The following is a 72,089-nucleotide window of genomic DNA, read 5'->3' as shown; positions in this document are numbered from 1 at the left end:
CCATAAGAGACGATGGACTCTGAGAAACAAACTGAGGGTTCTAGAGGGGAGGGGGGGTGGGGGATGGGTTAGCCTGGTGATGGGTATTAAAGAGGGCATGTTCTGCATGGAGCACTGGGTGTTATGCACAAACAATGAATCATGGAACACTACATCAAAATCTAATGAGGTAATATATGGTGATTAACATAACAATAAAAATTTTTAAAAAATAAAATTAAATTAAAAAAAAAGAATTTGGACTTTGGGGAGCCTGGGTGGCTCAGTCAGTTAAGCATCCAACTCTTGGTTTCAGTTCAGGTCATGACCTAAGGGTCATGAGATCAAGCCCCGGGTCAGGCTCTGCGTTCAGCGGGGAGTCTGCTTGAGATTCCCCCTCTCCCTCCCCCTCTGCCCCTCCTGCTTGTGCTCTCTCTCACTCTCTCTCCGAAATAAATAAATCTTTCCAAAAGAAAGGAATGTGGACTTGGAAGTCAGGCAGATCCTAACATTCTTGCTTCTTCACTTTCTGCCTGTGTTAACTTTAAGCAGCTACTTAATATATCTAAGCCATAGTTTTGAAGATTAAAAAATATGCTAAGTTGGTTTATACAAGTAATTACACATAGACAATTTGAATAAATGTTAAATATTATTATCTTATTAACTATTCTTCTGTGAGTATATGGGCATATTACTAAGAATCCTTTAAAGTATCATTTTTATTGACCTATAATATTCTAATCTGAGGATGTATCTGGCCCATGGCATACCACAAATAATTATAGAATAAGTGAATGTGCAATAATTTACTTAAAAAACAATATTTAAAAAGTTTTGCTAGTTTTGTAGCTGAAAATATGTCATTGTTTTAAATTCTACTCTGGAATTATTTTTATTTTTTTCTCTTTTTTTAGTTGTCTTTGTCTTTTGCTCATTTTTATTGTAATGTTAATATTCTATCATTAGGTATATACATTTTATATATTAATTTTTTAAATTTCTTGCAAATATTTACCTTATTATTATTAATAAAATTATTATTAGTTTACACTCTTTCTTGTTAGTGACAAATCTATAGGACACAGGACAGAAAAAGCCTACAATAAAGGTATTTAACCATGTTACCTAAATGTAACTTGGTTAAGGCTCATATATCTGGGATCTCTCTTCTCTTAAGATGATGTTCTTCCTCTAAATCTCAGTTGTTTGTCATAAAAAAGGCACTGGGTGGGAATTCCCAGATGTGTCTCTATACGGCAGTTACTTTCCCTTCCTTATAGAAAACAATATATATTGTATGTTGCTTGGAAGGAGGTTGGTAAAAGCATGTCTGTACTAGAAATAGCATCCTGAATGACAATCACTCTATTATTAATGAATTTCCTATTAATTATATTTGTGTCACAAATATTCATATTTAGGTCCAGTGTCATCATATCTATAGAACTACACAGTATTATCATCTCTTAAAACAAACAAAATATATGATTTCCATGAGGGACACTGTATTTATGTTTTTAGATCATTTGTAAGAGTAGCATCCTGCCAAACCAACTCTTAAGTCAATCATTTTGATACAAACCAATGCCTTGGTTGGTTTTCAACACAGCAAAAGCAAAATCTACAGCTGTGGTTGGTGGCCGATTCCTTTCTCATTTAAGAATCACATGTTTTGGGTGCCTGGGTGGCTCAGATGGTTAAGTGTCTGCCTTTGGCTCAGGTCATGATCCCGGGGTCCTGGGATCGAGCCCCACATCAGGCTCCTGGCTTAGCGGGGAGTCTGCTTCTCCCTCTCCCTCTGCCTCTCTCCCTGCTCATGCTTTCTCTCTCTCTCTCTCTCTCTGTATCTCTGTGTCTCAAATGAATAAATAAAATCTTTAAAAAAAAAAAGAATCACATGTTTTTTTCTCTCCAATCTTTTGGATTGATGAAAATACATCAAGAAGTTTTTAAGAAGAGAAAAAAGGAGAGTGAAGAAAAGAGAGACTTGCAAACAAAGAGCAGGAAATTGTTATGATGATAAAGGAAACAAATGAGATAAATTTGGCCATATCGGAAAGTCCATAATAAATACAGAAGAAGAATTACATGTCATGTGGCAGTAAAACAAAGTAAGAACTCAAAAGAAATAAATGCCTCAGTGAACTTCTATTTTTCCCTTTCTGTTTCCTGCTTTGTGAATCATTCCCACTGAACATGTGTGCCCAAGTAGTGGCCATATATAAAAGCTGGCATTCACACTTCTTCACCTTTCCAAGTGAGTCAGCTCTGGAAGCTTTGTTAACTCCTTCAGGCCATCAAAGAGGTTCAACCTCAGGAATGTTCAGCACAGTTCTCAGAAGCTTATATTCACAGTTCTCAGAAGCTTATATTCCATGTTGTGGACACCCATGGAGTCTGTGCACACTGATTTTGTGGTCTTAATCAGAAATGTAGCACAGACAAAACTCTGCCTTTGGAACGTGGGGATCTGGAATTTGGAATTTAGATCCATTGCACGATTTACTAATTGTGTGACCCTTGAGATATCTCTTCAATTGTTTGATTAGTTTCCTGAGTTTTATAAGAGAGGAGGAACACTTAACTCTTCTGGAGGACTAAAAGGATTAAATGAAATAACGTATGTTAGCATCTGATTTCTTAAATATAAATTCTTTTATGTGTTTTATGATTAACATATTAAAATTATATATGTATAATATATGAATAAATTATAAACAATACATATAAGTTATACATCCATATCTATCTATCTATATATATATATATCTGAAACTTGCTGGATTCCACTGAATTTAATCTACTTTTAACTATTGATTTCCTGCAAGCCATCAAACAAACCATGCATATAGGCAGAGATACAGTTTAGATTACAACCTGCATGCCATACATCTTTGAATCCCATACCATCTATCAGAGCATTTACCTTCTGCGTATATTCACATAGTTTGCTGAAAGAATAGTCAGTCTATGACTGAATGTAATAGTTTGCAGGGTCTGAGAGAGAAAGGTGCCTGCTTGCAAATTAATATAAATATTCAACTAGTCTACAAGCTATTTTTTCCCTAGATCTAGAGAGCTTATTCCTCTCACCACATACAACTAAAATGCTATCTGACTGTAATTAACAATTTCAAATCTGAATTCTAATTGACCCTTTGTGTAGTTGAAATAACATGCTTGTGATGGAAAAAAAAATAGCCAAGAAAGAACAAAAAGTACTGTTTTAATGTTCAAACAAAATTCTCAATGATGATACCAAATTAGTAAAAAGGCTTAAATTTATCCAGGAATCTTGATCTTAAGGAGGAAAAAAATCTTGTTTATTTAGGAATATTAGAGAATAAATAGAAATTGATAAAAATTCTTATTTGGTTTAGGGTTAGTCTCAAATAGCTCTCAGGTTGAGAAAAATAGGACATGTTTCTGTTTCTTTAAATATTCTAGAAAATCCTGAACAAAAGGCCAGGTTGTTTTGTTTCAGAAATGAAATAAATGTGAGTATGAGAGAAAAAAGAAACATTTGGAGTCTGCATATAAAAAATAAAAATTCCCCTAAGGAAAATTTAATTAAGCTACACAGAGTGAGATAAAAAGGAAGAAAAACAGAGAACAACATAAAGCATTACCTCTATGCCATCAACAATAACACAAAAACATCTCCTCAAATCCATATCTTAGAAAGCTAGTCAGATGAGGACTATCAAAAAATGGATGGGAAGAAGGTAATATTAGTATTTATGAGATTTTTCATACTCAACTCATAATACATTAATGTGTACTTACATTTCCAAAAGAAGAAAGTAGAAAATAAAAGCTTACATGTGTCTTTTTAGAAAATTCAGTTTTAGTTACCATATGACAAAAGCTATTTAACCATGAAATGCATTACAAAGAGGTTTGGAAAGTTAAAAATTCCTAGACCATTGCAAATATTTATCCTTTATTGTACTTGAGAAAGGACTCTGAAGAAATTAATAGAAAAATAAACTGATAAAACTCTCCTATACCCAAATCAGAATTTCTATTCCTATTGACAAAAATCTCCTTCTGAACCTGACTAAAAGTTTCAAAACTACCTTTCTTATGCTGAATACTAAATTCATCATTATACTTTTCAACAGACAGTGCCTTGTTTTGTTTTGTTTTCTTAAGAGGTGCAGATCTTTGTACTTTTCCTTAAACAGGAAATCATTCAACCAACATTTCCCTCTAATTACATGTTTTGGGGTCCCTAGAGACAGATAGCCCAGTAGGCAGAATAAAATATGGATAAAAAGAGCTTATTGTTCCTTTTTCTGTACTCAGATAGAGCATTGGGTGTTCATCCATTGAAAATTTTTATATTAAAATGCATCATTTTCTTATACCAATTGTTGACTCACAAAAATGCTCATCAGATGATTTTTGTGTAAGTGGTTCAAATAAAAAAATAGATTGAAACATAGTACTGGGGAGATATATCTCACTCTCTTTAAGTACATTTATGTTTTGATGCCCAGATGTTGCATCATAGTGGGATAGAAATTTTCATTGTCTTAGGTATTATCTATTTTTATCAAAAAATGTGTATTAGCCAAGTATAAGTTTCAATATTAATGTGTTTTGATTTGTCAGATTCTGTAGGCCTATGGCGTTTTGTAGAAATCATGTTTGTCTAACTCTGCCTCTTTGTGTCAGCGCTAGGTTTTGGTAGGGCTTTCCTCAGAGGTTACAGCATTTCACTTATGAATCTCCAGTCATGAGAAAAAGTGTTTTACGCAAGGTATATATTCAATAAAATGTCTTAAACTGAATTAAGATCGTATTTATGGTCATCTTTCAGAGCCTTTTTATTTTAAGAGGAAATGTTATAATCAGAAGGGAATTTCTCTAGATCACCCTCGAAGTTGTTTTAAACACAAATATTTTATGAATACCACTATGGCTTCTTCATTAACAACATGTGTGATTTGCATAGTTCAGAAAATAGGTCTTGATCTCAGTTTCTCCATCAGTAAATTAGAGAATTAGAGGTGCTGAATGGAAAGTGCCCTCTTGCTTTAAACTTCGATGGTCTTTAGGACAATGGGGAAACATTTAGGATGTGGATATATTGCTAGGTTTTGACAGCACCTAGACTGACAAAAAAGAAAGTAATAGGTTTCTGCAAAATTGCCTTCCCAACAAGGCAAGCTATGGAGCAGACAGGTGTGACATACAGGAGGTCTTTTCAAAAGAGATTCTACACAGCCCTCAGTGCTGCTCTGAGCTAAGTTATGCCTTTATTAAGCATGCAGCCTCAATTACAACAGCTTTCTCCTTGCAAGTACAGCGCAACTACAGAGAGGCTCAAGAGCTGGAGCGGCTGCAGTCATCTGGCAGGCGGTTCTCATCCGCGAACTCCCTGCATTCACCAGATGTCTTTTCTGTGACACTCTTCCCTGTTAATTATTAGAAAACAGTCATGCAAAGAGGCTTGGAGCAGGTTACTTGTAGGGAGATGCTTCAGAGCCAGTGTGCTGGTGACTAAACCCTTGTGGAAGAAAACACTCTTTGGAGGGCTGGATTAGAGTCTCAGTATCTAGAATTTATATCCTGCGTCATAAATGTATTAGATGTGTGATTTTGGACAAGTGATTTCCTCTCTGGACATCACTGCATTTGTCCCTCAAATGAGGACCAAAAGACTTCCGATGTACAGATCAAAAATTATAGTGGATGCAAAAGCCCTTTGTATAATCCAGTTTGACATCATACTATCTCACATAAACACACATGCACATGCACACAATTAGTCCTAGGAGACTGTCAAGTATTTTTCCATCTTTCCCTCCTGATGCTCTGGTACATACAGACTATGCCTTATAGTAGAATCCTCAATAGCACAGGCTTTCTTTTCTACTCGCACTTGTTTCCTTGTTCTTAGATATGCAACTTCCCAGGGGCGGTGCCATGACTTAGTGGCCCTCTACTCCCCTCAGTACCCCTGTACTCACACCGTCTCAGGGGCCAGTCCCCAAAATGCCCTCCATTCTGCCCTGCTTGTGGAAATCTACTCACAGCTTTGAGATCCCTGTCCCAGCGATACTCTTCTTTGTTCTTTTTTTTTTGGAGGGTGTTCGTTGTTTTCCAGCTTTACATATACATATATATACATATACATATGTAAAATAGTAAGATATTTAAGATGTATATGATGACTTGATACACCTGCTCACTGTGAAAGGATTTTCCCCATGAGTCAATTGAATTAACATATCCATCACCTAACATACTTATGGTTTGTCTTGTTTTATTTTGGTGAGAACACCTAAATTCTACTCTCTTAACAGATTTCGGTGCTACAATATTGCCTCATCCACTACAGCATTAATCTTAAAATTCATTTGCCATCTCCATGTTCCACTTTGCCCATCTTCTGCTTTTTGGGGATTTATTTCCTTTTGTGTCATATGCTAATAATCTGCTTAATTGTGACTTTGCAATATATTCAGTGAACAGTGACAATTGTTAGAAAAAAATGTGTGAAACACTGAAAAAACAGAAGGGAAAATAGTCATGGGTCTTGTCCTCATCATCCCTGCCTTGTGCATTACAAACTGATAAAGTTGATAAGACATGCAATAAGCAACTGTAATTCAAGGTTAAAATTTAAAATAGTGTCAGTTTTATTGGCATGTAATTATTGTTAGATGCCAAAGAGAGAGACTGCTTCTCATAGAAAAGATCTGGGAGGCAGTACAGGGGTTCTAATTCTTCTCCTATATTTCCCACTGTGGCTACTTTCACTATTCTCACTACATCCTCTACTTTCACCTACCTTTCCTGGCTTCCCAGGAAGTACCCTCCTTCCACAGAGAGCTCATCATGCCCACCTCTTCCATTGCCCATATGAGGGGATGCCTCACCAGGGCGTGCCGCATTGCTAGAACTGCATCCTAAACTGTTCTTAGATATTTCTATACCGTTTCCTAGACTTCTGCCCAACCAGGTTGGTTGCCGCACAGACTCTTCTGTTTAAGCATGTTCCAAACCCAAATCATTTTACAGTCCCCCAACTTATGCTACTTCCTTATTTATTTTGATTAACTCTACCAGAAATAGGGATGTTGCATTACACTTCTCCTATTTAACCCCAATTATAACAAGTCAGTAGGTCCTATTAACTCTTTTCTATTTAATATGATTCCTCCCTGTCTCGTATCCACCCCGGTTACAATGGTTCTATCTCAGAATGCTCATTGTTTCTCTGGATCTTTGGGATACCCCATAGCTCTCCTCCTTGCCTCAGTTTTCACCGTTCTGAAGTCCATGTCCCATACTGATGGGAGACCACTATTGCCAAACCGCAAATCTAATCATATAATTCCAATGTTTAATATTTTCAGTGGCTCCCATTGCATTCAGAATCGAGCTCATCAGCAAAGCACATAGTTTCCACTGTTTCAGCTACTGTTGGTTCCAGGAAAGCATATGGAAATTTCTAAAACTCCAGTGTCTTCAAATGATGGGAGTATTTAAGTTCTCAGTGGGTTTACGTGATTCCTTTTGTCTGAGCTCTCGTAACTCTTCCATTCACATAATGAATTCAAGGATTTTCTCCAATATGCAACACCAAAGTTCTCGTGAAAGCTTCACCCTGTCTCCAAGCAATGTTTTGTCACTCTAAATTCTCATTTACATATGTATGTTTGAAGTGAAGACATTAATACAAAATTCTTTAATATATATTTGTTTCATCAATGAGGCTATTCTATGACAAGAAAACCTTATTCACTTTTGATTTTCTAGCACTGAGCCTGATGCCTAGAACTTGGTGGGGGCTAAAAGATTTGCTGGCTGTTACTGTGCAATGATGAAATGAATACCAGAGATGGGAACTCCAGACCAAAAAAAGCATGACTGAAGACACAAATAGATTGTTTCAGGTAGGAGGAGGGAAAATGTCTGCTCGGATCTTTGAGAGACAGCAATCATATCATGTTTATTTTGATCATCGAAGGCATATTCACAGATTTAAAAGCAGTAAATGTTATTTTATTTTCTTATATTTAAAAATGCCAACATATTATTCTACTAAATGAGTGAAGTTGAAATTTGGAACAATTCCCAAGAAGATGTTATTCATTGCCTTTTATCATCAACTAAACAATTAAGTAACTCAACATTGTGTTAATTTTAGAGCCTGGTAATGTAGCACCTTATACTTATTTTGAACCAAATTAAATTAGTCCATGAATATATTTATTAGAAGTGCCCCCATGTTTAAAGGGAGTTGCATAAAAAACAAACAAACAAAAACTTAAAGTAGGTGGGATTTCATGAAAGCCTAGCTAGTGTCTCTCAATTTATAGCTCTGTATGTAAAGAGGACTCTAACTAATTTTGAAGCTAACAAAATGCTCCAGGCCAACAGGTTAAGGTTCTGCAGTTAATTTACTCTGCTAATTAAGCTTATTCTTCTAAACTGATAGCAATTTAATAAGACTGCAAGCACTACTGAATTATCTGCCCTTGCTACTGCAACATCTCACCAACAACCCCTGATTCCAAACCCTAAGGTGAAATATTACCTTCCTGAACCTCTTGGATATGGCCATAACTCAAAGGCAGAAAATGGACAATGCAGAGCTTCTCAGTTCATCTCTCCTGATGTACTTGTGGTAGCTGATGCAAATTTACAAAATATGAAAATTTTTATCATGATTTTGCACTTATACGAACACTCCCTCCTAAGACAGCATTGTAAGCAGTATTTCGCCTCAGAACTAGGGACTAGAGAGGTGTGACATGCAGAGGACAGAAGGAAGCTTAACTGTGATCACTTGTCTAAATTCATGATGAATACATATTCACATGATGGGCCTCAATAAAGGTTTATGAAATAACTAAATAAAATTGGTGGGCAAATTCATCAATCATGGGATACTGATTTGAAATTATATGAATAATAATAACTACCATTACTGTACAAAGAGCTGTGCCAGGGAATTTATGTAAGTTATTGAATCCACGCTATGAAATGAGGTTTAGGAAATATTACTTTAATTTTATATTATTTTAATATTTGTATTTTCCACATAGATTTACCTTATATTAGGATCTGAACTCAGGACTGAAAGGTATCTTGCCATTTTAGCCTCTATCTAGACCCATGGAATTATTAAAGTAATGCCGCTGATTTATTTCTACCTTTATGTTAAGTGAATGACTTTAAGGCTTATTATTTTGTCTAATGTTCAACAAAACTAAAAAAAAGTTATTGTTGGAGTATGATGTAAAAGAGTAAATTGAGCCTCAGAGACATTCAATGTCTTAGACTCCCAAAAAGACAGGGATCATTGGGACTTGGCTTCAGGTCTCCTACGTCCATGTTTGCTGCTGATTGCACAGCCCAAAAGGTTGAAGCTCAGGGAACTCAGCTGCAGGTGATAGGGGGATATGTAAAATGTAAAGACAACAATGCTAAGCAAGAAGACATAAATGTAGGGCCAGATATTGCACACAGGAATGCTGTTGGTTGTCTTTTTTTCTTTTTGTCATAATTACTTCGTTAAAAGGGGAGATAATCAAAGACCCACCTGTAAATAAACTTGAATTTCTACCTCAAATTAGAGCAATTTAAAAATGATATCAGAAAAGAACTTTACAGATCTGAAATATCTGCCTCCTTTCTCCCGGGGCAACCATCAGCTTCAGCTGCACAACCCCTGCCCACTTCAGAATGACATGTGACCTTCAGTGTTTTAGAATCTCCACCTAGACATAACAACTATTTGTTATTAGCGACCTGGCCCTTATACAAATTCAATTTGGTGACACCAACCTAAATTCTGCTGAGCCATATCTTGTGAACAATGCCTTCTGGGATAATGAAAAACTGATCTAATGCACGCATTGAAAATCAACTCTAGTGATTCACCTTTAAACATATGTGAGGACTTGGCTCTGCACAGTGTGTGATTTGAATTTCTCCATTATTGATGACTTAATTTGTTTGAACAGTGAATAGATAAGCTCCTTTATTCTTATGTCTGCTTATAATGTCCCAACTGCCTTGTCCAACCCTCATTTTGCTCAAGAACTTGGACATTCTTTTCTCCATTTCCCAGGACTGATTATCACTATTTTGTGACACTTTTGATCTTCGTGTCCCATGAGGCAGAGCCTATGACAAAGACTTTTGGGCAGGTAGTTTATTTGGGAAGTATTCCCAGAGAGCAGTAGTCCACTGACTAATGTAAAAAAAAAAAACAACAACAATTTAAGAATGTGTTAATGAGATGGTTACTGCTATTATCTGAGAAACTTGGTTTGAGCAACAACTTCCGAATAACATATGGAATTTTTCCCCAAATGGTCTGTCCAGGAAATGACAGGGAGAGGCATTTATTGTCTCCTGAGACCAACTACAAGGATTGCTTCTGGAGCCGTTCACTTCTCCATATGTTTTGGCTACAGGTGCTCAAATGCCGAGCCTATGGCACTGATGTCCAATGCTGTGATGGCAGAGGAGACCCAGGAACTGAGCAAGAGATTTGAAGCATGGGCCGGAAGCTGAACAGGGCCCATGCAGTGTGGTTCAAAGTCTGTACAGAACCATTTGTTGTGGCCCCAGATGGGGCCGTGAGGCTGTGGGGTGATGCACAGGAGGTATCTCATAGAGTCCACCCTTGCTCTGCTCATGTGTGCCCTACTTTTAGTTTACTATTTCACTGAGTCGTCCAGGTGGTGACAGCAGCAAATCTGTAAAAATGACTTAATACAGGCAGGTTAATGAAACAAGCTACCATTTCCACTGATGAAGGCTATAATTAAAATTCATTATCTTGCTGCTATAACCCACTTTATATTTCCTTCACCTTTCAGCTTCTCTAGGTTATGTGCCTGATGGCTGAGCCATTCCTGATGGATCTAACATCTTGGTTGCCTTGCTCTTGCTGGTCATAATTGCAGCAATTGCTCATTCACCATTTGTCAACAAAGAACCCCTCTTGACTGCAGACAGATCCATCTGAGGCATCACGGTGTAGCTCACTCCTGCAATTGTTTTCAATTACCCACCTCAGTGTAATCTTTATCAGTTGTTTCACAGGCCCAAGGAACCCCAAATGACCTGATATTTGTGTGTAGCCCCAAATGTAGTGGAACCCTTGTGTCCTGTCATGGAAATTCACCCACCAGAACAAAGATTTCTAAACCAACAGAGCCTAAGGTTATGGCAAAGAATAGTAGACTTCAACTGGTCACTGAAAAGTGCAGAGGGGGCAGACTCATGCTATTCTGGCCCTTTGGGACCCCATCCATCCATTCCACCTGTGAGGGAAATAGTGCTCTATGCCAGCAATTGGCTTGCTGTATGTACTCCATCTTGCAGGACAGATCCCACTTCTGCAAGAGGTAATTCCTAGGCTGATGTTTAGGTAAGGTTTTCAAAATTCATTCCACCATTATTAATTGGAAGTTAGGTTTTATTTTAACCACATTTTTTCCTGTGACTGCAGGAGATAAGAATCTCTTTATACAAAAATGATCTTTAAGTGGTACTTAATACCACTTGGTTTTACAGAGTGTACAAAGATGACACTTGTTTGACTTCAACCTGTCATTTCCTCTTTGCAAGGCTTCCAAAACAGCACACCCAAGCTGGACAATCTCAAAACCTAATGGTTATCATTGACGTATATAGTTCAAATGATGGAGCTACCACATAACCAATTCTTCTCCCTTCCACCTGGAGCCCATCCTAGTTCTGCCACAAATGAGAGTCTTTGTAATTGTGATGCGAAAATGTGCAAGTGAGGTTATCACTACTCCACTTAGTTAAACAATACAATCTTGATTGTCATCTCACTGGTGATTGACCTAGTTGCAGGATCTCCCTTGGAGATAGGCTTTCTGAGTTGACTACTAGGATGGATTGCAGTAACTCTGATTCTTCCTGTAAGCAGAGCCTGAGTAAATATATCTATAGGCATAGTTTACATCTGAGAGTAGATCTCAGAGAACAGGAAGGAGTTGCTTTGTCCAACAATTTATCTATCTGGTCCTGACTCCTTTTGTTTGGGGGTTTCCCAGGGTATGTCAACTCCCCTGAACTCTGGCTGTGTGTGCACCTATTTCCGAGCAGGATTCACCCTACTTCCCAAGCTATGGTATCAGAGACACTCCACGGCAGAAAGTTGGACACGTAGTAGGCTTGGAAAGGGAAGCTCTTTGTGAGAAATGAGCTAACCCAGCGTGGAGATGTGTGCCACAGCCACCACCCCACTAGAACCAGAGCTGAGACCAAGACAACATGAGCAGATTCAAAAGAGGAAACAAATAACTTCTTTAGCAGAGGGTGAGACACTCTTCTCTGTGAATGGCCAGAGTACTCTGTACATACTTTGATAAATGGACTAACTTTTTTTTAAAGCTGGACCCTGAGCTCTTGAGAACAAACACTGAATCTTAATTATTTTTGTATTCCAGTGTAGCCTTGGCACATATTAATTACATCATCCGTATTTTCAGAATGAATACATAAGAGATTAAAAATCATACATGGAATGCATCTTTATAGTTGTTCGTCATTCTCTGAAAACTTGCTCTTGCATTGTGTACTTTTATTATTCTAGTCTTTCTATGGGGTCATGTTTTATCAGACCCATTTTATAGATGTAGGAACTATTTGAAATATCTCCAAGATCATTAAAGATTCCCTACATAAGTGGTAAGTAAATGGACATTCCTTTGAAATAGCAGATGTGACTTCAATGCAAGTAAATTAAGTATAAGTCACTTGCTGTTGGATCTTTCTGCGGAGCAAGCTTGATTGAGAAGAGTCTGAAGTTTTAAAGTGCAGTAAAGTTTGTCAGAGAAGAAAGTATGTAGACATGGAATCCAGGGCACTAAAGTACACTTTCCCTCTTTCAGTGATGTTCAAAGCTCATATCAGATGTTAAAACTATATTTCTCCAGGCTCAGGGAACAATGGTAACAATTCATTCTCTGTTTGACCCCAAATTCCAGTTGCCATAACAACTTGAGACAGTTCTATAAATGAAGATGTGTTTATTGTACAATTTTGCATTGAGAGAAAAAGAGAGAAAGGGAGGTATACCCAAATATACATTTTTTCCTCTGTGTACCATCTGTAATGTTGAATTCTTTAAAGATTTCTTTAATTAGCCTACATGTAAATACACTTGCTTTGAAGTATATTGACTCTAATTGCACTTAAATTTGAAACGGCTTTCTGCTTTTCTAACGATACAGAAAGGGCTTATATAGCTATCCCAGGCAAGTATAGTGGAGATATTTCTGCCTGAAATGAACGGACAAATAACCTCAATTCACTCATTCATTGTCACAGTAGAGACCTAGCTAGAAGGAGAAGCATAACAAAGGCAGCAGAGAGCCCAGAAGAAAGAGCTATAAAATCATACAGGGATGAAGACAGGCAGGACTAGACAGGCTCCCGACTAGGGGAACAAAAGAGCTAAGGGCCACAGAGATGATGTCACCGCCCCCACCACCCTTTCTGATAAATAAGAAAGACTGAGAGAGATTACCTTAGGCCAAGCTCTTCTGAATGCTTCCACCACCCAAAAAATCGCATCAGGGTCTCCTGGTCAAGACAGTCACTACAGTAATTAACCAAGATAAGGCAATGATTTATAAACAACGTACAAAAGACCTGATTCTTCTGTGCAGATGAGGTTCTGATAGTCTGCATGATTACTGTTATCAGTTTTCACAGTTATGTAGTACTCGACCATTTACAAAACGACTGTACGTACATTGCCTCTTTGGGTTTTCACAAACAGCCCTATTTAGAAGCAAGGAAACAAGCTGGGGAATGTGAAATTGCAGAGATACTGAGCAGAAGAAATGACTGCAGGACCTTGGGCCTATGCTTCCCTGAGGCTTGGTTGCTTAATATGTAAAATTAAATGATGAAATCTGGCTCAGAAAGCTTATTGTGAGGATGAATGTTTTTCATATACTGGAATGTGCTGTATGATGTAAGGCTTTATTTTTAGATTAGAAATTTACAGGTTTTTTTCAAACTTCCTTGATGAGGAAAAAAAGTCTCCTCTTTGGAGACTGGCTCATTGTCACATTGGATTTAAGATTAGGGCATACACTTTTTTAAAGCAATTTATAGTTTTTAGCAAAATATAGTTATATATAATTACTCTTGGGAACAATATGTAATCAGATGTGTGGCTGCATGGGACATATGAATATGTGGCATTACAGAGAAATTTTAGTGAGAATTCTAAAGTGGCACAAAAGCTTCTGTGGAACTTAAGAAATTTAAGCATGGCCTTAAAGAACAGATCCAACCTCAAATAATAGGGCACACTGATTTGATGAGAAGGACTACAACAAATATAAATGGTTATAAGTAGACACCTCCCCCTGTAAAATGCATGGCTGGATTCAAAAGAAATAAGTTCTAGATGCCAGGAATTAAATGAGATATAAAAGACATTAATAAACAAGTAATGATACTGCAGCAATCCATAAAGTAAAGACGCAGGCCTCAGGGATGGTCCTTTGCAATTGTAATACCTACAGGAGGAAAGGAACGAAGACTTTCAGACAAAAGAGTGCCAAGAAGTGAGTCATGGCATCAGTCCTGCGGCACAAATAGGTGGTGGTTTAAATATATGTTGACTACACTAAGGAACATGTCATAACCCCACATCAAGAAATGAAAACTGATCTAGTAACTCTGAAAACTTTAAGAGACTTGAACAAATAAAGGATGACGGTGCTTTGAAAGAACCCATTGACAAAGGAGGGCTCCGAGAACCCTCACATGTAAAATACCTACTGCTGAAAACTCATACATAATTATAATTGGAAACAGTTTTAAGACACAGCATCTCTAAAATGCTAAAAATACAGAAATTCAACCAACAGGAGAATTAGCACTTTGGGATTTGAAATCACAAAAAATAAATATTGCAGTTAATAAATGAACATGCTTGAAATAACTAGAAAAGAATATAGAACATAAAGCAAGAATGGAACTCTATAAAAAAATTTATTTATAAAAAACTAAATAAACTTTTGGGGCACCTGACTGGCTTAGTCGGTAGATCAAGCAACTCTCAATCTCAAGGTCATGAGTTTAAACCCCATGTTGGGCATGGAGCCTACTTAAAAAAAAATAAATAAATACAATAAAAATTAAAAACCAAATAAACTTTTTTATAGAGAGGAGTTTAAAAATATATTTAATATTCTAGAGTGTCAGAATGACATCAGCCTTCTCAACAATACTAGAAGGTGGAAGTCATTTGAGTAATGTCTTTAAAATTCAGAAAGAAGCTTATATCTGGCATAAAAGTGTACATTCAATCAAAATATTAAACAAGTGGGAAAACAGAAAAGCTACATAAAGTCACAAGGAATTGCTTCTTAATACACAGTTTCAATAACACATTAGGGTATACATTACCCTAAGATGGGTAAAGAATCTAAGGAAGTCCTGACAGGTGGGAAACAGAGATTACAGATCATATACAAGGAGGGGACGGAATTCCAGGGTGGAGAAGGGGTGCCCCAGGGTGGCAGAGGCCTGGAGTTCAGGAACTGGTCCCAGGGTCCGCAGGGGCATGGCAAGGACAGAATAGATACTGTCAGATTACATCATGTGAACAGCTAGTGAGAAGAGTCTGAGGGTTCTGCCACAGAAGCTGAGCAAAATTAGTCACCAAAACATTGAAAAGAAAGCGACAAACCAAAAAGCAAAAACTCTAGGAAAATTTGCTTAAATTACAGTTGACCCTTGAACAACATGGATTTGAACCAAGCCGGTCCACTTATATGCAAATTTTGTATGGTGCAGTACTGCAAGCATATTTTCTCTTCCTTGTAATTTTCTTAGTAGTCTTTTCCTTTCTCTAGCGTAACTTATCATAAGAATGTAGCATATAGTACCTATACGTAGAAAATATGTGTTAATGGATTGTTTGTGTTTCAGGAAGGCTTCCAGTCAATAGTAGGTTATTAGCAGTTAAGTTTTTGGGGAGTCAAAAGTCATTCAGGGATTTTCAACTGCACAGGGTGGGGCAGGCAGTACCCTTAATCCTCATTTTTCAAAGGTCAACTGTATAGAAGAATGAAGTGTAATCATAGTACAGCATGTGGCATAGTTTATTGTGATAATACTGTAAATATACATTGTAAATATTCTTTAATGCCATTCCTACAGCAACTCTATGAAATAAGAACTGCAATTATTCCCATCAGTGAACACACCAAACCTCATTCAAGCTTTTGCAGCCGGCTCATACTAAGAAGGGCAGTTTCCTTTTCAATTCTACTTTCTAGGTTAAATTGTTATTATTAGTACCAAGTTACTCACCCTCCTAAAAATTATATTCACAGACACAGAGGATCAAGATTTGTAGCGCAGTCTCTCCTTTCTGACCGATGCACTCTACTAGTATCAGAGATATCACTGAGGTCCCAACCTCTCTGCATTAATACCCTATTTAAGGGTTCAACCCTCAGACACTGAGGGCCACTAAGCTGTCTGTCTCACTGTGCACCACTCCTACAGATCTTCCCCTTCCATTTGCAGATCTTCATTTAAAAAACCTATATGTTCCAATATGTTCTTAGCAAGACTCAGATGGCATATTTTCATTGTAAGAGAGCTGCTTGGTAAGTATGCACATAGAGAGAACACCAAACTGATCCCATCTTTATTTAAAATTTTGATATATTGTTCATCATGAATTTCTTTGCATGAGCTTTCATACTGATCTTGATTGCTGAGATTTTGGCATTTCTCGCTCTAGGTCCTACCAGGACCAGACACTATCTTCAGTCAGATCTGTACCAGTACAAAGACAATGGATTGATTCACCTAAATTCACTATTAAAATGTGTACATTTAGCACTCCCATTTAAATAGAAAAAAATATATTTTAATATATTAGTCAAATCTTGGGACGCATGGGTAGCTCAATCTGTTAAGCGTCCAACTCTTGATTTCAGGATCTCAGGGTCATGAGATCAAGCCTCGCATTGGGCTCCATGCTGAGCATGGAGCCTGCTTGGGATTCTCTCTTCCTCTCCCTCTGCCCCTGCCACACTGCTCACTTAAGTGTGTGCTCTCTCTCTCTTAAAAAAAAAAATATATATATATATAAAATATATATATATATAGTCAAATCTTGCCGTTATCACTTGCACTACCCATAACTAAATTTCTAAAGTAGAAATTTACTTTCTCCATTTGAGTTCAAGTTAAGAGAAGTGGAGAAAGCAGAGCAGGAAAGGGAGGAGTAAAATAAGTTGTGTTTTCTGAATGTCACCTAAGAGTTAGAGGCAATAGGTGGGACTAGGGATTCAGGTGAGTCAAGCTCCATCAGGCTGCTGTTAGCACTGGGCACAAAGTCACACAGTCCAGATGTTTGGCATTATCAGGCTGGGATCTCTTGCTGAGTCCCTCAGTATCATGCAAGGAATCTGCTCTGGAAATCCCTGTCACAACTCAAGATAAGATAAAGGACCCAGTCAGTTGTAAAAGGTGTTCTCATCTGTTTTAAATGTTGTTATTCGAAAAGAGAGTGGATTAGTTAAGCATAGCTCACATGGGATGCATCAAGTCCAGCAAGTAAGTTTTAATTTAGGATAAAGACAATAATTTTAAACACTGGAAATGTCCCTGGACGTGTGCATTCTTTGACACTTGAAGGGGTTAAATTAGAGTCAGGCTGCTCATCTGTCTAAGGAGTTGAAGATAAGATTTATGGAGCAATTAACATAGATGGGTAATGACAGCCATAATAATGATAATCAGCATTTATGGGAAGCAATAGGATAAAGTAATACTGAAAAGTCAGCCTCGAGTTCAACCCCCAAGGATGAGAAGTTAGCTAGGCCATTTTTTGCTATGTATCTTAACTAATTTATGTAGCTCAATCCAAAATCTTAATCTTTAATAGAGGGATAATAATAACTCTAACTCATAGGAATCTTGTAAAGATTAAGATAAGGCGAGTAAAGTTAGGACATTTCCTCACATGTATACAAACTTGATTAAAAGAAAATGTATATATACTATTAAAAATAAATGATTCTTTACTGAACAACTATCATTTGCCTAATAATTACATATACATATTTTTTCTCTTGTCCTCACAATAACTCTATTAAAATTCCATGTTTCAGGCAAGGAGGCAGCACCATAGAGGTCAGAGGAAATGTGCTCATGTTAACATTACCAGCACTAGTGGAACCAGCTGTACACAGGCATGCCTGTCTCCAAATCATATACCCTTTCCATTCCAACACTGAACCACTGAGTCTGTAAGCCTAAGAGATTGCAAAATACCAAGAAATATAGAAAGAACAACATTTCACAGATGTCTGCAAATATGACAGACAATATATAGACAGGCATATAATAAATTAACCAAAAACAATCTTCTCCAAGATACATCTCCAGCAGGGTAATTTCTTTCTGTTTCATTTTTAAAAACTGAGATATGGTGTATATATAATGAAATGCCCAGGATTAACAGTAGAGATTGCAGAGTTTTGAAAACCATATACACTTGGTTAACCTACACTGCTATCAAAAAACAAGACATTTTTATTGTTTCAAAATCCCTTCCAGTGCCTGCCCAGATTGTCCCCACTTGGATTCCAGAGGTAACCACTCTTCTGATTTATATCATCACATATTTTATTAAACTGTGTTAGAAATGCTTAGTATATCACAATTTTTTCATCTGGCTTCTTTTATCAGCATAATGATTTTTAAATTCATTTATGTTATACCAGATATCATCAGTTGCATTCTTTTTTGTTGAAGAATAGTCTTTCATTGTCCAAATATACAACAACATATGAATCAATTCTCCCGTTGATGCTATTTGAGTTGCTTCAACTTATAGTTTATTATGAATAAAGCTACTGGGATTATGGTCACACATATCTTGGTCTGGACACAGCTAAGATTGTAATTGCTCAGAAATAAATTCTATATTTACCTTTATAAGAAACTGCTAACAATTTTCCAAAGTGGTTATACCATTTTACATATCTACCGAAAATGTTCAAGAATTCTAGTTGTTGTATGCCTTGCCAACATTAGTGTTGCCAGTATCTGTAAATATGTCCATTCTGGTGGAGAGTATGGCGATACCACAGACAGTTTAACTTAGCATTTCCCTGGTGAAAGGGATACTAAGCACTTCTACATGTGTTTTTGGCCAAAAGTATATCTTTCTTTGTGAAATGTTTGTTCAAATACTATGTTTATTAAAAAAAAAAAGTGGGTGATTTTCCTTTTATTTAGATGTTGGAGTTCTTTGTATATTTGGGGTATAAGCCCTTTGAAACATATATGTATAATGAATACTTTATTTCTGTCTGTGGTTTGACTATTAATTTTCTTAGCACTGACTTTTGGTGAACAGAAATTTTTATTTTGATGAAGTTCAATTCATGTTTATTTTTGTATTTTTATGATTAATACAGTCTGTTTCTTCTCTAAGAAATCTTTCCATATGCCAAGTTTACACAGATAATTCCATGTGACTTCTGCAATAAGCTAGCTTTTACCCTTGGTTTATGATCTATTGGATATTAATGTTTTTTTTGAAATTTGTTGACACATGAGATAGTCATATATATTTTTTTCAATATGATATCCAAATGTTCCAGTACCATTTGCTGAAAAGACTTTTTTTTTCCCCATGGAATTTCTCAGGTGTTTTTGTTTTTTTGTTTTTGTTTTTTTTTAATCAATTGGTGGTGCAAATGTGGACTATTTCTGCCCTATGGTAGAAAACCAAATAAGATGTGAAGCTCAATTATGTCTTACCTTTCAAGGATCATAGCTTTACATTGTTTAGAAAGAGTTACTTATATCTGGAAACTTCAACACTCCTCTATCAGAAAAGGAAAGGCCCAGGAGGCAGGAAATCAGTAAGGATATAGTTAAACTCAAAGGCATCATCAGTCAACTGGATACAATTGACATCTATAGACTACTTCAACAACAGCAGAATGTAATTTTTCTCAAGCTCACATGGGACATTCACCAAGATATACCACATTCTAGGCCATAAAAAACATTAACAAATGTTAAAAAAAAGAGAAATAATACAATTATTACAATATATATCTGCTCTCAGACCACGAAGAATTAAACTAAAAATCAACAAAAAAAGAAATTTGGAAAATTCCCAAATAGTTGGAGATTAAACAACACACTTCTAAATACATGAATCAACAAGAAATCTCAAGATAAATTAAAAAGTACTTTTAACTAAATTACCATGAAATATATAATTTAAAAAATGTGTGGGATGCAATCAACAGATGAATGGATAAAGAAGATGTGGTATATATATACATATATATATATACAATGGAATATTATGCAGCCATCAAAAGGAATGAGATCTTGCCTTATCTTATCTTATCACTTGCACTACATCATTTGCAATGACGTGGATGGAACTGGAGGGTGTTATGCTGAATGAAATAAGTCAATCAGAGAAAGACATGTCTCATATGACCTCACTGATATGAGGAATTCTTAATCTCAGGAAACAAACTGAGGGTTGCTGGAGTGGGGGTGGGGTGGGAGGGATGGGGTGGCTGGGTGATAGACATTGGGGAGGGTATGTGCTATGGTGAGCACTGTGAATTGTGCAAGACTGTTGAATCATAGATCTGTACCTCTGAAACAAATAATGCAATATAAGTTAAGAAAAGAAAAAAAAGAAGAAGATAGCAGGAGGGGAAGAATGAAGGGGGGGAAATCGGAGGGGGAGATGAACCATGAGAGACGATGGACTCTGAGAAACAAACCGAGGGTTCTAGAGGGGAGGGGGGTGGGGGGATGGGTTAGCCTGGTGATGGGTATTAAAGAGGGCAAGTTCTGTGTGGAGCACTGGGTGTTATACACAAACGATGAATCATGGAACGCTACATCAAAAACTAATGATGTAATGTATGATGATTAATATAACAATAAAAAAATTTAAAGAAAAAAATGTGTGGGATGCAGCAAAAGCAGTGCTTAGAGGAAAATTTATAGCATTGAATGACTATATTTAAAAAGAGGAAAGATCTAAAAACAATAATCTTTGTTTCCATCTAAGGAAAACAGAAGAGCAAATTAAATAAAAAATAGGAATAAGGGAGGGACACCCACTGGCTCAGATGGAAGAGCATGCAACTCTTGATCTTGGGGTTGTGAGTTCAAGGCCCACGTTGGGTATAGAGATTACTTAAAAAATAAAATCTTAAAAAAAAGGAATAAAATAAAAGAGAAGAAGTAAATGAAATTGAAAACAGGAAATCAATAAAGAAAATCAACAAAGCCAAATTCCTTAAAAAGATTTAAAAAAAAGATAAGCCTCCAGCTATACTTAAAAGGAAAAAAAAAAGTAAGAAGACATAGGTTACTAATATCAGAATCAAAAGAGGGGATATAACTACAAATACCATCAAGACCAAAAGGACAATAAAAAAGCACTATGAACAAAGCTGGGCTCACAAATTTGATAATCAAGATGAAATGGACCAATTCTTTGAAAAACACAGTCTGCCAAAACTCACACACAATAAATAGAATCTGAATAGGCCTATACCTATTAGTGAAGTTGAATCAATAATTAATAACCTTTCAAAACAGAAAGAACCAGGCCCAAGTGGGCTCACTGGCAAATTCTATCAAACATGAAATGAAGAAATTATATTAATTCTCTATAATGTTTTATGGAAACAGAAGCAGAGGGAATACTTCCTAACTCATTCTATGGGGTCAGTATTATATGAAAACCAGACAGACACTACAAGAAAAAAAAACCATAGATAATTATCTCCCATGAATAAGATGTAAAAATACTCAAGAAAATATTAACAGATCAAATCCAACAATGCATACAAAGAGTTATTAAGCATGAGCAAATTGGACTTATTTCAGGTATGCAAGGCTAGTTCAACATTCAAAATCAATTAACATAATCCTTCACATAAATAGACTACCAAAGAAAAATTATATCATCATAATAATAGATGCAGAAAAAAACATTTAACATAATTCAATAGCCATTTATGATAAAAACTGTCAGAAAATTGGGAATGGAGGGGAAGTTTCTCAGCTTAAAGAACATCTACAAGAAACCTAAAGCCAACATCATACTTGATGGTGAGAAACTCTAAGCTTTCCCACCAAGATCAGTACAAGGCAAAGATGTCCTTTCTCACTACTCTTTTTCAGCTTCCTTTTGTACTGGAAGTCTTGGCTAATACAGTAAAACAAGAAAAGGAAATAAAAAGCATACAGATTAGAAAGGAAGAAATAAAATTGTCCTTGGGAATGACATGATTGTCTATGCAGAACATTCAAAACAGTCAACAAAACAAAACAACAACAAAAAAACCCTCCAGGAACTAACAAGTGATTACAGAAAGGTTTTCAGAATATAAGCTTAATATACAAAAGTCAATCACTTTCTTATATACCAGCAATGAAAAAGAGGAATTTGAAATTAAATGCACAATATCATTTGCAGAACACTCCCAAAAATGAAATACTTAGGTATAAATCTAACAAAATATATACAAGATACATATGTGAAAACTTACAAAACTTTGATGACGAAATCAAAGTGATATTCTGTATTCATGGAATATGGAATTTAATATGGTCAAGCTGTAAGTTCTTCCCAAATTGATCTATAGAGTCAATGCAATTCCAGTCAAAATTCCAGCAAGTTATTTGATGGAGATCAACAAACTGATTCTAAAGTTTATATGGAGAGGCAAAAGACCCAGAAGAGCCAACTCAATACTGAAGGAGAACAAAGTTAGAAGACTGACATTACCTGACCTCAAGATTTACTGTGAAGCTATAGTGAACAAGATAATCTGGTATTGGTAAAAGAATAGATTCATACATCAAGAAACAGAATAGAGAGCTCAGAAATAGACTTATATACATACAGTCAACTGATCTTCGATAAAAGGAGCAAACACAATATAATGGACCAGAGATAGTCTTTTCAACAAATAGTGCTGGAAACACTGAACTTCCACATGCATATAAATAAATTTAGACACAAATCTTACACTCTTCATAAAAAATAACTCAATATGGATCATGGACTTAAATGTAAAATGCAAACTATGAAACTACTAGAAGATAACATAGGAGCAAATCTAGATGACCTTGGGTATGGTGATGACATTTTAGATACAACACCAAAGGCATGATCCATGAAACAAAAGATTGATAAGCTGGGCTTAATTACAATGAAAAACTTCTGCTTTGCAAATAAACTATTAAGAAAATGAGGGGGGCACCTGGGTGGCTCAGCTGGTTAAGCATCTCCCTTTGGCTCAGGTCATGATCCCAGGGTCCTGGGATCAAGCCCCAAGTCAGGCTCCCTGCTCAGTGGAGAGAGCCTGCTTCTCCCTCTCCCTCTGCCTGCTGTTCTGCCTACCTGTGCTCTCTCTCTATCTCTCTGTCAAATAAATATAAATAAAAAAATCTAAAAAAAGAAAATGAGAGAACAAGCCACAGACTGGGAGAAAACATTTTCAAAAGACACATCTGATAAGACTGTTATCCAAAATATACAAAGAAATCTTAAAACTCAACAATAAAAAAATGAACAACCTAATTAAAAAAGAGGCAAAGATTTAAACAAATACTTCACTAAAGAAGATATACAGATGACAGATAAACATATCAAGGGATAGTCCACATGATATTAGGAAATTGCAAATTAAAACAACAGTGAGACATGATTATACATCTATTTGAATGGCCAAAAACCAAGAAAAACCTGACATCACCAAATGCTGGCAAGGATATAGAGCTATAAATATTCTCATTTATTGACTGTTGGAAAGCAAAATGGTATAGTCACTTTGGAAGACAGTTTGGCAGTTTTTAAAAAGAAAACAAAAAACTAAACATAACTCTTACCATATAAATCAGCAATCATGTTCCTTAGTATTTTACCCAAATGAATTTAAAACTTATGTCCTCACAGAAATCTGCACATATTTATAGCAGTTTTCTTCCTAATTGTCCAAACTTGGAAGCAACCATGATGTCTTTCAGTATGTGAATAGATAAACTGTGGTACATTTAGACAATGGAATATTATTCAGCACTAAAAAGAAATGAACTATCAAGCCCTGGAAAGACATGGAGCAATCTCAAATGCATATCACTAAACGAAGAAGGCCAATCTGAAAAGACTCCTATTATTCCAACTATGCGACATGCTAGAAAAACAAAACTAGGGCAAATAGTTTGATAGAAAAACAAAATTAAACAAATGAGAAAAACAAACAAACAAAACAATGATTGCCCAGATGTCTGGGGAATGGACAGATGAACAGGAAGAGCCCGAGGATTTTAGGGCAGTGAAACTAGCCTGAATGATGGTACAATGGTGGATACCTGTCATTATACATTTGTCAAAACCCACAGAATGTACAGCACCAAGAGTGAACCCTAAGGTAGTTTATGCACTCTGGGTGATACTGATGTGTCCGTGTAGGTTCAACTGTAACACCTGTACCAGTCTGGTCATAGATGCTGATAGTGTAGGAGGCTGTACATGTGCTGGAGCAGAATATGGAAAATCTCTGTATGCTGTGCTCTAAAAAATAAAGTGTATTTTTTTTTTAAAAAAGGAGACTTAACACATTTTGTCCAAGTTGGTGGGCATATAGGAAGTAAGGTATTTGTTACTCCATGATGGCCAGAACTGGAATCCCCTTGTGTCAAATTTTATAAACAGAAGAACAAAATAGAGAAGTGCAAGGGCAAGTATTTCAGGGACAGATAGTTCATGGGTTGGGTAAGAATGGGGGTTTTAATAAGTAAGTTTAGTGAGATATGGTTATAGCAGAAATAGTGAGAGAGAGATCCATGATGAGGGTGGAAAGCAGGTTAGTGTCAGACCAAGTAAGTCATTTATATTCTATTTATATTCTAGGGGCAGATGAGAGTAGTTAGTTGCTTTTAAGCAAGGGAATGACATATTGAAATGTGTTGAAATTAATTACTTTCCAGCATTATGAATAACGGATTAATGAAGAGCAAGTTCCTGGGGCGCCTGGGTGGCTCAGTCGTTAAGCGTCTGCCTTCGGCTCAGGTCATGGTCCCAGGGTCCTGGGATCGAGCCCCGCATCGGGCTCCCTGCTCCGCGGGAAGCCTGCTCCTCCCTCTCCCACTCCCCCTGCTTGTGTTCCCTCTCTCGCTGTGCCTCTCTCTGTCAAATAAATAAAATCTTTAAAAAAAGAAAAAAGCAAGTTCCTGATGAGGAAGCTAACTCATAAGCGAGATGAGGATGATAAGATCGGGAAAAAAGAATCATCCCAATGAGACAATTACATAGGTAGCTTCAGCATGACTTAGAGATTAATTGTGTATGATCATTTAAATGGGAATTGATTGGGTATGGCCAGGAGACAAAGGAGGAGCAAAACTTCAAGAATTTTATATGATCAGCCATGTGGATGCTTTTGCCATTAGCCGAAAACACAGCAGAAGCAGCAGCAAATGGAGAAGAACCAAATGCAATAGGGTATCCCTGGAATTTAGAGATGAGGGCATTGAGTTTATATATATAATATTGAGAGTCATCAAGGTAAGGATAATAACTGCAGTTGTGACTAAGGGTATGATCTATTCTCAATATGAGAAAAGACAGGGGAGCAACACAAAACCTTCAAGAACTGCAACATTTAAAGTACATTAGAGAAAAATAAGCAGTCAGAGCAGGTGGTGAAAACCAAACATATGTGATGTTACTAAAACCAGGGAAAGAATGTTTCAATAATGTAGGAATATTCAGCAGTATTTAATGCTTCTGAGAATTCAAACAAGAAGAACTTTAAAATAAGATTGTCCAATTTTACCACTCTGAAAAATGTAATAAATAAATATGTTTTCCAAACATAAAAAAGATGAAAAATCAGCCAGGAGAGGACTTATTTCAAGCTATTATGGAATAGCCAAACTTTGTACAGTTTTAGTATGGGGAAATATGAGGGGGCCTATTCCAGATTCCATGACACTTTCAGAATTTCTGTGTTTTACCAGCAATGTAAAAAAAATCAAAAATTCTCTATGAAATTGAAGAAGACATGCATTTTGTGGAGACCTCTTCTGTTTCTTGAGTTGATATCAGTTTTATGTACTCTAAAATTAACTTATGGGGGTCACCCCTGCCCTGAGGTTGGAAAAAAAAAGGTAGCCTCAGAGCCCGTATAGATTGGCAACATTTAGCATTATTGGATTAGGCTAGATATAAAAGTCAAATAAATCCTTTTCATTGCTACAACCTTCTGCCAAATGGAAGTAATCAACCTGCAAACCCATTTATATCATAATTTTTAATATGTAAGTTTTTCCTGCAACTAGGTCACACCATTTGAATTATATTTTTCTATTCCTGCATCCAGTTAACAGACATTTACTAGGGGCTGATTCTGCATGACACTCCATCTTGGGTGACAGGAACACAAGGGTGAGTGAGTCCAAGTCTTGGTTCCCAAGAGGTTCTGCTCAGGAATGAAGCAAAGTACATAAACCTTTTTTATGGAATCATACATTTCAGCCTTTAATTACAAGCTTTGCCTTCTAATAGAGTACGATTTTAAGGGTCTGACCTACTTGTATTCCATGTCAAATCAAGAATTTGGCTGAGCAGGTATACTCTCCCCTCTGGTTTTAACAAAAGCATCAATCGTAGAGGTGGTTCTCTTTCTTTGAAATGTCTCCAGAAAGGTCTATAACAATTTTTGTTGTTGCTAATTTTAAAATTCCAAGATTTACTAAATTATCACATATGCCTGCACAAATAGTGAGAGCCTCTCTTCTCTGATCTGTGATCATCTCTCTAAGGGAAACACAGATAGTAGGTATTTGAAACACCCGGAAATCAGAGACCATTATAGGTCAGTAAGCCACACCAACTCTCTGGATTATGCCATGCTTACTTATTTTCACTGTAGTTTTAATCAAACTTGAAAGTTAATGATAGAGTAAATCCTTCCTCATAGGAAATAGTATTTACAGGTTATGAAAAGAGGGCAAATAAAAACTCACAATCCTTGGATGAAATTTAGGAGTGGTTGACTTTGGGGAATGGATTCTGAGGGAAAGCCAACTTCTAAAACAAGTGACGCTTTGTACTCTTTTCAGAAAGTCTAAATTAAACACTCTATCCTAATAATATACTATTTGCATTAAAGTATGTTTCAAATGGAATTCTTCTACATAAAAATTCATTGTTGACTAATATGTTCACAAAATACATAGAAGTTTGTTTTGCTAAAGGCAACCAGCTTTTTTCTCAAATCTGTTGTTTGATAAGCAAATATGAATGCCATTCATTCAAGGCCCTTTACCTAACACTCACCTTGGATTAGTAGACCTCTTACTTAGGTTTTCATAACAGAATAATCTTGGAAGATTTCCCAAAAATTGCAGCTGCTGGAACACACTCCCAGAAACTCAGGTTTACTGGAGTCAGGTATGTTTCTATTTTAAAAGCTCCCACAAGTGATTCTAAATCACTTGCCTTTGAAACTACTTGGTGGAAAAGAGCAGCTAGAGTGAATTTTTAAAATACATTCACCTGCAATATCTTTAAACTTCTGATTACTTGTGAGTTTAGTAATATGGGCATTTTTTAGCTGAGAAAAACTGGTTTTGAGGAACACTTAGCTTTGTCCACTTTCACCTAAACCCAAGAAAGCATGCCTTTTTATTTCATTATAAGGACGATCTGTGGGTTATATATGTGGGCTATAAATTGATATAACCACAGATATCTATTATGGAGATAGGTAGATGATGGAAAGATACATAGATAAATAGATGATCAATCAATAGATAGATAGATGATAGATAGATGAATTAAGTTGTCCAAAAGAATTCAGTTCTATAGGAAATTGTTAACAGCTTATTTGGGCTATGCATTATGTTAGGCAAAGGGAATACAAACACAAAACATGCTTTTCATCACCAAAAACTTCACAGAAGAAAAATAAGGTCAGGAACATTAGTCAATAATTGTAATACGGTATAACGGACCATAAATATAGTATAACAAATTTTGATAGGATACAAATTTGAAGGTGGAATTACAAGGTGATAAACAAGAAAAAGAAGCAGTATTTATCATTGAATACTCATATGACATTAACCTGAGGCTTGTTGTCCCCTTTTTGGTGGGAGGAAAAAGTGATAACGGATTTGCTACATCATTTTCCCTTTCATTACAGGGTTGTATATTTCCTGGGAGTGACCTCGTACATCATTAGCTAGACAATCACTAGGATGTCATTAATGGACCCCATAGCCACAAACACAAAATAGGAACTATTTTAAGTCACCTAAGTTTAGTCTGCCATGTTCATTTTACGTCTAGCTGCATGGTCACAAAACACTTTTCCCCTCCTATAGCATGAGGGAGTGCCCTGTACTGAAAGGCATGGGCTTTGAGTCAGGCATCCCAGGCTTTCCCTCTAGCCATGTACTTTTTAGGAGTTACCTTGGGTAGATTACCTAACCTCTGTGAGTCTCAGTTTCTTTACTCACAGAATGGAAGGAATAGTGCCTAAATAGGGTGTTCTGGTCAACAATTCCACCATGTGCGTTGGAAGGGCTGGAGATGGTTTTCCTATACCTCCAACAAGCGATGCTTTGACAGCAGCTGGGTGTCCTACAGTTCAACACTATTCAATTGAATCGATGCCATCTACCCAGAGACAGCATCAGATTCCATGAGTTAAGCATTCAGTCCTACAAAACTGCCCCCTTTCCCCCCACCCCTCTCCAGCTGTCAGTCGCAAGGCAAGGTAGTTAGTTACCTGTACTTCTGACCAACTGGCTATAAATCAGAGGTTCTTGTGACCCACTCCTTGGGTTTAATTAATTTACTAGAGCAAGTCACAGAAGTCAGAGAAACATTTTACTTACTAGGTCACCGGTTTATTATAAAAGGATATAACTCAGAAACAGCCAGATGGAAGAGATGCATAGGACAAGGCATGGGGAAAGGGTGTGGAGCTTCCATGCTCTCTCAGAGCCCACCATTGTCCGCAAATCTCCACTTGTTCACCAACCTGAAAGCTCACCAACCCTAGCCCTTTGGGGTTTTTATAGAGGTTTCATTCCATAACCATGTTTGATTAAATCATTGACCAGTAAAGACTGAACTCCATCTCCCACTCCTCTCGCCTTCCTGGAGGTGAGGGGTGGGACTGAAAGTGCCAATCCTCTAATCACCAGTTTGGTTGTCCTGACAACCAGCCCCCACCCTGAGGTTACCTAAGGTCTTTCCAAAAGTCATCTCATTAACAACAAAATACACCTTTATCGCTCTTATCACAGGAAATTCCAAGGAATTTAGGAGCTGTGAGCCAGGATCCATGAACAAAGAACGAATATATATGAGAAATATATTTTGGTCATTTCTTATATACAATATCCCAATGCCTGGTTTATTGGGTTCTTATGGATTAAATAAAATGACAAAAAATTTTAAGCCAAATGTCTGACCAATACATGTTTGGTAGGGATTTGGTACTTTTTATTTTTTCCTTTTAATCTGAAGAGATCATCATTGGTTGATAATGATCTCGACCATTGGAGGAACTATGCATGCCAATGTCTTTAACAATTACATAAAGCAGACCACTTGGTGGTGGTAGAAGACATTGATGCATTTGAGGGCTACATTAAGAATCTTCCCTTAAAACAAAGGGTTCTCTTCTGTGGTTGTGCACAGCCAAAGACTATTTTAGCTACCATTTGCATTGTATTTTATGCCACTTAATATTTTTCCTCCTCTTGGGTTTGGCCTGGGAAACAAAAGGTTGAATTAAAGAGTTGGCAAAAAAATGAGTTTCTAATTTTAACGTATTGCATTACAGGAAGAAAATCTTTCACATTTATCAAATTGGCTCATTGAAATAATTTTAGTTTCCTCTGATGAGTTAGCTGGCACAAGAAATACACCACCAGCTGCATTGTTTTCTTCACTGGTGCTCATCATAAAGAAGCATGGAAGCCACCTGTCTGATTGCTCAGCTCAGCTGCCCTTGACTTGACCAAAAAAAAAAAAAAAAAAGGCAGAAAAGGAAGTAGGCTTTGCAGAAACCATTGAAATGATGACCATCAATTGTCCAAGCTTCTGACAATTTAAAGCAAATCAAAACAAAACAAAAAATTCTTCTCAGTATAAGATAGGATCTCTATTTGTATGCTTATTTTTTATTTTTTTAAAGATTTTATTTATTTATTTGAGAGAGAGAGAAAGCACATGAGGGGGGGAAGGGTCAGAGGGAGAAGCAGACTCCCTGCTGAGCAGGGAGCCCGATGTGGGACTCGATCCCGGGACTCCAGGATCATGACCTGAGCCGAAGGCAGTCGCTTAACCAACTGAGCCACCCAGGCGCCCTCTATTTGTAGGTTTAGAATTTGATTAGCTCAAGGGGAAAAAATTGTTTTCCAGAATTCTTCAAAGCTCACCCAAAATGCCAACATGCTTTTTATTTTTTAATAGAATATGTTCCATTAGAATAAAGTTCAAAGAGACCAGGGATCACACTTATTTTATTTCTGCTGTATCTTCAGTACCTAGAACAATAACACACTGTAAGCGTCCACTAGTATTTATTGGATAAATAAATGAGGCCAATGATATCTCTTCTCCAGAGTGTTTTTATAGAGTGACTTTTTAATACCCCAATGCTATAACACAAATGACTGAATTTTATAAAGAAATACCAGTGCCCAATCCAAGAACAGATAGAATTGAGCCAACAAGCTCATATATTGTTATGATAGCCTATGAAGAAGCAATAAATGTGGCAATATTTCAATATTTCAACAGAAGAGACTTTTTAAAATTATATGCCTTCTGCCCTACTAAACCCACTTTCATTTCATTTTCATTGCAGGATATTTTTTGTATCCTGAAAGGATAATCCTAAATTTGGGGGAAATCTGTCACATACAATTCTCATGGTTTCACGATAAAGTATTTTTTTATTTTAAAGATTTATTTTTTTGAAAGCAAGAGCGAGAGAGAGGGAGAGAGAGAGAGAGAGTGTATACATGCGTGCGGGGAGGGGGGATGGGGAGGAGGGGAAAAGGAGAGAGAGAAAAACCCAAGCACACTCCCTGCTGAGGGCAGCGCCCAATGCAGGGCTCAATCCCAGGACCCTGAGATCATGCATGAGCTGAGCCAAAATCAAGAATCAGATGATTAACTGACTGAGCCACCCAGTCACTTCTAAAGTTTTTATTTAAATAGAGCTAGCACAAGCTTAAAAAGCCAACAATAGGGAATGATTAAAATATGGAATATAATACAACTATTTAAAATGATGTGGTCATAACCTGTGCTATTCTATGGTTTTGAAATTCCATACTGGGTGCTTGGGTGGCTCAACTGATTAAGCATCTGCCTCTGACTCAGGTCATGATCCCAGAGTGCTGGGATCGAGTCCCACATTGGGCTCCCTGCTCAGTGGGAAGTCTGCTTCTCCCTCTCCCTCTGCCCCTCCCCCTGCTCCTTCTCACTCTCTCTCAAATAAATAAATAAAATCTTTAAAAAAAAATAAGAAATTCCATATCTTAGGTGATAACAAGTAACCCAAGCCTCCGATTTTCTTATTAACCAACAGATAAAAGGGACATGGGCAGGGAGGTAAATATTAGATACTAACTGGGGTATTATTTCAATTCCCAGGTTCCAAAGGCAAGACAAGGTGTCTGAATGAGGGCAGGACAGATCCCTGGGTAGCAAACTACAGAATCAATAAATATCCAAAAAGTATCCAGGGAGGAAAACAGAATTAGACAAATCCTCAGTATAATGATCAGAGAAGAGAGGAGAAAGTCATAGCTCAGGCAAGGGAATAGCAGCAAGTAGAGACAAAATAAAATAGATTCCCTGTTGGGCATAATGTGGAGGGTAGTGCAGAAAATAGGTCAATATACTTATGAGGAAATGTGTCTTGTATACAGCAAGAGTCAAGAGAAATATGTCAGTAAGATATACTGAGAACAGAGCTTCAAGAGAAGGACCAAGGAGAAAGCTTCCTTCCTTCCTCATCTCCTACGTGTTAAGTTATGCCCTACTTACAGCACTGTGTATACACTGATAAAAAAACAAAAAACAAAAAACAAGAAACTGACTGGTCTCCTGCCTCACAGAGCTTAATTATCCTTATAACAGAGCTATGGCTATCCAAAATTAGTGCTTTAAGAGAAGACTTGAATGAAAGCATTCAGGGAAAATCCACAACACAAGCTGATGAGAAGGAAAGAAAACTGGGTTAAGAAGGATAATGGTTTGGGGGAAATAAATCGTATTACAGAAAAAAAAAAAAGTCCCTGCAAGTTTATCCTGACATTCAGTTTTCAAATAGATAGAGAATGACACTAACAATTTTGTGGTCTAAATTTTCTTACATTGTTAATGATTATTTTTGGACATAAATTTCTTGTATTTAATTGGACAGTAAATACCACATGGATTAGAATCATGTCTTGCACTAAGAATCTGTAGCATAGCATATCCAGCTATATTAAAATCTGAAACATGTTGACAATGATGATGACTAAGGGTTGTGATAGTAATCTGTACTTTATAGGTATGTTTCACTTAATTCTTATAATATGTGAAGAAATGTTTATTATTAGTCATGTTTACATATGTGGAATAACAAATAGCTATTTTAATTAGTTATAATAGCACCTTATTTTACTGGTGCTTTCACTTTTTGGACTTCTATTTGAAGTGTCATGATAATTATATGAATACTCTTTTATTAGTATCTTAGGAGGGCCTATCTGATAGGGGCAGTAAGAGAGCTAATCCAAAATGGTGCCAGTGAAATTTACATAATAACCCTGTCCGGTTTCTGGCAGTCACTGTATAGCAGGATGTCATTGAGAAACAAACTCTATGCCATATGGACAGCAATGTGGACATCAGACATGGGTAGGGACATTCAGGTGAGTTGTGAGCTACATTTCCAGTGGAAAACTTGAGAAGTTTTGTACAACAATGTATCCAGAAGCCTATTTCTGTGGATGGTGTCAAGGTCACAGGGTCAAGGAAATGATGCTTGCTGAATGCTGTGGCCCTGTAGGCTCAGTGATGCACCCTGTACTGACCATAGGTATCTGAGAAGCATGGAAGTAACAAACCAGCCTGGTTCCAGGCCCCAGACCCTGGTGATCTGGCTCAGTAATTGAACAAAGATAATCATACGAAGAAGAGCATCAGATAATTCATCTGGAAGGAGCCAAGAGAAGCAGAGGCTGATGGTGAGCAATCTTATTTGATTAATTATGGGTGACCTGGCACCACATATGCAAAGGATGTCAGTTAAAATGTTAGCCATCTTAGAGAAGAGAGATTTTATCTTACTTTTTTTTCCTCCAACCACAAAATTATGTAAATTTTACAACACTCTAATTTGAGAAACCATCCTAACTAAAGAAGAAAATGATTAAAGTCCTTTCTGTTTTAAACATTGATGTCCTGTTCAAAAATAAATAATCATATCCACTCGTTTCACCCCTTGCAATTTTAACAACAGCAACGTTCTCAATTATATTAGAGAGAATTACAACACACCAATCCAAACAAACATAACAGGTATTGACAGACCAAAGGCTGCAGGAGCATGTCATGAATGTTGTAGCATAGAAAATTTGCAAAATTGACAGTCACATTCTCATTTATACATAAAATGCATGCTATGTAGGTCAGATAAGCTATATCTATGGGGGAAATAATCACTTCATATAGTCAGTGGATTTAATGGCTGAGGAAGTCTTCAGTAACTCTTCTTCTAAGAGACAATTTTAGAGATAAAATCTTGCAACTCATTATAATACCAGGTACTGGAGGACTGTGGTTTTGGATCACTGGAGATGTTTATGGGTCACTGCTTGGTCGTCTTCTTTATTGATAACATTCCTGCCTTCTAATGTCTCAGCAGTGACTGTTTATGAACTGCTCAGAAAATATTCTAATTGTTAATGCTCATTACTCCAGGACAACACTGCTGATTTTTCCTTTCTTACTGGGAGATCAATCTGGCTGGTAGTAAACAAATTTTAATGGAAAGAAAAGGTATGGCTGAAGCCTGGGAAGACAACAGGACTTGGTGTTTGTGAAAGATGTGAGCATATCTGGTTCTTCTGCATAATGGTTTTATGACCTTAGGCAAGCTGCTCACCTCTTTACTCCGAAGGCTGGTGATAGTCCCTGTCTTTCCTATGTTATGGCATCACTTGTGACCCATACTTTTTCTGGTCTTTGACGTGTCAGTATTCTAACCACATTCACACCCTGGTCACGTATGTATACTGTGGTCATATATGTATCACATGTCACTGCTTCAGAAACAAATATGGGCATTTTTTGTTATTGTTGAAATAAAACCCAGTCCTTTATTATTGGGCATTTCTAAGTTTATAGGCTATAGTTTTCCTTCTCACCCCTTGATCCTGGTGATTTGGATGAACACTACTCTGTCTCATGCAACTTATCTTCTCACTTGACTATACAGAACTGTCTCTCTAAGCCCTGCAAACACATCAACACAGATGACAGCCACACAACTCCAAATCCCAAGCCACCTCTTCCACCTTCCTTCCAATACCTCAAAAAGAGGCGGATTTGATATTCCTTACAGTTAAGACAATGGTTGTTAAAGCACTTTGTGGACAAAAGGCCAGGCCACAGCATAAAGATGAGGCAGATAATGATCAGTTTGACAATTACTTATTGAAAGCCTCCTATGTAAAAGGGAGTGTGTGTGTGTGTGTGTGTGTGTGTGTGTGTGTCTTACAAATTTAAAATAGATTTAGCAATTAAAGAAAATTATTTGGAAGATGCAAGCCGTGGCTCTTCCCTTGATGCAAGGCAGAAAGATAAGAGAAAAAGGAAATGATGAATACTGTTACAAGGAACAAAAGGCACGGAGGAGAACACAGCTGGTCCCAGGCCCTCAGCTATATAGTGTTGCAGCAGGAAGCAGAAGTGAATTATCCAGGCCCTTGGTGTAGGATCTTACCCTTTTGTGAGAGGGCAGAGTGTAGTGCTGCTGGAATGAAAACCACCACTTGCACAACTGGCTTCTCAGCAGAACCATATATTCAACCACGTGCTGGTCCAGATCTTTTTCTTGCACTTTTCTTTGAAGTCAGATAAAAGTATACATCCCTGGTCCTACTTCTTCCCTAGCATTGCTCTAGTTACATCTCATAATCCCAGAATAGTTATTATACCCCACAAATGACTAAAATACGTCAACAAGTAAACAAAAAATGCTACTGAATATATGACTTAAGATGATCTCAATTGCAAGCAACAGAAACTGGGCTCAAAAGAAGCCCAATCAGTAAAGCAGTTTGATACATTGACAACAGGAAGTCCAAGTCACTTATAATGTAGGCATGATTCCAGCTTCTTTCTCTGTCTTTGATGTGCTGACTTGAGTATCAGTTTCCTCCTAAGCCTGATTCCTAGCATCATAATAGGGTGATCAAACAGTCTGGTTTGCTGGGAAAGACTCAGTTTGTACACTTTACACAGGATAATCATTAACAGTGCTCCTGTTGTCTCAGAAGTGTCCTGATTTGACAGATGATAAATTATTTGGTCACCTAAGTCATATTTTTGCTGCTAGTTGCAAATGGGGACACATTGCTCCTCATATCCAATGGGAGAAGGACAGATGCTCTTCCAAAAAAGTGAGAACTAACCCATAAGCCTCTGAAACCTCTCTCCTCTCATATTTGGCTCAAATTGTAATACAAAGGACGCAATGTTTATTACAACAAGGATACCCATCCTGGAACTGGGATCAAATCCTAAGTCACATGGACTATATCAAAGAGGGATGGATATGTGGATAGCATTTGAGTTTTGTTAGGAAAGAGAAATAAGAAATGCAGAGTGGAGCCATCATATTCCAAGTCCTTTGTAATGAATCTGCTTCCTACTCTCAAAAATCTTAATAAAGTCACATGCTATAATGATAGTGAGACTAGATAGAACTACAACCAGACTATGAGAGACTTCAGTGCAAGGTAAGGATGATAATGTACCACTCTTAGTGTTTCTGTGTGTAGCTCAGGGCTCTAAAGGAAAAGGTGCTTGATGTATGTTTGCTGATTGACTACGGGAAGGTCCAACTCACAAGCCCTGCCACTCAGACTTTGCTCATCTTATTCCAAGCACATGACAAAGTTAATGTGAAAACTTCAAATGAAAAAGTAGATTCCCTCATGCAAACTGCATTAGAAGTCTCTGTTATATCAACATAATCAAAGCTTTATTCTTTATGAAAGGGCTGTGAGCATTCCTCAGGTAAAAATGTCATTCCCACTGAACTGTATCTCTGTATCTCTGAATATGTTCCATTCTCTTTTCCCTAACCCTGTGTTTGATTTCAATCATCTATGGCAATATATTTTTAATAGCATTTATCCCTTTATGTTGTGGTTATGTTTTTAAATTTCTGCATCATTTAATTATTCAATATGTATTACTGACCACCCACTATGTTTTGGTAGTAATTTAGGCACAAAATAAACAATAGTAATAGCAGGCAAAGTCCTTGTTTCCATGGCGTTTATATTCTTCCAAAAGATAGTCATTAAGTTAATGAATACATAGTATGTGAGAACGTGATATGTGCTCTGGGGAAGGGTAAAAGGGTAAGCAGAACTGGGAGTGCCAAAGGGGTTGGGGAGGAAGGTGTTCCAGAAAAGATATCTAGAGGAAGTGACGGACCAAGCCATACAGGTGTCTATGGAGTATTTAGAGGTCCTGAGGTCCAGAGTCATGATTTATCCATCTGTATGTCCCCAGTGCCTAGCATTGTGCCTGCAAGGAGCAATTCGATAAATGCTTGCTGAATGCATCTAGTTCTTATAATTATTCTTTATAGCATAATATTTAATATTCTGATCCCAATGATTGGATTGATTTTAGTTCCACCAGGACAAGGAGAGAACAAAAAACCTCTAATCTCTCTTCATACCATATATGTGACATATATTCTGGGCTTAACCTGACCTTCATAAATAGAAACACAGTCATAGAGGGCACATCATTAACCAATGGTTTTTCTGATGATTAATTCAAAGAACCTCTAAATACATATGACCCTATTTTAATTCTTCTGATGCTGTTTGCCTCTGTGCTTTATGGCACAAAGGAAGCAGCTACTAAAGTGATCATATTACACTGGCTCCAGGAATTAGCAGTCATATGATGTGCCCATTATAGAGTAAGTAATAAATATTGCTAACGTTTTGTAGTGGCTACATAAATCTGCCTAGATAATATTTTTCTAAAATGTTCTCAGATTCTCTATATCAAGTATATAGAAATCCACCTGCCCTGAAATTGCCCTTTATTGGATGAACAGGCAATCTGAACTATTATGCAAATGTGACCTTCTGGAAAGTAGAGGAGCAAAAAAAGAAAAAAAGATACCATCAGCTGTCCAAGAGTATTTTGCCTACACTTCTTTTTTGAATAAAGAAGCGAATTTGAGCTATGGAGCTCAAGTATAATAATCAAAATCATCACTTACATTGTGCGGAGTAGTATTTGCATAAAATATATCTTTCTATCATTTCATTTTCAGTCTCTTTGTATGCTTATATTTTAGATGTCTCTTCTAAAAAAAAATAAGTGTAATTGAATTCCATTTCTGTGGTTGTTGTTCATGTGCTATGTAACTTGACAATCATTGTAGTTTTGAACGGAGCATTTAATCCTCTGAGACTTAAAATGATTATGTGCACATTTCAATTTTAATTTGTCAACTTCTTCTGTACTTCCTACTTGTCTTATATGTTCCATCGTTCTCTCTTCTCTTCTTTGTATTCATGTTTTCATTATCACTTCACTTCTCCCTCTGGTCGTGTCTAAGTTACATGCTGTATTGTGAACATTTTCCTATTCTCTAAGAAATTAAAACATGCATAGCTAATTTGGTACAATTAGACCCAAACCACACTATCTTCAGAACACGTTTTCATTCTGCCCCCTCAGATTTCCATTAATATGGTTGTCATTTAATTCTGTTCTATTTATTTTAATCTCACAAATATCATTATTCCACACCATAATTTTGTTATCATAGGTTGTCTGTGGGCATCTCTTGTAAGCCCTACCCCTTTCTCTGCCTCCCTTATTTGGGGTGAAGGTAGAAGCCTTAAACCACATTTCCCGAGGGCTCATGTACCAGCAAGGACACTGTTTTAATTCCATCATTGGGAAGCACTCACGTAGCATGGCAAATCAAACAAGAGGCAGACACCATCATTGTGCTGGCTGGGTTATGGGCCTGGTTGTTGGGAGGGCAGGTATGTGGTTTTTGGCAGAAGGAAAACTTGAGGTTGTGGAAGTGGTTTTCAGGCAACTTCCTACAAACCACTCCTCAGCGAGTGTTATGTCACCGAGGGAATTTGTGGTGTCTTAAAATGTTTGCTATTTATGACTCTTAATCTCTGAGAAGCAGCTTCTCCCATGTTCACTAATCTACCTCTCTTAGAGTTTTTATAAGCCTCTATTTCTCTTGATTTAAAATACTTTTGAAACACTTCAGGTGTTTTCTTTTTCCCCATATACCTTGACTCATAGAGTATTTAGCACGGAAATCTGTTCTATGAAACATACCTTCATACAGGGGAATGTATGGTAAACTATTTGACTTGATTAAATCTGAAACAGTAAACTCGCCACTGTGAGTAATTTAATACTGTATCCCTAAGTAAAAGTAAGCTAAATTCTCACCTTTACTTACCCAAGATGAAATACCTACTGTAGACAAGAATTTGGAACACCAGGCTACTGTTGAAATACAACAATATGAAAAAATAAAATAAAATAAGGGCTATAAAGTCTATGAGTAGAATTCTTTTTTTTTCTTTTTCTTTTTTTTTTTAAGATTTATTTATTTATTTGAAAGAGAGAAAGCAGTGGGGAGGGGCCGACAGAGAGGGAGAAAGAGAATCCCAAGCAGACTCTGTGCCGAGCATGGAGCCAGACGCGGCACTCTATCTTGACTCTGAGATCACGACCTGGGCGGAAACCAAGAGTTGGACGCTTAACCACTAAGCCACCCAGGCACCTGTTCAGGTAGAATTCTAACCCGGATTGCACTGGAGAGCTTTCAGAAAGTAAATAAGAAACTCAGAGCTTCCACACCTTTCCTTAAGGCCTTGTCAGAGACCCGGAGGGCTTCCATGAAAGTCCTGAAGGAACCTCCTGATAGTGTCAATGCTTCCTAGAGTTGGATCCTGTGACACTTCCTGTTTCCTAGGAGACAAATGGTGAATAAAGATACCGGTACAAGTAGTTCATCTGGGTGTGATCTCAGGAAATATCAGTAGGGCAGTGGAGAGCTGAGACAGGGAAGGCAAGGCAGCCAGGACAGAGTGTGTACCTATGCACAGTAATGCTGTGGGTACCTGCAGCTTCATCTTGCCGGGAAATTCTGGGGATCAGTGCAGAGCAGGCAACTGGGATTCTCCCTATCACCTCCAACGGTGAGGCATGTTCGTAGATGAATATCAGTCAGCCGTTAGTGGGTGGTCACAGAAGGTCGAGAGGGTCTCATTCTCCACCTTTATTCCCCACCGGAGAAGATTCCCACCACCAGAGAGAGTTCTGGCAAAAGATACAGCTGCTGTTACCTGGAAGACTGCTAATGAACACCCTAATGTTACAACTCAAGAGAACTGGAGAGGACGTCCACAGTGTCTACCACATACAGAGTCTACAATTAAGATGAAGGTCTCCATTGTGGGCTTGAGGGCATTAATTGGAGAAAAAAAAAAGATGATCTTAAAAATTCTGAATTTGTTTTATATGGATTACAAAGAATCTGACTACCTCAAAGCTGCAAATCTCGCAGAGACTTGCAGTCCAGCCCCTCTTCCTCTTACTTGAGAACTTTTTAAAGTCTTCCAAGTACCTGGTGAGGGGTTGATAATTATTCTCTTCAAGGCACACCTATATCTTCTTAGCACTCCAGACCCGTAACCAGAGTTACAAGCTATAAACTCTCAGTGGCATGAGGACATTGTTCTTTGGGTTTTATCCACATATTTACAACATCCTTTGTTCTTCATTCCTTCTTGCAAATTCAACATTCCATCTGAAATATCCTCCCAAAATACATCATTTAGAATTCCCTTCTAAGTCTGCTAATAAAAGAGAAGGAAAATAAAAAAAACCATCAATGAGGTTTTGGTTTATCTGAAAATATCTTTATCCTGCTTTCATTTTTAAAAAAGATATTTTTTGTATATGTAATTTATTTTTTCTATTGAAAATAGCACTGGTCTTTTAATATTGCTTTTGAAAAGTTAACTGACATTCTAACTGCTCACCTGGGTAAGCACACTGTTTTTCCCTACTCCTCTCTTCAGCTTCTTAAAATTTTACTTCTTTCGTTTTGTGTTCTACAGTTTCTCTATGACGATCTTATTGTGAAGAGTTATTTATTTACACATATATTTACTTACATATTCATTCCTCTTACAGATTCTTTATGCTTTTTCAAAATTATGTCTATGGCTAGTTCTGAAAAAATATAAGCCACTATCACTTCATTACCTGCCCCATTCCCTTTTTTGTATCCTTCATTTCAACAGACCATCCTGTGAACTATCTCGGAAGGAAAAGAAGCATTCATACAAGTAATTAGGGGATGTATAAAATTACTGGTGTTTATATCTCCCAAGGATTGAGAGATCACGATATATCAGTAACAATACTCAGTGACTGAGTGACTGCTGTGGTGTAGCTGAGCTGAGTTGGGTGGGCAGCATGCCACGCATTTGGTTAATGCTGTGATAGATGCAAAAGTGTGACTCACTCCTTCCCCAGATGAAACCATCTTAAATACTCTGGCTTTGTCTTTGCCTATGGGAAGTTTTACACTGGATATTGACTTGCAAGCAAGATAATCCCAGGACTGAGAATCACATTGAATCATTTCGAGTGCCAGGATTTGAATAAATGGAAAAATAATGATCCTTGGCTCCAGACAGCGATTTTGGGTTTTAATGATTACATACAAAATGTTCTGATGCTGAAGCTCATACAGTTGTATATTTGCTAAAATAAAACATGCAGCACTGGGACTCAAGTACAAATTACGGCCACTTTAGCAAAGTCTGCAGGCAGGGGTAAAGAAGAGTAGAAGCATGATATCCTTTCTTTTATAATCGATGTAAAATAAATCACAGCAAAGAGGAAAGTGACATACTATTTACATCAAAATTTAAGGAAACAGGAGGTTCAAGCTAAGTAAATTTCTTAAATAAATGAAGCATGTCTTTTTGGTTATATTTTAGAAATAGAGCTTTGAAAGAAATCCTTTCAAGTGATTGTGGTTGCTAGCCCTCCTCCCCATCAAACTGAATATACTGATCATAATATGAATGCTCTTTAATCACACAAGGGGCATTTTTGCATATAAGGCATTTTCCGCTATGCTGCAAACATTTGTTTCTGAGGACCCTTCTTTCTCTTGTCCTTTTCAGAGTCTGCTTCACTGCCAGTTTTTGCCCCCCAAACCCTCATATTACTACTACTTCCAAGGGCATTTGTCTATAGTTTGATATAAAATGGAAAGTGTTATATAAATTTGGTAATGTTTATAGCAAAAATAATGATAATGACAGTCTTTGTTAACATTCGCCTATTGTTCTGTTTCAATATCCAATTATCCACATATGATGAGGTTAGATTAAGGAAGGACCAGTGCCATTGGAACTGTCAACACCCCAACTTTTCAGTGTATGCTACCATCTTTGGCACAGTCCCCATGTCCAGCCACATTACATTTCTTGCCATTTTATTATGGGTCCCACCATTTCCTCTGACTACAAGTCCCTACATTCTCTACATTTCCATAAGCCATTCACCATTAATTCCAGATCACAGAAAGTATATTGCTTCCTTGACAGTTTCCCATAGCATCCTCATTATACTGTTCTTAGTACGATCCTCAGTGAACTGTGCTAAATTAAACACACATCTGCCTCCATCCCAGAGATTGGGCCCTCCTTGAGAACAAGAATGGGGTCCATTTACATTTCTGTTCTCAGGACTCAGTACAGCACAACAGGTGGCTGCTAAAGGGATATTTGCTGGAATGAATCACAGAAGAGCTTTTTGTCCGAACTCGGTTGCCACTTAATCGTCAGCCGCATCCAGTTTGAAATAGACAATTTTGTTTTCATTCACAGCTCACACATTAATTCAACAACAATGTACCCAGCCCTTATTATGTTCCAGCATAATTCTTTTCTCCCAACCCCCGCCTTGACTGACAGTGTCAGTAGACAGGGTGGCCCTGGGGTGGAAACAAGAAGAACAGTGGGTAATAATCAAAGCAACGTTGGAGGCACTCCACCCTCGGAACTCCAGAGAAGGAATAAAGGAATCTGCCAGTTTGCTCTCTCACTTTTTTTAAGATCATCTGAAAAGGGATGGCAACAAATAGAGAAGATGCTGTGCTCCAGCAACACCAGCTTCCTCCAGTCTCTCAAATACTTGAGCTTTTCTTTTCTCCCACTTCAGGCAGGCCACGTGATTGCTATGGTGGGGCTGAAGCACGTTCGCATTCGTGGGCCCCTTACCCCCACAGAAAAAAATAAAAATTATATTTTATGATTGAATTGGTATGAAGTCTAATATTATCCAGGCTGGATTTTATTCATTTTATTCTTCTGATTTTCAAAACTATTAAAACATTTGCATGGCCCCTCAAGGCATTGTGGGCCATAGGCTACTATGCCTGACGCCGAGGACACTAGACCTCAGGGCCTCCCTCTGCCGTGCATCCTTCCTGCTAAGGTGATCTTCTTCTTTGTTGTTCAGACCTCAGCTTAAGTTCAAATACTCAGACAGTCTTTTCTGGACCTCTGCAAGCAACCCGCCACCCACTTCCCAAATGAAATAAAAGCCCTTGGCACCATCACTCTCCTTTAGCAACTGCACACCCTTCCTGTGCAGTAATTTTAAATTCCTTTTCTATGTAAATAATTATTTAATTAAAGTCTACCTCCTCTAGTAGACTGTCAGTTCTCCTGGAAGACAGGAGATGTACCTGTTGCTTTCTCAAATCAAATCAAATGTTAACTTGTAGACCTTTTTCTTCATTTACGAAGCAATTCACTGTGCCTTCAAGAAGAAAGACCCCTCTAAGTTGTTCTAAAAATAGGACAATGGCCAAATGCCATAGTTTGAAGGAAAAAAATGTCCCTGGGCTCTGATAAAAGCAATCATTTTGAATCACTGTCCTGCCACTGCCTTGTTATGCAAACATAAGCCAGTCCCTTCCTGTGTCTAAGATTTACTTTTGCTTCTGTTTTAATTTATAAAACAGAGATCACAAAGCTGTACAAAGCTATTGTAAGAATCAAATAAGGTACATAAAAAGAAAAAAAGTCTCTGGACAATGTTCCTATCTGGAAGATGGGGGAGAAATCCCTGTAAGCCTTCTGTTTTGGGAACGCATGGGGGCTGATGGCACTATGCCCTTGAGTAAACATGGTTCTTTCACAGTGGTGAGTGAAATTGCCTCGTACAACTGTACAGAGCTGTCAAAGCAGTCACCATGGCTATTATCCTAGCTTCTGTATGTATTATGAATTTGTGAATCTGTATCATGTTTCCTCTCTGTTTTACAATCATCTCTTTCGGTGTACCCATTTGACTTCCTCTGCCCTTTGAGATTGATGGTAGGTACCCCTTGCTGGTGCTCAGGTACCAATGCTCCTAGAAAGACCACAAGGAGAGCACTGTAGGTTGTTTTTAGCCTGTTCAACTACTGAAGCAGTGTGTGAAGAGCCGGTCCCCCAAGCACCTTGAACACAATGCTATCAGAAAGAAGAACTAAATGAGTTAGAAAAGTGTAATAAATCTTGAAAACCATCTTTTGGAATGGATCCAATCTGACATTTGAACGAAGAAGGGAGTACTATTGGGGAATGAACAAACAGGAGCATGGCTGACAATTCAAGGGAAAGCAAATTAGATGCTACATTGCAAGAGGTTTGGAGAATTGGTTAGCAGGTCTCTGCATCCTGACAGAGATGAATGCATTAAATAGATCATAGGAAGAATGTTTGCTAAGAGCAAGAATAATCTATCCACAGTGAAGACTAAAAAAATAGATACCTAGAGGAAAAAAAAAGGTTTTGCCTAATAAGATCAGTTTCTCCTTTTAGAAAGAGAGGCAAACAAGTTACCTTTAAAAGAAAAAGAAAACGTTTCTGACCACGGTGCATGGAACAGATTAAAATATTTTGCTAAGGCAAGTATTTAAAATGATAGTGTTTCTGTTGCCGAGAAAAACTGAAGTGTCACATAACCTTAAAGCTCTGTCAACTCAAATCTAAAATGACCCCATATTTATGTGGAGCCTTTTAGAATTTTTAACCCATACAACAAGGCATTGCACCTTTATCTGCAGGCAGCTGGGAGACCTTTCTTAAACATCCAGCTCACTCAATCTACTCTTCGAGCAATCACAAAGATTATATGAACAACATCACTTATTCATTCGTTGTTTCATCTGATTGGGATACAGGCATTGTGTTAGATGTGTGGAAGACAGATGTTAACAAGGGAAACAGAGTCTCTGTCTCTTTGGTGCTTCTACCCCAGTTCAGAGGGGCATCCAATTTCTAAGGAAGCTGACAAGTAAGATAAATTTAAGGGTAAAGAAAATGGAACAGCATGATGAATTGGAGTGTCTTTCGGGCACCTTGGACTAGGGTGGTCAAGGAAGGTCACCTGAGGAGGTGATACTCAGGGGAGATCTGAATAATGTAAAGGAAGATGGCATGGACCTCTTGAGGGAGTGGGTGAAAGGGGAAGAGAAATGAAATGGGAAGAAGGAAAAACAAGTATAAGGAATAAAAAGAGAAACTTTTTTGGTATAAGGCAAACAAAACAAGGTGGGGAGGGTCAGGCAGTGAGGGGGAGGCAGGCAGGATCCCTGTAGGGCGGAGGACAGTTAAGGGATTTGACATTTTTTCTGGGCACTCCCCCTGCAAAAACTGACCTACTTTCTCTTTGTATCACACTGCTTCCAAGTTATGAGTACAAATGCGTAAACCACAGTTAAGGGATATTATTACTTCTCAGCCTGTATGAAGTTTACAAGCTCTTTCACATGCATAACTTCATTAAATCCTTTTAGTAGGCATGAACAAGGACTTTCCAGTGTCAGGAAAGTCCTTTTGTCCTTCTCAAACTGGTAAGCTTCTTCTGCACCCAGTTTGCACATTCTTTCCTGACATCATTAACAATCTAAAGCATTCTCCCCTCCCCCCAGCCCCTGTTCCCATAATAGACTTTTGTAGAACACATATTATTATGCCACATGACAATCACTGAGCATCTTGTGCATCTCTTATTGGACTACCAGCTCAACACAGTGACTATGCTTTTGTCTTTAGTGACTCATGCAGTATCTGTCTGTGGGTTCACTGTGAACAGACAACAAAGGAAGGGCTTTATAAAAGTCAGAATATATGTATTCTTTTCAATTTCAGTTTCTTTTAAACCATTTCTAACCTTAGTTTTGTCTAACACTTCCTGAGTGCCCTTCTCCTTTAGGTCCTGAAGTACCTGCTGTTAAGACACTAATGTGTTGTTAAGGTGTTCATTGTTTCTAATGACTTCACATAAAAGCCCAGACAGCTAACCCTTTGCATATTAAGCAGGAGCCACTTAAAGAGAGATTGTCTTAACTCAAGGTGGTCTAGATTCCAGACTCTGGGGAAGACAGTGTGAGACCATCACTTGTTATCACTTGCCTAATTTCCCCTTTATTCAAAAAGATCTTGGATTCATCTGATCCCATGTTTATAGAGATGATACAAAGAGCCAGGCAGTGGGTTAAGCGCTAGGGTTAGGGATGAACGGGAAAGACACCCCTAATGATGTCGAGTAAACACACAATTACAAAAGTGCCTTCTATGAAAGCAGTAAGCACAAGGTGTATGATGGCACACAGAGGTGTGGGTCTTTCCATTGTAAAGGTCTCAGAAAGACTTACCAGAGGACATTTTCACTCAGATCTGACCAAACAGTTGTCATGTGGTAAGTAATCCATAAATGTCCGGAGAAGTTTTGCTTGAAGTAATATCTAAAGGGAGTCCTAAAAGATAAGAATTATTAGATGTGAATATGTGTCAATGAGTATGTATTAGTATTTGGAGTAGAGGGCTAGTGATTTAAAATTAGCTTAAACTGATTCAATCCCCCACAGCACTGGCTCTGTTAATATGGCCAATGTGTTTAATTCCCCTGACTGGTAGTGACATCCTTTGGAAAAATACCAGTAGAAAATAGCAGTTGTTTATGGGTTTGTTATAAGAGTTAGTGAGATAACACACGTAAAACACTTAGAACAATGTTTGGACAATGGGCATTCTTCAGTCTTGATCTCTGTCACTCTTGCTATTGCTCTGTTACTGTTATGAAGCTAAAGTAGAGTAATTGTTAAAGGTGATAAATTGTATGGGCAAGAATTCAAAGTTTTTAATGTTGTACATGAGGCAAATGAAGCCACAAGAACTGACATCACGTGACCAATGATCATAGGGACTGAGAGCAGAGTTGGGGGATAGGTGTCTGTTGACTCTCCCTCTAGTGGTCTCTGTTCCTACAAAAACACTGACTGCCTTTCCATCACATTCAGCTAGCCACTTTTCTACTCATCCAGAATACACTGCTCAAAATGTGAGAAATTTGCCAGCTACTGACCACTACACCACCTAGATTACCAACCAAGGAGCAGAGGTTACAGCATTTAACAGGCAACTCATCTAGAAACTAGCTTGGGGAGAGGAGAGGGATAAAATCTGTGGCATATTAGATAAGCAGTTTTACTTCATCCTCTATGACTCATCGCCCACTCTGTGTGCTCACATCATACGAGCGAAAGAGAGCTGAGATATAAATAGAAATGCACGACTGGCAGACAATACATTCCAAAAAGGAGGCAGCTAGTCTTGATAATTTTGATCTAAGAGATAAAGCTAACCGTATATAGAGAGATGATACTGTTTCTTTACAGTAAGGAGGCATCTAGAAAATATCTGACGCAGAGAAACTGAAAGGTTCCAGTCTTACTTGTCTCTAAATCATTTCATTGAAAGGACAAGAAGAGCCCCTGGGCACACTTTTGGAAGACAAAATGTGCTTGGCAGTACACCTGGAGAGAAAGATGCCATGTTGAGAACATGGGCATTGCCTCAAAGAGGGGATCTTTGAGAGACTGAAACAAAGGAGATTATGATAGTATCTACAACTTAGAAAGATCTTTCAGGCTGCAAGATGGAGGATGCATTAGAGGGTAAGACCAGAGACAGAATCCCACGTAAGCAACACCACAGCTACCCAGATGAGAGATTGTAGGTCCCAAACTAGGGAGCTGCACTTGGCATGGAGAGAAAATGAGGCAGGTACAAAAAATAGTGGATATATGGTTGAATTGGGAGGAGTGGAATTAAACAAATCCAATTGTGGAAAAGAATTGTGTTGAGTTAAACTTTTGGAATGGAGAGACTGGAGAAGACAGGATTTTAGGAATAAAAGTATAGCAGTGGTGTACTGGTAACTGATTTTCCAGAAAAAAAAAAAAAACACATTTATTTATCTTAAATGCAACAGATATAAAGAATGTGCTGCACAGAATTTAAAATAATAAAATATATAATAATATATACTATAAATTCCATACACCAAAAACTTAAGCATGACCTATTTCTTGCAAATTCTACCATAAAGTTTTTATAATTTTATTGCTAACAATAGTGTCACAAAACCAAGTTTGTGAATAAATGTTTGTTTACTATCCACGTAAGCAAATACTTTGCTCACATCACTGACAAAATAATGTATGAATGCTGGTTAATGTTTTTATCTATATTACAAGTCAAATGAAACTGAAAAACAAAGGTATATATCATAATTTCACTTGCTGATCAGTTAGTGATGTGAGCAACTTTTTGTTTAAGAATTGTCTAAACCAAATAAATACTTCCTCAGGATTTTGTGCTGTTCACAATGCAATAGTTACAAACATGACACACTTTATTTAATCTGTATTATTCACATTTTATCCAGCACTTAAGTCCAGATGATCATCAGGTCAATAAACCAAGCTCTGATTTGTAGCATTTTCCAGTTTCTGTGGTGTAAATATTCCCACCATGGCCTATTTCAAGCTACCAATAAGATAACCTTGAACTGGATTTGGTAAGCAGTCACCATCATCACCATCATATAATATTTCCACCATACAGATACTCAGTGGTGTAGAAAATATTGAGATGCAGTAAAATGCAGGAAGCAATTAGTTCCTATACTGATCTCTGTATTTCATGTAACATATTAAAATTTTTATATGTGTCTATATAATTTAATTTTTTTAGATTTTATTTAAATTCAAATTAGTTAACATATAGTGTATTATTAATTTCAGAGGTAGAATTTAGTGATTCATCAGTTGCATATAACACCCAGTGCTCATTACATCGTGTGCCCTCCTTCATGCCCATCACCCAGTTACCCCATCCCCCCACCCACCTCCCCTTCAGCAACCCTCGGTTTGTTCCCTAGAGTTAAGAGTCTCTTATGGTTTGCCTCCCTTGCTGTTTTTATCTGATTTTATTTTTCTTCCCTTCCCCTATATTCATGTTTTATTTCTTAAATTCCACATATGAGTGAAATCGTATGCTATTTGTCTTTCTCTGACTGACTTATTTCACTTAGCATAATACATTCTAGTTCCATCCATGTCATTGTAAATGGCAAGATTTCATTCTTCTTGATGGTTGAGTAATATTTCATTGTGTGTGTGTGTGTGTGTGTGTGTATACCACATCTTCTTTATCCATTCATCAGTCAGTGGACATCTGGGCTCTTTCCATTATTAGCTATTGTGGATAATGCTTCTATAAACACAGGGTTCATGTGCCCCTTCACCACAGAAATACAATTAAAAGAGAATATTATGAGTGATCATATGCCAGCAAATTAGGCAATCTGGAAGAAATGAATAATTCCCTAGGAACATATAAACTATCAAAACTGAAGCAGGAAGAAATAGAAAATCTGAACAGACCCATAACCAAGAGTGAAATTGAATCAGTAATCACAATTCTCCCAACAAACAAGATTCCAGGACAGGATGGCTTCCCAGGGGAATTCTACCAAACATTTGAAGAAGAATTAATACCTATTTTCCTGAAACTGTTCCAAAAAAGTAGAAATGGAAGGAAAACTTCCAAACTCATTCTCTGAGGCCAACATTACCTTGATCCTAAAACCAGACAAAGATCTCACTAAAAAAGAGAATTATAGACCAATATCTCTAATGAACATGGATGAAAAATTCTCAACAAGATACTATCTAATCAAATTCAACAGTACATTAAAAGGAATATTCACCACAACCAAATGGGATTTATTCCTGGGCGTCAAGGATGGTTCAACATCCACAAATCAATCAATGAGATGCACCACATTAATAAGAGAAAGGATAAGAACTTATTGATCCTCTCAATAGATGCAGAAAAAGCATTTGACAAGATATAATTTAATTTTTAATAATAGCTATGTTTAACAACCAGTTTGCAAAATTCCAGAAAATTTAACAAATGACATTCATGACCAATAAGATGATTCAGCTTGGCACTCAATGAAAGAAAGTTCAGTGCTGAACAATCAAGGAATAATATGGAATCATTGGGTGAAGTTAGATTTGAGGCAGCATTACAAATGTTAGTTTTCTATCTGTGAATGTATGTGTTTATGTATCTGACTTTGCTGGGGGCAGGGTAAATTCTTAAAGCCTAAAGATTCTTACCAAATTAGTCTTATGCTGTTCTCTGGCTATTTTGTTCTATGATTCTTTCACTGCATCTGATTCAACCATGGTTTCTAGCTCTTAAATATCTGCCAGGGTGATGCTCCTTCATGTACTGGATAGGAGGCCATAAGAAAAGATGACTACTTTTCAGGACCATATTACATTGGTTGTACATCTCACAAACCACACAAACTTATGGTCAGTCTAGGTGCTTTTCTACTCATTTCTACCACATAGAGGTCTGGCTCTCCCTTCCACTTACAAATTTGGACATCTGTCAATGCTAGAAAAATCTGTTCTTTTCTAAACCTGTTTATTCCTTCTATTAGGTACATTAGCTTCTCTAAGAAGGCCAGCATAGAAGACTAAATTGGAATAAACTTTTATTACTGATTTCAAATATAGGAGTTTATGATTCTCCAGGTCAGAAGGAAGGCCATTCTTGTCCTGATGGGTATGGCAGGAACCTTGATCCAGTTCCATCCCTGAAGTTATCCCTGTGCACTCCGGCTGTCCCAGAGCTGACAGCTCTCTTGGGAAAGAATTAGACATTGAGGAGACTTTAATAACTCTGACAGTCTTCCTGGGCACCAGTGTGCTTCTTGACAGCCGGGTGTAAAAAGCTCCCTGGGGGCTAGTAAAACAGTAAAATCTCAGAGTTGAAAGGCAGCTCGGCTTGGAGAGTATCTGATCCAACTTCTTGTTTCACACATGGGGCTACTGAGATCCCTGGATGTGAAGTTGTGTTCCCAGAGGCCAGGCTGGAGAGTTTGCAGAGCTGGAACTGGAGCCCTGGAGTCTGCATCTCCCACCAGACAGACTTTTATCACACAGTCCTTCCTAGAGACCGTATGCGACTACACAGTATATAATTTAGACAGTGCAGCCAACCTCCAAATGTCATGGTAGGTTAGCAGGAGAGAATCCAAAGAGGAGTGATACGAGTAAAAACACTATGTAAATATTAGTATGAACTGGGATGCTAATAGAGAGGACTGCCTGGAGGAGAAGATGCTGAGATGGGGCTTGGATGATTACTAGAGAATCCTTTCCCTCAAGCACAGTATTTGCAATTTCTTAACAGCTGCATCATAACACAGCCCGGTACAGAGAAGCATAGCAGAGTGGCTCTCAGTTATAATACCTGGTATTACCCTGATGCAGCCATTTGGTTCTTCATAATTTTTGCCCAATTTACAGAATAAAAAATTTAAGGCTCAGAGATTATTAACAAATTTGGAAAAAAAGTCACTTCTTTATTATAAAGAGAAAACAAGTTTGTGTCAGGATTTTATGAAATTAAGTAGAGTGTTCATCCCAGTATGAAGGATCTGATTATTAAAGCATAATTTATATATTGTGAATACACGGGTCTAAAGCTTATAGCTTCAGGAGTTTTTAGAAATACACACACCCATATACCCCATACCCCCATTAAGATGCAGAATAATTTCTTCACTTCCAAAGAACCTTTATGACTCTTCAAAATCAAATCTCAAGCCTGCCCTACCCCTTAGGATTGTATATGCTATTAATGTGGTTGATCACCTTGATAGATTTTTGAAAGTTAAACCATGACAGGATGAATCTCATTTAGTCTGAATGTATCATTACTTCTCACATATTGCTGAATTTGATTTACTAATATTTTGTTTGGGATATTTGAACCTATTTTCTTGAGGGATATTGGCCTATGATTTTATTTTCTTGCAACATGTCTGTTTTTGGTGTTATGGATGTCTTGGTCTCATAGAACAATTTGGGGGATCTTTCCTCATCCTCTGTTTCCTGAGTTTGAGTGAAATTTATATTATTTCTTTCATAATCGGTGATAGAATTTACCAATAAGACCATTTCCATGTAGAGCTTTCCTCTGGAGAAACTTGTTTTCATATTTCATATTTCTTTGTCAGTTTCTACCTCCTGTGTTTTCGAAGAAATTTGTCTATTACATCTAAGTTGTTGAACTCATTGGCAGAAGTTTGGTCATAATATGCCCTTATGGTTTTTTAATGTCCTTAGAAAGAAGCGATGTTTCTTTTATCATTACTGATATTGCTAATACGCTTTTATTGATCAATCTCTCTGGGGGGGGTATATACATATATATTTATATAGACATATATATTTGACTAGTTTTCTATTTTCATTTTATCATTGTATTAGCTAATTTTTTTCATTTCCCTCTGTCTAAATATTTTGGGTTTATTTGTACTTCTTTCTTAGCTTTTTTTAAGTTGGAAGTTTACATCACTTGTTTAACCTCTTCGTTATTTTCTAATATAAACATTTAAAGTTATAAGTTTTTCTTTTACATGTTTCTTGAGCTGTGGATTGCACAAATTTTGATATTTTGTGTCTTCATTACTGCTCAGTTAAAAATAATTTCTGACTTCCTTCACGATTTCTTCTTTGTCCTATGAATTATTTGGAAGTATGCTGTATATAAGTATAAAGTTTAGGGGGATTTTCCAGATATCATTTTGTTATTGATTTTTGATTTAATTCTGTCTTTTTTTTAAAATCAGAGAACATATACCGCATGGTTTCAGTTTTTAACATGTATTGAGAACTGTTTTAAGGTCCAATATATATCTTCTTTACTGTTCCATGTGTACTTGAAAATGATGTGTATTCTGCTGTAGTGGAATGTAAGTTTCTATAAATGTCAGTTATGCTATTTTGTTTAATAATTTTGAGTTGATAATTTTCTTATGATTTTGTTATCTACTAAACAGTAAAAATCTCCAAATATTATCATAAAATTTTCTATTTCTTTCTTCAATTCTGTCAGTGAAATGCTTCATGCATTTTCCCAGCTTTATTGAGATATAATTACCATATGACATTGTTCTACTTTCAGGTGTATAGTGTCATGATTTGATACATATGTGTATATGTGAAATGCTTACCACAGTAAAGATAATTAATGCATCCCTCACCTCACATGATTCTTATTTAGTTATTATTGTTATGGTACTTACTGCATTATTAAGCTTTGTTATTTTTTTAAAAGATTTTATTTATTTATTTATTTATTTAAGAAGGAGAGAGAGAGAGAGAGAGCATGAGGGAGGATGGAGAGGGGCAAACAGACTCCACACTGAGTGTGCAGCCCGACATGTGGCTCAATCCCACAACCCTGAGATCATGACCTGAGCTGAAATCGAGTCAGTGGCTTAACTGACTAAGCCACCCAGGACCCCTAAACTTTGTTATTGAGTGTCTATTTCGGACTGCTGAGTCTTCTTGATGAACTGTTCCTTCCATCATTATGAAACAGCCATCTTTATCTCAGGTAATACTCCTCATCTTGAAATTTACTTTGCCCAGAATTAATACAGTATATTAATATAGCCTTAGGTTTTGCAATTTGTATAAATTCTACTTGTTTAATCTCTGGTTCTTTATATTTAAAACATATCTCTTAGAAAAGGCAAATAGTAGGTTTTATTTTTTTGTCCAGTCTGACAGTCTCTGCTTTCAATTGGAATACCTAGTCAATTTATAATATAATATATTGATATGGTTGGTTTTAAGTCTATCATATTGCCATTTGTTATTGATTTGTTTAATTTGCTTTTTTCTTTCCTCTCCTGCTTTGTTTTGGGTGAATCAAATTTTATCTGTTATCTACCTATCCATCTATCTATCTAGTATTCCTTTTTATCTCCCCCTTTGTTTTCTTATGAATACTGATTTTATATTTTCCTTTATCTACTAGACATTGCATGGATTACAATAAGCATTCTTAGCTTACCATCAACTGCTATAAATTAATATGCCACTTCTTGTATGATATAAGGCCATTACAGAAGTACACAGCCATTTGCATACTTCCAGTCCTTTATTCTATTGTTCTTATACATTTATTTCTACTTATGTAACAAGCATTATAATGCATCCTTTCCATTTTTGTTTTTATTTTGTTTTTATTTTTTTATTTTTTATTTTTTAAAGATTTTACTTATTTATTTGAGAGAGAGAGAGAATGAGAGATAGAGAGCACGAGAAGGAAGAGGGTCAGAGGGAGAAGCAGACTCCCCGCTGAGCAGGGAGCCCGATGCGGGACTCGATCCCGGGACTCCAGGATCATGACCTGAGCCGAAGGCAGTCGCTTAACCAACTGAGCCACCCAGGCGCCCCTACATTTTTGTTTTTAAAGAATCAATTGTCTCTTAAAGAAATTGAGAAAGAGGAAATATATTATAATTCCCCACATATTTCCCATTCCCAGTGCTCTACATACCACTCTCCAAGTCCAAGTTTCCAGTGGATATCATTTCTGTCCAGCCTAAAGGACTATTTGAGGTTCTAAGATACTAAAAACTAAAAGGAAACCAAAAATCTTCTCTTCTCAATTTCTACTTGATTGTTCTGTCTCAAGGCTTATTAGAAACCCAAGATAACCTTAACTAAAATTTTAGTTGTAAAAATCAGTTGGTTCATTTTCAGCAATTACCTACATGTGTTTGTTGAGGCTTATGCTACCACTAGCCCACAACATAATCAAAACTAGGCTCCTGACTAGAGAAAATGAAAATATGACAAACTGTTTATAAAAACAGAAGCATTATTAGGGAACACGTTTTTTTTTAAGAGTTCACTTAAACTTAAATTTTACGAAAATGGTTACTACTTTTTTATCCTTAATGTGTGTGCCTGGTTCTATGCTAAACATGTTAAATGTTTTCTTTTTATCCTGCACAATATATATTATTACCATCACTTTTTAAATGAAGAAACCTCAGGTCAAAGAATTTAAGTCATTCACTCCAAGTCTTACAGCTTGAAAAGGTCATGCCGGAATTTGAGCACAAGAATTTATACAAAGTCAATTCATTTTATTGTGTCCACAAAATATTACCAAGAAATTTCTCCAGTAGAAAGTTTATTGAGAAAACATTTTATAATTCACATGTGATTCACTGTGCTAATGACTTAGAATCAAAAAACCAGGATTTAAATGCCCTCAGGCAAGTTATTGAGTTTTCTGAGTCAGAGTTTCCTTGGAGCCATTGAGAATACCAAGTAGCTAGAATAGCATGGATGTTCCATACTTTTATTTTTTTAATGAATACAACTATAAATAAATGTAACCTTTCCACAATTGATAATTATGTAAATGTAAGGGTTCCGTTGGGATGACAGGAGAGCAAGATATCCTAAATTATTGTTTTTAAAGAATGATTTTTAAAAAAGTCTTATTTATTTGAAGTAGGTTCCAAAAAATTACTGAGACAAGGGGTCCTTTTTAACATATATTAATACAAAAATTTTAATCATTATGTTAGTTCTTTTGGTTAAAATAAATGTCGCTTGGACTCAGAATAGGTGATTCATCTAAAGTGATGTTTACTACACACAATAATTTGTTCATATTATGCTCTCTGATTCCATAAAATACATAGAGATTCACCAGTTTCTGAAATGAAATTATCTTTTTTTTTTTTTTAGAATCAAAAAGGCTTTAGTCAAATATAAAATTTGAGACAAAAGTCAGAAGCAAGATAGCTTTGGAGCAGAATTATGTGGTAATTAAGAGAATGATATTTGAACGGAAATGATTTTGAATGCTATTTCAGTGGAAAAATTCATCTGAATTCTAGACTCCAACTCATGATGTATGATCTTGAGCAGATTAGTTGACATTTGTTTGCCTCATTTTCTTGATCTGTGAAATTAAGATAATGATAGTAACTATGACCTACTCTTGCCATAAGAATTAAGGGGCATAAGGCATGTATTGCATTATCAATCATACAGTTTTAATAGATTATAGATGAAATAAATGAATAATAACAATTAGAGGTGATATATTTATACTCACTACTTTGATCCAAGTCTTAGGTTTGCCACATATTATTTGTGTGACATTGGATGAGTTATTTAATGTCTCTGTGTTTTCTCATCTGTAAACTAGAAATATCAATAGTAATTGCATCATAAGTGTGCTGGGATATTTAAATGCAATGGTGGTCATAAAGCAAACATTAACTGAAAATCTACAGTATGTGAGACAACGTTCTCATCCTTTGCATGATTCATGTTGTGTTTAAGAGGTAGTAAAGTGCTGGGTGAAGAGAATCAATCTGGACTCTCCTGTCCAGGTTCAGAGCAGGGTTCTGCCACTCATCAACTATCAACATCGATAAGTTGCTTAACCTTTCTGTGTATCAGTGTCTCCCGTGGAAAAGAGATGATAACAATGTCTAACAAGTAGTATCTGACACAGAGGGTTGCCATGAGGATTGACAAATGACAAGTACTCCATTCCTGTTAATTGCTATAATCATCTATACGAGGGTACGTAGAATTGTGCTCTGAGCTTGGAAATTAGCTTTTGTTTCACTCTCAGGACTTCCAAAAAGCTGGTTGTTGAATATTAGACCTACCATTTAGGCTTTCTGCATCTCATTACTTTCTTATGTCAAATGCAAATACTAAACCTAACCTGGCCACGTGAACAGGTATCAAAAGTGTAAATGTAATTCAAGGGATCATAACCTTAGATCAAGAAGGGCCCTGAAGATCTAACTGCCCAAACCCTGTATTTTCTATGTTAGGAACCTCATGGTCCCAGACTTGTCCTGAGAGTTGTCCACATTCACACATAGGTACTAGCACTTCCCAAACTTGACATGAAAACTTACATTTTCTCATACCTACTTTTCTTTTCACCACATCTCCCACCAAGGTCTTTGGATCTTGAAACAGGGGAACCAATTGTCAAATTCTCTAACCAAAAACACCGAGGGCAAACCTGTTGTTGAAGAAGTTGGAAATCTTATCTGCGTGGAGGGCTGGCTTGAATGAAAATAAATCTAATTGGGAAAGAAGTAGCAATCACTCATTTTGGCCTCCAGAGGGGGTATTTGGTAGTCTGTGGGTGACATATTGACACTTTTTGTCTGCACTTAACACAAAATTGTGAAGTGACCTAACTCATTGTATCATACTATCAGATTAACCTTGTCTGAGGTTGGTGTTCTGAGAGATAATGTATATCCAACAGAAGAATAACATGGCCAGGGTGTGAGTGCTTGGCCACATTCCAGATGTCAGAGACTACTTTTTGTCTCCCTTTCTCAGAGTTAAACTCTAGATTCTACTGTTATCTCTAATCAGTGTGACCTTGGGCAAGAAACATCACCTTTCTGACACTCAGACTTCTCACCTGTAAATTGGGGATGTTGCTGTAAAGATTCAATTAGGGCATCTATTTTGGTCACTTGCATTGTGACTGGATCTTTGAAAGGGTTCAATGACCATGAGTGTGTGCTCTTACTCTTCAGGGTCACCCTACACATAACTCTGTTTTTCGGGGTTTCACACATAAATGTTCCAGTAGTTCTTGGATTCCACTGTTTAATTAAAGCGTCCAAATGATTAGCTCACTTCTCAGACCGCTTCATCTGCTCTGGTGAAAACTCTAGGAGAGACTTGCAACCAGGCAACCGGCTGTTCTCCCAGAAGGGAAACAGCTCAAACATAATATTTCTGCCAGCGTATGACTCCCTGTGGGATCACTGTGCGTCCTGGCTTCTTTGCTTATTTAGTGCTGATGGATCATGTGTGACAACTGCCTCTCTGTTTTGCTGTCAACGAAGGTGGTATGCAGTTCTCCTCCCAACCGCAGGGGCAGGCCAAGGAGGTGAAAATAGTGGCAATCTGCGCCTGCTTCTGAATGCTGGATTGTCCCAGGCCTTTGCTTTAGTGTATTGAAAATTAGGAGAGCCCGTGGCCTTAACAGGTAGACTGTGCAGTGAATTTTTACAAACTGGCATACTTCTCTCTTAGTTCAGGGAAAGCAGGAGAACAGACAGAAACATCACATTTGGACTGCTATTCTTCATGCACAGTCACAGGTAATCTTGTGAAAGATAAAGCCTCAGCCCTGCTTTTCAAAGGAAAAAAACAAGTGACAAACTCCATGTCTTACAGCTGGTGCCAGAACTGACAGAAAAACATTTCCAAACAATCAATGAATAATTACTAATAAATAGAATGAGCAATAATATTAGAGAAAAATGACTCAGTTAACCATCTATTTTCTCCAAAGAAAAATATATCATAAAGTCACTGTCAAATGAAGGTACAATACAAAATGCACAAGTGAAAATGAGGAGAGTTACTACAGAATTTTGTCAGGCTGCTAATTAATACAAATATTATATTATTTTTATAGATGTTGTGATATAGGTTAGCTTCTTAAATTTGTTACTTTTGAGTGACTTAGTCATCCTAATCAAATATTCAGTTTCATACCTTACTTTTTTATTTATGTTTTATATCTTTTCTCTAAACAGGCTTTCCCCCTGCCTAACCGCCCCCCCCACCGGCAAACTTTTAGCACCTAAAAACCTCAGCTCTACTACTAGATTAGAAGCTTTGACATTCCACTTTTCTCAGCAGAAGGTGACTCAACTGTCACACATTTTGTTACATATCTGCTAAATATACTCACATGGAGACAACAATGGCCAGTGAGTGTCTTAATATAAAGTGAAGGAAAAAAAGGACATTAATACCCATGCTTAACCCGGGAGAATCAATCACACATTGCAGGCCATTATGGGTAAAGACTGTGATAAAGATATTTGGAAAATGTGCCCCTTTTCTGTTTCCATTGAATAATTTACACAGTCTGTGTGGGTAATTTGCAGTGGCCAGCTATCTCTTCTCTCTTCTTCCAATGTCCCTCCAACTATCCCATGTTTCACACAGCTACCAAAACCTTCTTTCTAAAGTGCACATCAGCCATATTCTTCACATCTTGCTAAGGCCTCTATTGGCACCTGTAATACCTTTGTCCTTTGTCCAGATTATTAAAAGGCACACTTCCAGGAGGACAAGCCCCACCGGCACATGGCTTAGTAAACACATGGAAACTTTGTACCAAAAAAAAAAAAAATTGCTTTAAGTGCCAGACTTAGGACCCAAGGCACAGCTTGGTTTATGGAGCTGGAATGAAATTATATTCTCAGCTGCCCCCTCATGCAGGTGATTCATGTATTTAACATCCCAAAGAGGTGTTAGAGACTCATTTCTCCAGCCTTGCTTGCAGGTGGATGCCAAGTTCCAAGACATATTACATAAGACCTTTTATCACCTGCCATTCTCTCTTTCATACTATGAAGTCTGGTCAAACGAAGTTAACTGCTGGCTTTCCACTGAACTTTGATTTCTCCTTATTTCTTTGCTGTGGGGCCACATTTCAAAGCTTGTTTTTACAGATCCTCAAGCCCTTTTCTGCTGAATAATTTCCAACCAGCTTTGAGACTCAGGTCAAACATCTCACTCTTTAAGAAATTTTCATCACCCCCATGTCTGCATGAGACATCCTCATCTCCATGCCAATGGCATGCTGAATTCAGCCTTGCTGTACTTACTGTACTGTATCATAATTTGGGGTGGATTTATTTATTTCTTACACCAATGTGTGTTGTGAGACCAGGGATTTTATCTTTGAACTCTGTATCCTCGGTTTCTCCTAAAGTACTTGAAATATCTTCATCTTCACCATTATCACCACCATCCTCATCATTATGATTTATTGCAGACATATAAAGTGACTCTCTTACTCACATAAGGCAGGGGCACTGGCACATCTTCTTATTTAATGCAGACTTTCCCCACAGTAGCTCCAAACACCACTCTATAATTTATCTAGACTTTAAGTATAATATCGTTAATTGATAGAAGTAATTTTGGTGCTTTTTAATATAGCAAATCTCTAGTGAGCAGTAAAATCACTGGAGAGCATAAAATATGCAGACCCTTTTAATTTAACAGTAAGTTCAGAGCTAATTTAATTGTGGAGTTTCAAGGATTAGAGCCTACTGAACTTTGGGTGCGTACGGTTTATTCCATCATATTACATAACCTCATGAGGCACACTCATGAGTGCCTCTCATTAAAGGACAGGGTGATGCCTTATAATGCTCTTAGAGCCTAACACCATTTCATGGGTTCTCATTGCCCATACCGTGATCCTCAAACAGTGTATGCATCCCTTTGGGATGGGAGTGTGTTAGAGGAATAACAAGTCAGGTACTGCTAAACATAGGCCAAATGCCTGGGGTATCATTTCTGCCTAAAGATTTGGGAGAGGGGCATCTGCGTGGCTCAGTCAGTTGAGCAACCAACTCTTGGTTTCAGCTCAGGTCATGATCTCGTGGCTGTGGGATCGAGCCCCACATCGGACTCGGTGCTCAGCAGAGAGTCTGCTTCAGATTCCCTCTCTCTCTTTTTCTCACTCATGCCCTCTCTCTCTCTCAAATAAGTAAATAAGATCTTAAAAAAAAAGATTTGGGAGAAACAGATCATATCAAAGTGAGCAGCAATATATCATTGGCCATAGTATACACTTAAATTTTAAAGATGGAACACCACAGTTCAAAAAAGTTTCAATTTATGTTAGGATGCTTTGTGCTGGGCTCTCAGATTCCCACATGCTCCCTTTTCTCTGTCTTTAGAGTCACATCAGTGGAAAATATGGAATCATGCAGACCTACCACTTAAAATCCCAACTTCTCACCACAGGATACAAAATCCTTGAAGATCTGGCCTCTGACCACTTTTCTAGCTTCAGCTTCTGCCACTCGTGTCTTTACACACTGGGCTTGCTAGCCTCTAGGACCTATCCTAGGCACTCACATAGTAGACTCCTTGCATGCTCATCCTTAAAACAATCCAGCCAAATGCAAACATGGCTTTTATGATGATGTCCCCTGGTCTTTCCCTACTTGTCCAGGATGGTTGATTCTGTCTTCAGAAGGCTATAGCTGCTTGGCTTCATAGTGAAAATAGTCACCTCCATAAAACTCCATCCTCAGTGTGGGAAACTTCATTTCCCCAGTTTCAGACCTACTATACTGTAGGCATGTCAAATTACTGAGAGTCTCTGAAACACTTCCTAATGTTTCCTGCCTTTGTGCTTGCTTCCCTGTCCTTTGATTCCTTGAATCTACTAGAAATTCCTCCGCCATTCCATCCTTTCCACCTGACAGGATACCCCTACTCATTAGGGCATGATTTCACATCAATGCCTGCTCCAGCCTCAGTAATCCTAGAGCCTAAGACTGATTCCACAGTAGAACATAGTTCAGCCTTGCAAAGCGGTTCTTTCCCTATGCCTCTCACTCAGTAGGCTGAGTCCATAGAGAATGGGGAGAGTATAATATTATTTTTTTGTGTCTTCAGGGACGAAGATAGTGTTAGAAACAAATATGCACACACAAACTTAGTGAAGAAAGAATCAGTGATTGGGTAATGTAAGAATGGCAAAAATATATACTGAACAGAATGTAAATCATCATTGTTTATATTTGTAGGATGTACTTTTTTAATACATGTTGCCCCTGCTAAAATGCATTTTAATATCTCCCTGTTGTGTTCAGGATAAAGTCTGAGCCTTTTATAAGATACACCCTCGATATGCCTGCTAATTCATACATTCCAAGAACTGGTTCCCTCTTGCTTCAACAACCTCAGATCTTGCCAGTGGAGTTTCATGCTTTGATAAGATTCACTACTTGTCATTTTAATTCCCCCCAAATGTCATTTCCTTAGTGCTTCTCAGTCCTTCTTCTTACACAGGCCACCTCATCTTCTGGAACTGTGCTTGTCCCCCTTGGAAGGCTAAATGCTACTCATTCATAGAGGTTCAGACTACAGGTCAAACTCTCTGGGAAACATTCTCTAATTGTCTTGCCATCTTGCATTATGTGTTCAACTGGTGTTCTGTGGATTATTTTGCTATAGCACTTATCACGTTGCTTTATAATAATGAATTTACTTTCATGAAACCTCCCCTGATATTCAAGTGATATGCACAAATAGTACACGGGAATGAATTAATCATTCATGTTGTTTTAGTCAGCTTTAATAAAGTATAATTTACATACCAGACTTACCAATTTTAGTGTACACTTATATGAGTTTTTACAAATGTATGTAATAGTTTAACCATCACCACAATCATGATACAGAACATCCCATTACCTTAAAAGTTTCCTGGCCAACATTGGTTTGTTTCTATCAATATAATGTTGACTTTTCTAGAATTTCATATACATGGAATCATACAATACATCCTTTTTTGTTTCTGGCTCCTTTCATTGCATTTTTTCATAATGCTTGAGAGATTCACCCATGTGGTTATGGGTTACAGGAATTTGTTCTATTTTATGACTGAATAGTATCCCATGGTACGGATGTATCACAATTTGTTTATCCAATCACCAGCTAATGGACATTTGGATTGTTTGCCATCTTTGACAGTTATGAATAAAGCTGCTCTGATCATTTGAGTGCAAGTCTTTTGTGAAGTATGTGTGAACACATACTTCTCATTATCTTGAATACCCAAAAGTAGGATTGTGGATTCATGTGGTAAATTTATATTTAGCTTTACAGACATTGCCAAACCATTTTCCAAAGAAGTATACCATTTTGCATTCCCACCTTCAATACAGTAGGAGCTGCAATTAATCAGCATTCTCACAAGTGCTAGAACTAATAATCTTATTTAGTTTTAGACATTCTAACAGTACTAGTATCTCACGGCAATTTTAATTATGTTTTCCCAATGAATAATGACATCAAGTATTTTGATTTGCATATTTACTACTTGTGCATTTTCTTTAGTGAAATGTCTGTCCAAATCTTTTGCCCATTTTTTTAAACTGAAATTTGTTATTATTATTGAGTTGTGAGAGTTTATTACTTATTCTGTGAAAACCTTTTACCAGATAAATGTTTTACAAATACTTTCTCTCGGTCATTGTATTCATTTTCTCCACAGTATCTTCTGAAAAAGAAACATTTTTAATGTCGATAAAGTCAGTGGTGGCTACGTTATTTTTGTTTCGGTTTTCTTTTCCACAGGATATAGGGAGTTGTTTGGTACATAGTAGATGTGCCATAAAACGATCCAAGTGCTTTGTAAACTAGACATGGTGGAAAAGTTGACACATCCAGCCTCACTCGGGCTCATCTGTGAATGAACTACTGATTCACATCTCTAAAAGTTGGACCACAGTATGCCTTTCTATGGGAATAAACTGAGTTTTCTCCTTTGGAGAATTTTCTCATCTGTCCCTTTGAGACATCACAGTTTCACAACATAAAACATGGGCCAACACAATTTTGGCCTGGAAAACATTTTTAAATGTGTGAAGAGCTACTCCCTGCAGCCATAGGACAACTTCAATGTGCTCCCAGAAGTCATTTGATTCTGAACAAGTCATTTTCTGCGAGTCTTTCAGGATGAGTGAGAACCAAATAGTATTTCCTAATAGGTGAGCTAGATGACAAGATCACTTAGCATGGCCTACAAGGCTCTAGAGGGGCTCAACTTTGCCCACTTCCTTGACTGCATCTGGGATCACAGTCAGCCCCACATATGGTACTGTGGTCACCCTGGCTTCTCTCAGTTTATCCAAAGGTCCACACTCTTGGAATTTTGCACTTATCTTTGGAAAAATCAAATTAACCTTACTTCATTCTCCTACTTATGACTAATTCTGATTCATCCTTCAGATTTCAGCCCAAATTGCATGGATTTAAAATAGCCCTCCCATCTAAATTGTCTTTCTTACATATTTTTTCATAATCCATTATAGTTCCCCATAGCATTGGTGAAGTGTGCAATTATATAGTTGTGTACATTGTAAACACAGTGGAGGTGGAGGCATGTCTGTTTGCTTACCCTCATCTCCGCAACCTAGCTCAGGGCTCGGAACATGTTGATAATCAAGAAATGTATATCATATACATATCATGTACTTATATGTATATGTGTATCTATAGAATCTTATACATGTATATGACATAAAAGGAAAAGAGTACAGGTATTTTTTATTTCGCATTTAAAATCAAATATAAACCCAGCCACCCTATCCCTCCCTTAGGAAGGGAAAAATGAAGCGGGGGAAATAGGAGGGGGAGACGAACCATCAGAGACTATGGACTCTGAGAAACAAACTGAGGGTTCTAGAGAGGAGAGGGGTGGGGGGATGGGTTAGCCTGGTGATGGGTATTAAAGAGGGCACGTATTGAAAGGAGCACTGGGTGTTATATGCAAACAATGAATCATGGAACACTACATCAAGAAATAATGATGCAATATATGGTGATTAACATAACATAATAAAAAAATCAAATATAAAATCTTGAAGAATATCTGTTAGAGACAGTGGTTGGCTTTTGGGAAAAAACAACAAAAAGCACTACAATTAGACTCTCTGACAATTGTTCATTATCAGGCCAAATTTGTCTCTTGAGACCACCCTCACTGAAACAGTTTCAACCTAAGTGCTGTAGATGCTACTTATTTGCATTATTTTCTACAGGAGAAAGATTTTGGAAAGGGCAATGAGAGATATGCTCAGATGAGTGGAAGGCATTCTATATAGAGAGAACAGCCAAGGATCAAAATAGGAAAGGTTGTAGCAAAGGCAGAAAATGTGAGAGATGGAGTATAGTGATTAAAGTGATTGATGGAGTGATTGATTAGAGCATTTGAAGACTGGATTAAATGTGATAATCTCCATAGATAGTCTTGTGGAAGAACACTGGCTGACACTGAAACACATTTTCCATGTATACACGTCTTAAAAGGGGTTCTGAATTCCACTTCCAAAAAGGATGTCCAAAAATGGTTGAAGTGGCTTTATCCTTGTGGTGTGTTTAGAGCCTACAGGTTATATCTGAAGCTCAAGCATGTGTCTAAAAATGTATCATCAATATATAATCACTCTTGTATATGATTTGCATAACTCTAGATAAAAGTCACCTTCTGACCTCTTGAGGTGATCAGGTTGACATTCTCAAAGTAAAACCATGAAGATTGGTTGTTTGTTTGTTTTTTTTTTTTAATTACCTGTTCCTTTTATCTCCTTATTGCGTTTATCCAGATCCCATATGGAAAAGGCACTCAATCTGAGAAAAGTTCAATGAATAGTGTGGAGATTCATGTGAAGGTGTTTAAGGGTAGGACACATCCACATAAATTTTGCTAGTGTGGAATTTGGATTTGTACAATTTACGCTTGTTTCTTTTCTCTTTTGAATACAGAATTTACTTAGCCCTTTACAAAAGGATTATAGTCCCTGGCATCATATGATTTTAGTGACGTAAGAGATCTTTGGCCAATGCCAATAATTACAACTCACATTTATTAAATAACAATATTATGAGTAATAATTACTTTAATTGGATGATCCTATTAAATCGCAACCACCCAATCCTGAGCTAGCACCTCCCTTTATACTCTGTTGAATGGGACTGATGTTCAAGATCAAATGGCTAGTATACGGTTGAGGTGAGGTCTACATCTGAATCTGTCTAACTCTATAGCCCTGGCTCTTAGCCTCTACGTCTCGGTTTCCCAGATGCCATTTTGTCCAGACCTATTACTTTTTTCACATGGGGAAGGGGAGGTCTAAGGAAGGAGTGAAGGACAAAGATCAATGTTTTAATAGTGGCAGAACTAGAATTAGAGCCTAGACTCCTGGGTTCCATTATCTTTCAACTACTCTTTTCAGTTTAGATCATAAAAATCAGAATTTCAGGGTGTCTTAAAAACTAAGAGTCACTCTAACACTTAACTCATGCTAATTATGTGCCAGTCTTCTAAACCTCTTGTATGGATTAACTCGTGTAATCTCCACAACAACCCTCTAGGTAGGGACTATTACCCCTTCCATTCCACAGGTGAAGATCCGAGGCATGGATTGGCTAACAAACTGTCTAAGAGCACTAGTGAGTAGCAGGGTCAGGATTGAACCCGGACAGTCTGGTTGTAGACTTTGCACTCTTGACCACTTAGATAGGCTGCTTCTCTTCCAGCCACAGCTGATAGGTGACAGGGTTGTCTTTCACACGATAGTGTGAGGAGCAGTGGGAGTCTGTCCAAATGTTTCTTTCCTACAAATTTGCCACCTCTGAAATAATTCCCTTAGAGTAACTCAAATTCTGAAGTAGAACAATTTTTCAGCCAGGAGGACAAAAATGAAAAGTGCTACAGATAAAACCTATTTCTGCTCTGTACTGGCATTGGTGACCTTCAGCAATTGACTTGGGAAAGCTCAGTTTCCACAGAAACAAAGTCCCTACTCTGCCTACAGCCCAGTATTTATTTGGATGAATAGATGAAAACCATTTTGAGTGCATGTGTATGTAAAATGTTTTAAATAAAAATTATAAATATGAAAGAAAAAGGTGTCATTTATATTTCACAATTATAGTAATTTAGCAGAATCATGACCAATGTCAGTTTCAGACACTACATACGTCTCTCAAAATACAGCATAGTTACACCTGTATACTCAGTTAAGTATTCATTAAATACATTTATATTTTATGTTCATCCTTTCTTTCAATGGATATTTTTTGAAGACTGAAAGCATAAGATGTTCACTTTTCAAGACCAATGTATGATCATTCAACTCATTGGGAACTCTGACACTGATGTTAAATTGTTCAGGAAGAGAGGCATTGAGGAGGTAGGGACTCTTTATCAAAGGGAAGGCCTTGTTTATTTTAACACTGTCCTTATGTGCTGGGTACAATGTAGAACACGTGGTAGAGACTTAGTGGGTGTTTCTTGAATCAGATGGAATGGACATTCATCCAAAACACACAGCTTTCCTCCATGTGTTTATTATAGGGTCATTTTACTAGCATTAGAGAGGAAACTGGACATTTATTTTAATACTATGTCCCAATTCCTAGAAGTAAACTTGTGTTCATTACCACTTAAATTAAGTCTCAATGTGTATGCCTCATGCTGTCCATACTGATGGGACCACTGGATAGGACTTGAATTAGATATGAAGGATGCCATTCCGTACTTCACCAAGTTACTAGAGATGTAAAGAACAGTTGTCTGGAGTGATTTGGGAAGACTTCCTAACATGCCTATCAGGTATCTTACATTAATAGTATCTTTCTGAAGTCAATTCCACCATGTTTCCTAAGTTGCTAGGGTGAGGGGGGTAATAAGAGCTACACTTAAAATACTGATGGTTTTAACTGCCCAGATTTGATACCATCCTCTTCAACCCTTTAGGCTTATTTTCCCAGCATTTTTGATATTTCATTGAAGTTTTACTAGTTTGCTTCTGTCATAGAATAACTTTTGATTATAACAGTACTTTGAGGAAATCATTTAAATTATTTAGCCCTGTTTCTCCATATTAAAAATATGGAAAATGTGGTCATTTAGAATCTCCCAAATCACGTAGTTGGATGGTGGCAAAACTGAAACTGAGGTTCACATTTCCTCGTTCTCAGTTCAGAGATCATTTTACTACAAATAGCCTTATTTAGGGTGCAGTGTCCATGTTTTCATGTACTGTAGAAATATCCCAAGCCTCTGCATTAGTTTAATTCAGAAAGTAACTTTCCCAATACACACACAAACACATACACACGCACACACAGAACTTTATACAACTCTAGCTCTGGGAGACATCTGTAAGTGAATGTGTCAAGAACTGTACAAAGTAAATCAGATTTTATCCAATTTCATCTCTACACAAAACAGTTTTTTTTTTATCTGACTTTGTATATGAGAATAAAATTTTCTGATCCTATGGCTGATTGAGATAAAGTATCTTTCCAGTATCACAACTGGTAATGACAGATGCAGGTTTCACCATGAGGTTTGTGTCACTGGGTCACAGTATATTCTCAACACTGACCCTCCTTTCTATGATTTCTCAGTGTGTTCTAGGGAAACGCTAATTCCTGACTTATGTTCCTTTTTCATATGAGCGAATATCAAAAACTTGGAGGTACAGGAGTTGGCTTAGGGAGGGAAAATTCAGAAAGTCAACATTATTTTCTCAATATCTGTATCAAATGGTTATAAGAGATAGATCCAGGACCAAAGTGTCCATTCAGGGAGATGTATTCTGTCTCAAATTACAAAGGGATTTCTGTGAAAGCATCAAGGCAATGGGATTGACTGCTGAGACATGCATTTCCTATTATCTTAGGTATTATGCCTTCATTCTGTGATTTATTTTTCCCATTTGTTTCCTTTCTCATCTCTTACTTTTCTCTCTTCCACAGCATCTCTGTAATACCTCATATGCGCCAAGCACGATGATTGTCATCAAGAGTAAAGGCAAGAATAGGTCCACACTTTTTTAAGAATTCTCATTCTATTGGTGAATATAGACTCATAGATAATTATAACACAGTGTGGCAAATGTAAAGATAAAGACAGATATTCAAGGACATGCAGAGGGGGAGACCTATATCAGGCAAGCAGATGGTAGAAAATACTTTGTAGAATAGATAAAGCTAAGGCTAAATGAATAAGGATCATTAAGGTAAAGGAGAAGAGGCAACAAAAAATGTGGGCATTCTAAGCAGAAGAAATGGACTGTGTTGAAATAGCCACACAAGACAAAGGGTGGTGGATGAGCCCCAGTGGGAAAGAAGGTGCTGTCAAGGGGATTAACATAAAATATGATGTGAGACTAAAACAGTTATTTCTGTATTTTTTATACATTTATTTTATTTTTGAGAGAGGAGAGAGAGAGTGAGCGAGCAAGGAGGGACAAAGACTGAGGGAGAGAGAGAATTTTAAGTAGTTTCCACACCCAGTGCAGAGCCCGACATGGGGCCTGATATCACGACCCTGAGATCATGACCTGAGAGGAAATCAAGAGTCAGATGTTTAACCAACTGAGTCACCCAGGCGCCCCAGTTATTTCTGTATTTACCTTGGAATTTCTTTGCCTTTGATTTTATGTTCCTTGCTAGTGGCCATGAGCTTCTCCTCAGGACTTCTTCAGCTAAGAAGTAAATTACCCTCAGTTGGGTAAGAAGGATAAGAATTTTCCCAGAAGATACAAAGGGAGCCGGAGGTAAGGGGAAAAAAATCCTCTTTCAAAATGAAAACATTGATGAGCACTGGGTGTTATATGCAACTAATGAATCGTTGAACACTACATCAAAAATTAATGATGTACTATATGTTGGCTAACTGAACATAATAATAAAAAAATGAAAATATTAAAATGGATATATAACATTTCTCAATTACTGATTTTTTGTGCCAGCACTATCACATGGATGATAAGCTATCCATATCATTGGAGTACCAGGAGTCACCTTGCAAAATAGCTCCACAAACTGCAAACTGATCAGGGATATTCCACCATTACTGGAGTCAAATGTTGGAGTCAGTAGAACTTCTGAAACTGACCTCCTGAAACTGACCTCGTGTCTGTTGTCTTTTCTGGATTTCCTTTTCCTTATGGGCAAAATGAGAATGGAATTACCTAATGCTTCAGGTCAGAAGAAAATTCATCCGGATTTTGTTCTACATACTCCCCCTCAGTGAATAATGACTGGTTCCCCCCAATATTTTATGCATATACCCAAAGAGGGCATAGTAGAATGATGAAATATTAGAGGCTGACATTTCCTTAGAGAGCATCTCATGGCTCTTAATGCATTTTTTCATCTGCTCAGTTTTTATGTATTCATGTAACAAACATAATTGGTCTCCTACTATGAGCTGGGTGCCACATGTACCCAAAAATCAAACACGCCCTTTATGCAGAGCAAACCACAGTGACGTGCAAGACAGGGACACAGAAACAGACAAATATTATTCAGTCCAGGGGGTTCTGCAAGAGCACAAGGCATGGTAGGAAGGAATGAGTGATTTCCTGTGTTAACAGGTCAGCTACCAGGTTTTGGACAAGCGAATTAGGGTAAGTGTTACCTTACGTACAGGAGAGGACGGCCAACACATCCAGCAATGAGGACGCCCATGCAAGAGGAAACTTAATGATGAGAACGTTGAGGCAATGGGAATGGGAACCAAGAGTAGAGGCTGGAGTAGCAGTTTCTCCCCTTCCTCCTGGAGGCCTGCTACTGTCTGCCCTTTGCCCAAATACCTGGCTTTTCTCCCATTTTGGTCCTGGCTTTGCTTAATCTGAAGTAGCAGTGCCACTGCAGCAAAATTGAAGGATTCTGATGATCAGGATTCCTGGGTCCTTGTCCTTGATTAGCTGTGAAGTCACCTATCCTAGCTGTTTTTACAAAGTAGGATATTTTTTTAGAAATAATTTAATGTTCGAGGCGGAGCAAGATGGCGGAGGAGTAGGAGACCTAGATTTCGTCTGGTCTCAGGAATTCAGCTGAATAGGGATCAAACCATTCTGAACACCTACGAACTCAACAGGAGATCGAACAGGAGAGTAGCAACAACTCTCTGAACAGAGAAGCGACCACTTACTGGAAGGTAGGGCGTGCGGAGAAGTGAATCTGAGGCGATATTCGGGAGGATAGACGGCGGGGGAGGGGCCTCCGCCGGCCGCTTCTGGCCAAGTGCTAGAGCCGCGAAGCACAAAATCGGAACTTTTAGAAGTCGGCTCCGCTGAGGGACGTCACTGAAGTGGCTAAGCGGGGGGTGGAATCCTCCCGGGACAGTGTGGTCTCAGGACCCTTGGGGTCACGGAGAGACCGGGGGTGCCTGAGTGTGCCAGAGCTCCCAGGTATCAGAGCGGGGAAGCCGGCTGCAGAGACGGAGCAGAGTCGCGGGCTCTCAGCTCGGGGTTGCCATAAACTGTGATCTGCGGCCCAGTCGGGGTACGGCTCCCCCAGCAGGGACACAACAAGCAGCAGATCCGGGGAGACTCCCCTTCCTTCCTGGGGATGAGCGGTGCAGGAACGCACTGCAGGGATCTGCTGGGTTTGGAGACTCCGTGCGGGGTCGGGTGCCAGAGATAGCAACGCTCGATCACAGGCCGGGTGAGCACGGAGTGCGGCCGGAGACCGGGGACACGGGAGTGACTGCTTTTCTCTGGGGACACACTGAGGAGCAGGGCCCCGAGTTCTCAGCTCCTCCGGGTGGAGATTGGGAGGCCACCATTTCTGCCCTGGTCCTCCAAAGCTGTACCGAGAGCTTGCAGGGAACAAAAGCTCCTGAGAACAAACCGGAGCAGCTTCCTTAGCCCGGACCGACAAGGGCGGGGCAATTCCGCCTCCGGCAAAGACATTTGGAAACCACAGCAACAGGCCCCTCCCCCAGAAGATCAGCACGAACAGCCAGCAAGCCAAGACCAAGTTCACCGATCAAGGAGAATGGGAGAACTCCAGCGCTAGGGGAATACTGCACATAGATTCATGGCTTTTTTTTTTTTTTTTACCATGATCCATTATTTCATCAAAGTTAATTTTTGTTGACTGTTTTTTTTATTTTTCTTTTTCCCTTTTTCAACCAACATCTTATCAATCCCTTTTTTTAAAAAAAAAAAAAACATTTTTTATTTTTCATTTTTAGAGTCATATTTTATCCCTTCATCGTAGTTACCCTTATTTTTGGCATATATATATAAGTTGTTCTCTCTTTAATATTTTGGGGTACAGTTTCTTCTAACAGATCAAAGTATACCCTAAATCACTAGTGTATGGCTTTGTTCTAGTCTCCTGCCTGATCACATTCTCTCCCTTTTTCCTTTTTTTTTCTCTTAAATCTTCTTTCTTTTTTCAAACAACTTTTCTTACCAAGTCGTTTTATAAAATCTTTTATAATTTTCATCTTTACAGTCATCTTCCATCCCTTCATTGTATCAACCCTTATTTTGTACATATATGTCTTTCTTCCTTTAAAATTTTAGGAGGCACTTTTTTCTAACAGACCAAAATACGCCCAAAATCTAGTGTGTGGCACTGATCTATGCACTAGCCTGATCATATTTGATCACATTCTGCTTTTTTTGTATTGTTCTGTTTTTGTTTTATCCTTTTTTTTTCCTTTTTTTTTTCTCTTTCTTTTTTCTTTCTTTCCCTTTCTTTTCCCCTGGTTTCAGGTCTTTTATGATTTGTATACAGTATATTTGCTGGGGACGTTGTAAACCTGTTAACATTTTGTTCTCTCATTCATCTGTTCTCCTCTGGACAAAATGACAAGACGAAAGAAATCACCTCAGCAAAAAGAACAAGAGGTAGTACCATCAGCCAGGGACCTACTCAATACGGACATTAGTACGATGTCGGACCTAGAGTTCAGAATCATGACTTTAAAGATACTAGCTGGGCTTGAAAAAAGCGTGGAAGTTATTAGAGAAACCCTTTCTGGAGAAATAAAAGAACTAAAATCTAACCAAATCGAAATCAAAAAGGCTA

The sequence above is a fragment of the Callorhinus ursinus genome, unplaced genomic scaffold, assembly GCF_003265705.2.
Source record: "Callorhinus ursinus isolate GAN/ISIS: 27379988/994484 unplaced genomic scaffold, GSC_fseal_2.0 scaffold5, whole genome shotgun sequence".
Classification (NCBI taxonomy): domain Eukaryota; kingdom Metazoa; phylum Chordata; class Mammalia; order Carnivora; family Otariidae; genus Callorhinus; species Callorhinus ursinus.
Note: the sequence above shows the minus strand (reverse complement) of the source record.